The 72089-nt window shown below is 44.9% G+C and overlaps 2 protein-coding genes across 4 annotated transcripts in view; one reads left to right on the top strand and one right to left on the bottom strand.

Annotated features, from left to right (window-relative positions):
* Nucleotides 1–15087: 15087 nt before the first annotated feature.
* Nucleotides 15088–56856, bottom strand: Tmem182 (transmembrane protein 182). Of its 2 annotated transcripts, XM_051152739.1 has the most exons (5): nucleotides 56532–56851; nucleotides 56221–56320; nucleotides 54693–54791; nucleotides 31959–32096; nucleotides 15088–16178 (listed from the first exon to the last, which is right to left on the bottom strand). In XM_051152739.1, the coding sequence occupies exons 1-5, from the start codon at nucleotides 56661–56663 to the stop codon at nucleotides 15958–15960; spliced, it is 690 nt and encodes a 229-aa protein (XP_051008696.1). In that variant the 5' UTR covers nucleotides 56664–56851; the 3' UTR covers nucleotides 15088–15957. The 2 variants fall into 2 exon arrangements, with proteins under 2 accessions (XP_051008696.1, XP_051008697.1); XM_051152740.1 differs by lacking the exon at nucleotides 54693–54791 and having other exon boundaries at nucleotides 56532–56856.
* Nucleotides 56857–70443: 13587 nt separating this feature from the next.
* The window catches only part of Mfsd9 (major facilitator superfamily domain containing 9), a 14054-nt gene continuing 12408 nt past the window's right edge, over nucleotides 70444–72089 (top strand). Inside the window, exon 1 of one of the 2 annotated variants that reach the window (XM_051152733.1) lies at nucleotides 70444–70578. In XM_051152733.1, the coding sequence (XP_051008690.1) occupies nucleotides 70444–70578 (135 nt within the window). The remainder of the gene's footprint in view (nucleotides 70579–72089) is intronic. The other variant, XM_051152734.1, reaches the window with a different exon arrangement.

The following is a 72089-nucleotide window of genomic DNA, read 5'->3' on the forward strand; positions in this document are numbered from 1 at the left end:
AGAAAAAGATTAAAAGGCAAATCTACCTCAAGACACATAAGCCTTTGGGTAGAACAGAGCAAGCCCTGAGTTTGTGGGTTACCTCCGAGGAACACAGCACTCACCGTGGGCCTCTGTGTAGCATGCACTGCAGCCTCTTGAAGCGAACTGCTTCTGTGCTTCCTCCAGTCTCTGCTCTGACTCTTGCAGTATGGGGGTATGCTCCGTGCCCGTTGAATGGGGAGAGGCAGTTGATTAGACAAAATTCACAAATTAAAATCAGAGTAACACAAAAAGCCAAGCAGGAGAAAGGTAACCACTTAGGCTGCCTGGAACCCGGAGGTGGGAACCATAGCACTCACAGAGAAAGACCCCTGCCGATTTGTTTAGTAGGGTCTCTTAAAAGGGCAAGCCAGCCAAGAGCAACCCCTGGGGCCTCTGGGACCCCCTGACTCCCTAGGGAGGTACCACATGCCTGGCGTTAAGATTTTCATCTACTAACCCACATCTCTGGTAGTCAAATTGTTCACCAATGTGAGGTGCCTTTGTTTAAACTCCTTTTTTAAACAATTATATTTTTCAATTGGCTTGTAAATTACTGTGGATTCCTAAGGCTTCTTCATATGCTTTGGTGAGTCCACCCTCTACCTCCACAGCCCTCCTCCCTGTCTGTCTCCTTTCCCACTGTAGCCAAGACCACTTGGCTCCCAGTATTCCTGCCCTGCCCTTTATATCCCAAGTACTCTCTCTCTCTTGTTGTTGTTGTTTCTAGGAATGCAGTATCTTAGGTTTCCGAGCAGCATCCTTCCTGCCCAAGATCAAGCCAGTTAATCCTCCCAGGATGAGGGGTGAGGGCCTTCCCCACTTCCACTCTCAAGTAGGGAGCTACTGGTAGTGGTGGCTACACAGGCAGGAGACTCACTCTTCTTTAGGACTGTGGCCAATGGGAGGCTGCCCATGAGACAGTGGACAATCCCCATGCTGGTGTCCATAGACAACACTAATTGGGCTCACTGAGGTAAGTAATAAATGGCATGGCATTGGGAGAGAAATGTCACGGGGGAAGAGGAGAGGGGCAGTCGGGGATGGATACATGCCCAAGATTCATTTACATATGTATGTAATTTCTTTCTTTTTAAATGTATATTTATTTATTCACATTAATTCTGTTTATTATTCCCTCTCTCTTATCTTCCCATTCCTACTCTCCCTCCCTCTTCTGCCTATTCCCCTCCCCTAAACCTCAGATTGGGGGGGTGCCCTCCTACCCCAACTGTCTGGTGACAACCTACTAGGTCTCATCAGGATAGCCTGCATCCCCTTCATCCTTGCCAAGGAGCAGTGACCAAATCACGGGCACCAGAGTGCATGTCACAGGGTCAGCAGCAGTCCCTGTATGCAATCTTCAAAGAATAAATCTTTTAAAGAATATGTTTTTTAAAAACATCCAAAATTTGAAAAACATTATTAAAGTAATAAAAAAAAAAAGAAAGAAAGAAAGGAAGAAAGGAAGGAAGGAAGAAAGAAAGAAAGAAAGAAACATCCAGGTATGCCAGATGCAGAAGAATAGTAGAAACTGAGAAAGCTACATAAAGATTAATGTGAGAAAGAAGACAGAGGGTAACGGGAAGCCCTTCCTCCCATGGCATCATCCACTAAACAGAGCACACTCAGTGATACAGATGCCCTGGGCGTCAACTTGACTCCATCTGGAATGAGCTGAAGGCCCAGCCACTGGGTAGACCTGTGAGCTAGTTCTCTTTATTACATAATGTGATGTAGGAACACCCACCTCTAGTCTGGCCCGTGCCTCCTGGTGGACACGGAAGGGGGAAGCTCTTCGCTCCTTGCCTGCCTGCCTGCCCTCACTCTAGTGGGCAGCTCCTCGCCTTCACTGGCTGGAGAGCCTGCTTGTTCTGGACCCCAGTGTATGCACACAGCCTCGTGGACTGAAAAACCACTGGATTTTTGGAATTTCTATTTATAGGCAGCAGTCGCTGGACTAGCTGGACCATAGCCTGTAAGACACTCTGATAAATCCCCTCGTGTGCGTGTGTGTGTGTGTGTGTGTGTGTGTGTGTGTGTGTGTGTGTGTGTGTCTGGGTAGTGTGTGTATGGTATGTCTGTTGTGCGCAGTATGTTTGTAGTATGTCTGTATGATGTGGTGTGTATGTGTGTGTGTGTGGTGTGTTTGTGGGGTGTGTGTGTGTTGTATTTGTCTGTGTGTGTCTGTGTGGTGTGTGTGTGCTGTGTGTGTCTGTATGGTGTATGTGTCTGTGTTGTATGTGTTGGGTGTACGTTGCATGTGTATATGTTGTGTTTGTGTGGTGTGTCCATGTGTGTGGGCCGTGTCTTTACGGTGTGTGTATGTCTGTGTTGTATGTGTCATGTGTCTATTGTGTTTGTCTGTGTGGTGTGATGTGATGTGTGGTGTATGTGTGTGCAATGTGCATGTCTGGGTGCTGTGTGTGTGTCTGTATAGTGTGTGTGTGTGTGTGTGTGTGTGTGTGTGTGTCTTTGTGGTGTGTGGGGTGTGGGTGTCTTATGTGTGTGGTATGTGTGTGTCTGGGTGTGGTGTGTATGTGTCTGTGTGGTGTGTGGTGTGTGGAGTGGGGGTGGGTGTAGTGTGTCCATGTTGTGTATGTGTCTGTCTGGTCTGTGTGTGGTGTATGTGTGTGTGTGGTGTGTGTGTGGTGTGTCTGTGTGGTGTGTGTGTCTATGTGGTGTGTGTGTGTTGTGTGTGTCTATGTGGTGTGTCTGTGTGGTGTGTGTGTGTGGTGTGTCTGTGTGGTGTGTGTCTGTGTGGTGTGTGTGTGTGGTGTGTGTGTCTATGTGGTGTGTCTGTGTGGTGTGTGTGTGGTGGTGTGTCTGTGGTGGGTGTGTGTCTGTGTGGTGTGTGTGTTGTGGTGGTATGTGTGGTGTGGTTTTTGTTGTGGTGTGTGGTGTGTGTGTGTGGTGTATGTGTGTGTGGTGTGTGTGTGTGGTGTGTGTGTCTGTGTGGTGTGTCTGTGTGGTATATATATAGTGTGCATTTGGGTGGGTATGCTATGTATGTGTCTGAGTGTGGTGTACGGTGTGTCCATGTGTCTGTATTGTATGTGTTGTGTGTGTGTTGTATGTGTGTATATTGTGTTTGTCTGTGTGGTGTGTCTGTGTGGGGGTCTTTATGGTGTGTGTGTGTGTTCTATGTGTTGTGTGTGTGTAATGTTACATTTCTCTGTGTGGTGTGTCTCTGTGTATGTCTGTGTGGTGGGTCTCTGTGTATAGTGTATTTGTATGGTAGGGGGATGTCTTTATGGTGTGTGTGTGTGTGTGTGTGTGTGTGTGTGTGTGTGCGCACAAGTGCACAGTATCCTTGGAGGTGATTAGAAGGAATCATACCCTCTAGTGCTGGCAGTTGTGAGCTGCCCGGCATTGGTGCTGAGACCAGAACTTGGGTCCTGGAAAGCTGTGCTCACTCTTAACTGCCGAGCTGTGTCTCTGTCACACTCCATCCTTCAGAGCACTGTAATCATTTGGCATAGGATTGCCCAAATTTTGTTGAAGACCATTTCTTTCTTTATAGTTATTACTGTTTTTGTTTGGTTGACTCCATCCCCCACGCCCCACCATCACCCCACCTCACCCCACCCCCCAACCCCTGCCTTTGGTTGTTTTTGAAAAAAAAAAAGTCTTTTGTAGCCCAGGCTGGTCTGGAACTCACTATGTAGCTAAAGATGACCTTAAACTCCTTAATCTCCTATGTGCTAGGGTTACAGATGTATGCCACCCTGTCTTCCGTGGGTATTCTGTGGCATTCCACCATCATGTATGATAATGAAGGTACGGTTCAAATCCATTCTTTCTTTGCTCAGCACTCGCTCCTACTTTCAAATCTCCCATCTGCTTCTTAAGCAGGGGCAATTGTGATTTCTTTTTAAGAAATAATCTTCCAACATCAAATGACATCCAAAGGCCTTTGGGAAGAAAAGGGGGACAGGGGAGAAACGCAAAGCTCAGCTTTGAGGCCGCACAGAAACTCGTCCTGAAGGGCTGTGAAGCTGGGGAACTTTTGAAGTCATTTGAGAATGCCCTGACTCCCCTTGGCCGGTCATTCCATTCTATTCAGCACTTCTTCACCGCAATTTATACGTTCTTAAGCAAACGTAGAGGGAGGAAAGGCCAATGTTCCTGTAATATAGATCACCAGACTAACAGCTTAGCTGGACTTCTCCGTGCTGTGAACAAGAGGGTGTTCCCAAAAGAAGTTCTGCATAAAGAATAGAAATCACAGACACTGTGCCTTTAATTTCAGAGACCAGGACCCAGTGCGATGCTTTCTGTTGAGTTCAGCCATGTACCAGTTTGCAACATGGGTGCCTGGCACAGCCACAGTAACATGATCTGTGCTTTAAATAGCTGCCAAATAGCCCATGTGTGGGCTGGTGGCCGGCTATGAGTGGCAGAGAGAGGACCCAGCCTCAAATCGAAGCTGCATAACAGGGGATAAGGACCAGTGATGGACGGCTAAGCTAGTTTTCTTTTTTTTCCATTCGAATGGATCTCCCGTTTTTAATAGCCGTAATTCCATTTGGAATTGTGTTTGGCAAGCCTATTCAAATCACAGCTTGGAGGACCGCTCTTCTCTGGTGGTCTGTTTCTACAGTGCAGGCACCATATAATAGTCAAATCGTTTTGAAGTTTGGTGGGTTCTCCTCTCTACCCCAGGCAACCTGAGTCAGCGGAGGCCGTGTGATATACAGATGTTCCCACAATGCTCATGAGAAGGAGAAGATGATGGTCTGGAAAGGAGATTTAGCTGCTGACCTCTGCAGGGTAAGAACAAGATGTACAGTTACAGAAACTTGGTAATTTTAAAACAACAACAGCAATAGTTGATGCCCTTTGTGAAACACTTACTTGGGGGCAGGCACTGTTCAAGGACCCCGGAGTGAGTCCAATCCCACACACTAAGAGACTGCAGCACAGAGAACTGGAGTTGATCACCTATCCAGTCCCACATTGCTCAGCGTGGAATCATCGTCATGCCCACGTGGGACCTCTCTCTTTGCAGAGCGTCCCTGCTTCTAGTGCCCACAGCTGGCCTACCCATCAGCAGGTGGGACTCGGTTAAAGGTCGCACTGCACAGCTCAGGGACAGGGGAGCTGTGACAGTAGCATTGCTCAGAAGACTGCGAGGTAGCTCAGTGCCTTGCTTGAAAGAACATGGGCCATCCCCGCTGGAAAGCCACTCTCCGCTAGTCACCAGTGTGGCCAGCTGGCACTGCTCCAGGCCAGGCGCTCCTTCTCGATTTTCCTCAGAGTTGCAGATGTTGTGCAAGTGGCTTCAGCCTCCTCTCTGCGTTCCCTTGGTCACGGGCATGCCATGGAGACCGAGATGCCTCATCACCCATCAACATACCATCCGGTGTTTCCCACCCCAGTGCTAACTCACCATGGGTCAAGGATTTAAAAGGGACTCCCTTTGAGCAACTTTGCTTGTCTTTCATACAAGTAATCTAATGAAACCTCCAAAAGCCGTTTTCTTTCACAATTTCGGAGAACATGGGGAAAAGTCGTGGAGCCTCAACAACCTAGAGACTTGCTTTCTACCCTTCTCCCTGTTACACACCCTCTCTGTTCCTGTTTCTTTTCTCCAGGAAAAACGACAGATGCAGACAAAGTAAGCAGTTCCACAGTCACCAAGACAGTGCACAAAAACTGATATCATCATTTTCAACCGTGTTTGAACTTGCATTTTACGGACGCTTAGAAAGCACTTCTTGTTTCCTGTTGGAATTCTCCAGCCCATGCCTATCTTACTCACAGTCACCGTAGGCGAGGCTCCTTGGATTCTTTCTCTGTAGTGCATGGGGGTAGTAGCAAAGTCACTAAAAACAAGGGCTAAGAGCAAGGCTTCAGCTTAGAGCCGGCCAGCACACATCGGGAAGTATGGCTTGGCCGTGGCCGGGAAGCATAATCAATCTTTGAAATACACTCTGTGACACAAAAGTGTTAAAGTGGTACTATGAAGTTAAAAACAAAGCTTGGGCCGGGGAGATGACTCATCGGGTAACAGCACTGTCTGCTCTTGCAGGGGACTCTGGTTCTATTCCCAGCACCTAAAAGGGGACTCATAACCATCTGTAACTCTAGTCCTGGGACATAAGATACCTTCTTTCAGTCGCTATGGATACCTGGCACACATGCGGTGCACAGACATATATGCAAGCAAAACACTCGTACACACTTAAATAAATAAATAAATAAATAGCACACGCATGCGCACACACAGAGAGAGGGGGGGGGAACGCGTGTGCATGCACGCACTATATCTACAAGATTTGACTCTGCAAAACCTCCTAGTTGCATATTAGAACTGCTCCTGGCTCCTAGTGGTGGAGGACAGCATCATTCGTTGCTGCCTCACTATTCCTTTCCACTGACTACCTATGAATATGTATTACTTTTGTAAAGCAAAACAGCTTGGAGAATGAAAAGATTTCATTAACATTTTCCCTCTGTCCTATTGTGTGGATTAGGCAGTCACCTTGGAAACTATTTTTGAGAGAGCTTGGTAGGTAGTGAAATCTGGGCTTTAAAGCTGAAAATTTCATGATGAAAAACAAACCCTGTAATAAAGCGATGAAGCAAAAACATTGGCTCAGAACATCTCCCTACCTGTGGCCTGGGAAGAGATAGGGACTGTACCTGCTGGAAAGGAGTCAAATGCTACAGCAGGCAGCGTGCAGCCCTCCACTGGCCTTCCTGCAGAGGGCAGAAAAGCAGCCTTCTCCAGCATTGCCTCCGAGGGGTAGATGGGGCTGCAGGCTAGAGCTGCAGGTGTGGCAGTAGGTCTGCCCCACAGGTGTGGCAGTAGGTTGGCCCCAATTGTGTGAGGCCCCGTTTCTGCTCAAAGTGAGTAAGCTACAAATTAAGAAATATGAGAAGTTTTCTGTACCTAACGTAAGCCCATATTTAAAATTGTGCTTCAAATTCTTTCACCTTATCGCCCCCTTTTAATAAGCTGTATGTTGCTTATGTCTCAAGCATTTTCCCAGATCACAAGTGAGCAGCATGCACATTACAGACTCTCAGTGGCCAGTGCAGGAGTGTAGTAAAGCCTTTGAGTCCTGCTTTTTCTTTGACTTACTTTTTTCCCCTTTCTTTTTGCGACAGGGTCTTTCTCAGTGACCTAGGCTGACCTTGAACTTGAGATTTATAGGTCTGCCTTCAGACTGTCCACAGTAGGAAGCTGAGATCTCACACCACCAGCAAGAGCCACTATGGTTTGTCTACATAGGAGTGAAAAATCCAACCATCAAAAGTGAACCACAAACTTCTTCTTAAACACTTCTAGAGACAAGCGAGTCAGGGGGAACGTAACTGCCTCGGGAAGACAGAATGGTCTACTCGCAGCAGCATTTTCATACTGAATCTTCTGTCCATCTCTGTTACTACTCAGAATTTTAACAGGTTTATCTTCCAGTTGTGTTGACTTCAGGATCTTATTGAAGTGCTTTGCCAAAGAGCAATACGTTGCTCATTGTGACACTTTCTAGTTATTTTTCTTCATGTGTTGCCTATAGTCCTTGTATAAACCCTACACTGAGAAATGAAGATACCAGGCCTGCTTTACTTATTTTGTACACACACACACACACACAAACAGCACCTACCACCATTTGTGACATGGTACATGCTCACGTAGCTGAATAAAAAAGACAAAGAAACTGATAGAAAGTGGGGGCAGTAAGTTCTGGGTTATAAATTTAAAGCCCGGAAGAAGGGCTTTGCAGATGCAGTTGTCACTGCTTCCTGCAGCCATGGTCAACCCCACCATGTTCTTTGATGTCATAGCTGATGGTGCGCTGTTTGTAAAGTTCTAAAGACAGCAGAAATCTTTTGTGCTCTGTGCACTAGAGAGAAAGGATTTGGACGGAGGGGTTCCTCCTTTCACAGAATTATGCCAGGGTGGTGACGTCACAGGCCATAATGGCACTAGCAGCAGGTCATCTATGGGGAGAAATTTGAGGATGAGAACTTCATCCTGAAGCACACAGGTCCTGGCATCTCGTCCATGGCAAATGCTGGACCAAATGCACACAGTTCCCAATTTTTGCTGTTTTTATCTGCACTGCTGACTGAGTGGCTGGCTGACAAATGTGTGGTCTTTGGGAAGGTGAAGAAAGGCATGAGCATCGTGGAAGCCACGGAGCATTTGGGCTCCAGGAATGGCAAAACCAGCAAGAAGACCACCATTTCTGATTGTGGACAATTTAATTCTTCTGACCGCTGGGCATCTCACCCACCAGACCATCCCTTCTGTAGCTCAAGAGAGCACCCTCACCCTATCTGCTCACAGTACCCTGTAATCTCTGCTCTCACTGAAGGTCTTTGGGTTCCATATTTCCCTCCAAGTCTAGCTGGATTGCAGAGTTAAGTTTATTATTGTGAATACAAACTAAGTGAGTGAGTGAGAGAGAGAGAGAGAGAGAGAGAGAGAGAGAGAGAGAGAGAGAGAGAGAGAGAGAGAGATGTAAAGCAGATCTCCAGACCAAGGTTTACCACTTCCTGCACACCCAGGCATCTTACAGGCACCCAGATAATCAGTTCCCAGCGAACCAAGCTGGCCTGCCCTCCTGCAGAGGGACTGCAAAAACAAACAAGGCAATTGTAAGTGAGTATATATCATGTGAGTCTTTCTGCGTCTGGGTTAACTCCCTCAGGATGATCATTTCTAGTTCCATCCATTTGCCCATAACTTTCAGTATTTCCTTGTTTTTAATAGCTGAGTAGTATTCCATAGTGTAATTGCACCACAGTTTTTTATCCATTCTTCTACTGAGGAACACTTAGATTGTTTCCAGGTCTGGCTATTATGAATAAGCCTGCTATGAACATGATTGAGCATATGTCCCTGTTGTATGGTGGAGCATCTTCTGGGTATATTCCAAGGAGTGGAATAGCTGGGTCTTAAGGAAGCCCTATTCCAAGTTTTCTGAGATAGCAACAGATTGATTTCCAAAGTGCTTGTACAAGTTTGTACTCCCACCAGCAGTGAAGGAGTGTTCCCCTTTCTTCACGTCCTCACCAGCTTGTGCTGTCATTTGAGGTTTTGATCTTAGCCATTCTGATGGGTGTAAGATGGAATCTCAGCATCATTTTGATTTGCATTTCTCTGATGACTAAGAATGTTGAGAATTTCTTTAAGTGTTTCTCAGCCATTCAATGTTCCTCTGTTGAGAATTCTGTTTAATTCTGAGCCCCATTTCTTAATTGGGTTATTTGGTTTGGTGGAGTTTAATTTCTGGAGCTCTTTATATATTCTAGATATTAGACTTTTGTCAAATGTGTGGTTGGTGAAGATCTTTTCCCAGTCTGTAGGCTGTCGCTTTGTTCGGTTGACAGTGTCTTCTGCCTTACAGAAGCTTCTCAGCCTAATGAGGTCCCATTTATTAATTGTTGAACTTAGAGCCTGAGCTGTTGGAGTTCTGTTCAGGAAGTTGCCTCCTGTGCCAATGAGTTCCAGCCTCTTCCCTACTTTTTCTTCTAACAGATTTAGTGTGTCTAGCCCAAAAGGGATGTCCAATGAAAGTGTTCACTTACCAGGAGATCGGGATAGATGCGGGGACTTCTTATTGGTACTCTAGGTGAGGAAAATATGGGAGAATGGGGAAATAGAAGGATCCAGAGGGTCCTAGAAATCCACAAGAAGAACATCATGATGGGCAGATCAGGGCCCAGGGAGGTCTGCTTAAACTACTGCACAAATCAAGGAAAATGCATGCTGTAAACATTGAACCCTTATTCCAATCTAGCTAATGGACAGGCCATTCTCCACAGTGTGTGAGGGCAAGGACTGACTCTAACATGAGCTCTGGTGCCCCATATTTGACCACTAGGAGAGAGGAATAGGGTGAAAAAGGGAGGGAGGGAGGGAGGGAGAGAGGAAGGAATGGGAGGATAAAAATGAGGGGATAGCAATTGAGATGTCATCTGAATAAACCAATTAAATTTTAAAAAACAAGCTAGATATTCTGCTCTGGAATAAACTCTTTTGTCCAAAGAGTGATAAGTATTAAATCAATATTTTTCAGCCACCAATTACCAGAATCTATCCAGAAGATGTTTTTTAAATGTCATCATTTGCACTGGGAATTTATAGGAAAGCATTATCCATGGATTGCACATGTAACACCACATATGCCCTGATCCAAGGAGCAGAGAAAGGCTAGGCCTCACTTCTCACTCACCACCAGGACAGGCAAACAGAAGCTTATGAAGCCCTCCATTTTAGTGAAACTTAAGAGCTCTGTAATGCCTGAGATATATAAATATTTGGAGAAACACACACACACACACACACAATATATGCGTGTATATATATATATATATACATATATATATACACACACACAAAATAATTAATCCAACTTTATACTTACCCCTCTCTAAGACATTTACAAATATTCTTTCTTGGGGCCCACGTCCCTGGACCTTTTGTCAAGTGAGATAGTGTATCAATACTTCTCTTATTGTCAGTCTATAGGTCACACTAACATACAAGACAAGGAAAGAGATTCTCTCTCTGTAGTCACTCTTCTTAAGTTGTCCAGTTTAAATATCTATGTGTTTAAGAAGTTTAATGCCAAGACAACCTGAGGCATTGATGGACTGTTCCAACAATGGCAGCTTCAGTTTAAAACTAATGGAAAAAATAAATTCAAAGAGAAGGAGACAGAAAAAAGAGAGAAAGGAAGAGAGGAAGGAAGGAATTAAGGAGCTGTCGGGGAAAGTAGACTGTCACTGTCATGCTCTCGCTGACTTAAGTCACCATCACCCTGGATGCACAGATGCAGGAGAGTATTAAGAACTTGGCTGTGTTTGCTCTTATTTTATCCTAGTGAGCCATGCTCCCCATGGACAGCCTATCCTGGATCAGTGCAGGCTGATGTGTTAGCTCTCTGGAGCAAATTTGGACTGTTTGCCACATGTGTGGAGCAGAAAGAAGTCATATCCCCACTGAGCCAGGAAGATTCACAGTCATTCTAATCAGTTTCTTACAAAGATGCTTTATAAATGTATCATATGAGAGAAAAGATGAGGCCTGGGGTTGCCAGCACCGAGGACAAGGAGATGTGTGAAGGCTGAGAGCTCCCGACAGGCACAGGTCATTGCTAAGCAGGGCCCTGCTGTGCTGAGCTATGATGGTGTCCAACAGCTGTGCAGGGGCAGAAGGCCATCAAAATCCGTGATGTGCACTGACGCTGGAGACCATGCTGAGCTCCGTGGCACATGCTGATGCCAGAGGTCCATAGTCCATGCGTGTAAGTCCATGACCCGTTCTCCCACTGACTAACGGGCAAGGAAGCGCCTTTCGCTATGGTGTTGATGACTGTAGATGCACAGTTGAGAAAAAAAGACATAGAAGACTTCTGTGACAGCATCTACCCTCACAACACATCACCACGGGGGAAAAAAGTAACAGCCTAGGCTGAAAGCCATTGAAGAGAACTCTTGAACACTGTGATAAGTACGCGAAAGAGCAGCTGTCCACAGTGATGGCTTCAGGCTGAGGTGCAAGTGGGGAAGGACTCAGTTTTCTTTAAGGAGGTAGATATGCAGACCATGCTCCAGTGAGTATATGGTCAATACAAATTGCGCTTGGTTTTCTTCCTTTCTTTTGGGGGAGTATTTACAAGGGTAGGGGTGGACCTGGGAGTCCTGGGATATGAGTGTGCTTGTGGTTTATGATGTAAATTCACAAATAATCAAAAATTATGAATGCATGAATAAATATATATCATACTGCTATGACTACATTTTACATAAATCGATTTTTCTATATGTAGACCAAAATATGTAATTTAGATAAAATGGGTGGAAATAATCGGCTTGGTAGATTTACCATGTGCTTCTGTGCAGGTGTAACATTTTTCAAAACTCAGTTTTCCAAGGCTTTCTTTAAAAAAAAATGCAAGGTTAGAATTTGAATCCCAGCCATGCCATCCGAAATACAGGTGACTGAAAAAAGGAGTTCACAGAACACATCTGGCTTAATGCTGCCTCGGGATAGGGGAGTCGGAAACATAAAAGCCACAGAGGGTCAGATTCTTCTGCTGTGATTTCAGAGTTTTCCCTAGTATCCACCACTCACCCACCCCCGCCCCCCAACACACACACACACACACACACACACACACACACACTGACCTTGCTGCTGAGAAGGAATCAGAGCTCTGCTTCTGTGAATGCCTTTGCCCAGAGTAGGACTTTGGACCACACTAGGCCACACCTCTACCACTAAGCTGTATTCAACAGCCCTGCCCCTTTTCCTTTCTATTTAAGATAGGATTATTGTTAGGATGTGCAGGCTAGAGTAGAACTCAGTGTGTGGCATGGTCAGGCCTTCAACACTGAGCTCCACTTGCTTCTGCTCTGAGGAGCTGGCATGGAAGGACAGTGGGCAGCAGCATGCTGGTCTATAGACAGCCTTGACTAGATAGTTTCCTCTCTGCCTTCTTTTCCCTTCTTTTCCATCTATTTTAAAGAATCCATTTGAAAGGCATAAAATCTCCCTGTGCCCTCCCTGATTTTGAACAAGTAAGATGCTGTCTTCCTGATCTTTCTGGAATCTTCCCCTACATTAGACTATTGCTGAAAAGTCTCCACTCATGTGATTCCTCCAGACAATCAGTGAGAATCCAGTTCTCTATTCATCTCTGATTATGAACCTCCCATCCCCACTGGAGACCCACCAAAAGCAAATCTAGTTTTGATTTTCCTTATGACTATGTCTCCCAGCACTGCTGGGGTTCCTTGTACTTCCTGGCTCCTGCATCCTCAGGTCCAGCTATCAATCGGCCATCTGTGTCTGCATCCAGCAGGGTAAGGTCCTTTAGAAGGCCAGTTTGGTAACGTCCATGAAAACCCAAATCAAGTTATGGCTGAGTTGAATAAATCGTCATCAGTTGAGTGACACTGTTAGGATGGCATTGAGAAACAATGACATCACTGCTCTCCTCAGAAAACAACCCTGTCAAGCTCCCCAGCTCACTTACACCGACTACACCAATCCATTTCCCTTTCCATTTATGCCTATAATCACAACACTCATCTTTGTCTGAGTCTGTGTCTGCCTCTGTCTGTCTCTGTCTCTCCTCATCTCTGTCTCTGGCTCTCTCTGTCCCACTCTGTGTGTGTGTCTCTGTGTCTCTCTGTGCCTCTCTCTGTCTCTGTCTCTCTGTGTCTGTCTGTCTGTCTCTCTCTCTCTCTCTCTCTCTCTCTCTCTGTCTGTCTGTCTGTCTGTCTGTCTGTCTGTCTGTCTGTCTCTCTCTCTCTCTCTCTCTCTCTCTCTCTCTCTCTCTCTCTCTCTCTCTCACACACACACACACACACACACACACACACACACCTGTACCTTTAAATGATAATTGCCAAATGGTGCTATTTTCTCTACCTTCACAAATGAATTTAACCTTCAAATTCAACACAGTATTTCACAGATTCATGGTAAAATGACCACAGAGAGCATGCCAGGCAGTGTGTTATTTTACACTCCCCTGCCGTGGGAACCTAAACTGAACCCCTCATTAAGCTGCACTGTGTAGTTTCTCCAGCTGGCTTTAGTTCATGTGTTTTCTGCTGCTCACTGACCTAAGCCCACTGAGAAAGTCCAATACACAGGGACTTCACAGCTGCCAGAAACAGCAAGGATTCCACACAGCTCCCTTGCTCTTTTCACCTGCGTCACTGGAGCACTATCTCATCTGTTAAATGGATGCATTACAGTCCAACAACAACACTCAAAACAGTAAACCTTTCCCTTGACTGCTTCCCAAATGGGTACGTGTGCCTGAAACAGAAATGAGCGCAGCATGGACAGTTGGGATGCAGTGCCTGCAGACGTGACACTGACACACTCATTTCCAAGCCACCGTTTATATCCCAGCCCAGCAAACACAACTCAGCCGCATCCCATCCACTTCTTAGGCAGCTGACAATGGTACATAGCATCAATGTGGCCCAGAAGGACTTCTGCTATGTGCCTCTGCATGCATTGTCATCCCATCAGCTATTTGGCCAATTGCCTTATGATAAACACACAGTAGCCACATAAGTGAATAAAAAATAAGGGCAACCATCTGAAATTTATAAATATTCAAACTTTTACTAGAAACAGCTTGCATGTGAAATTTAAATGGCATACAGTCCTGAAAAAGGTTCCATTCCAAAGTGCTGCAAAAAAAAGAATTGTATGTTCAGATGACACAAGCTAACCAGATACATCTAAGCATCATCTGGAAAACTTAATGGCATGCCGTAGCTTAATATCACAGGCAATATGCATAACAGAACCCAGAATTACTTTTCTGATAAGCAAGCCAAAGAAAGCAAAGAAGTAAACGAAGCAATATCAAAAGGAAGCAGAAGATGACAAAGGGGAAGTAACACAGAAATGTACCGATGGCCTTGAAATGGTTATGACATGAACAAAACCCCTGGGGCTTTACAAATGCCTGGCACCATCTCAGGCAAGGCCGATCACTAAATGCCCTCAATAGACAGCGCAGGCTCTGGATGCCCTTGCAATTCTCCCTCTGTGTAGCAAGCAGGCTATGGAGAAGGCTGGGGCAACATCACCATTATGCATACGGCAGATCAGAAGAGCTAACCTGCTCACCAGAGCACCTTCCAGGTAGTCATCCCCCTGACTCAGTGCTGCCTTTCCTTCTTGCTAAGCACAGAAGGCATCACTAGGTCCCCAACAAAGCTCAGTGCTATGCGTTTCTCTGCACCCCACTAACAGCAAACCCCTCCTTGAGGGGAACTTTCAGAATGTGAGTACCATGGAGGGAGCCTCTCAGACATGGGCTTGATTTCAATCAACAGTCCTGGCAAAGGAACCTCTGTGATATGCAAAATGTCCATGCTAGTGAGTATTTGCCCACGAAACCTTGTCTTGCATGAAGTAAGAAGAAATTGTACATCTGCGAGTGTTAATGCATCTACTGCGAAGAAGAAGAAATTGAGGGACAATATGGGAATCGAATGACCAGGAGAACTGGATCCCGTAAAACGTTAGGGAAAGGTAATATGCCACAGTCTTCATAAAGCCAGGGAAACTTTATAGCCGCGCAATATTAAAGGCACGTTCTCTCAATAAATTTAAATATGTTGAACATCTTAGCAATTTCAGTTTTAAATGGGAAATTTAAAATATCAAGTAGAATTATGTGCTAAGCTGAGGCTCTTGGCTTCTACAAATTTTAAATCATATTACAATCCAGGGTTAGCCCCCTTTGGCGTTACCCAGTTGTGCTCTGCATTGTGTGCACTTTGTTGCCCTGTGGGTTTGCTGCTTCAAATGGTGTTAGGGTTTCTGTAAACATGCAAAATTAAGAAAAATCTCAAGTGATGCAGTTGGCATTAAATTAGACAGAGCACATTTGGTGTTATTGTTGTGGGCCATTTGAGCTCAGGAGTTCAGAGTTCTGATAGTGAGAACAACTGTTACCTATTTTTATAAAATGAATCATTTGCTCAAAGAGGTCAGTGGGCAAGCATGTGGCTGTGTGTGGGCATGTAGGCGGAGAAGAAACAAGTGAGTCATCTGGAATTTGTTTTCCATCCTTAATCATTCTCCTCATTAAAAAATTAGCAGAAGTACATGTCAAGGAGACCCTGAACTTAAGCTTGGTTTGCTGTGGGTAACCACATCCACACTCTGCATTTACTCCATTTAAGCCATCTGATGGACCCACCGCCTGCTCCCTAGAGAACTAATTCCTTGCCAGCACAGAGAGCTTTGGGTTCTAGAGAAGTGAAAGGACCTGCTTATGAGGGGCAATCACAAGTAAAGCGATTGACTCATTCATGAAATTAACAACTCTAAATGTACCTCAGCTAGCTTTACGCAGATACCATCACTAACACAGAATGGAAAGAGGAAGAACGGTGTTTTGAAATCCCTCCTGGAAACCGTTGTGGCGAGAGTTAGTGATGGACCTGGATATGCCGCCCAACAACTAGAAAGAGTAAGCCAGCTAACAGAGAAAAGAATATGCCAGCGGGGGCCAGAAAGAAAGACCAGCCATACAAAACGGAAGGCGAGAACTCCCAACAGTCTTTCATTTTCATGGCTCTGTAGCTTTCCATGTCAGCCACCGCCTGGACCCAGATGACATACAGCACCACCACCAGGGAGAAGAGGACACCTAGGAAGGAGAGAAGAGCATTAGCCATTCTGAAGGTATCACCCTCCAAACTACCCTAAAGTCATCATTCGTTTATGAGTAAATGCCTCCGTTCTGAGCTAAGTCAGACACCACGCTATGGTTTATGAGCTAAATCGGTGCTTCTCAACCTGTGAGTCTTGACCTTTTGGGACCTGAATGACTTTTTCACAGGGGTCACTTAAGACCATCAGAAAACACAGGAATTTACATTCCAATTCATAACAATAGCAAAATTATAGTTATGAAGTAGCAATGAAAATAATTTTATGATTGAGGTCACCACAACATGAGGAACTGTATTAAAGGGTCGCAACATTAGGAAGGCTGAGAGCCACTAAGCTAAACAGACATGCTGTTGGCCTTCCTATTTTAAAGCATTCTGCATACAGCTGTATCAGCAGTAAGAGACAACAGCCGCAGTTGGTGTGCGTTTGTTGAGCGCTTAGTGTTGGCCGAGTCTCTGAACATTTATGTTTGATGTTTATGTACTCTAACTGCTGCCGGGTTAGAAGCAAGCATTGTAACCTATCACTATTCCTTTTAATACATACCTGGGCCAGTAGAAATAGTACCATCAGCCCCAGGGCATTAAGTGTGCATGGACACAGCTAGTGGTTTTCTTCAAACTCTTGCTACACCATGGGAACCCATCTAATGCTAGGTAGCTGTAACCAAATGTGGTCATGGATACAAAAGCTATGTGAGCACCACACAAGGACAGACATGAGCACTGGGATGTAAAAACGTGAAATGACAAACAAATGTGATATTTTATTTTGTGTATGGGCATTCTGCCTGCATGTATAGCTATGTACCATGTGCATATATTCAGTACTGGAAGAGGCCAGAAGAGGGTTTTAACCCCCTAGGACTGGAGTTGCAGATGAGGGTGAGCCACCATCAGGGTCTGGGAATCATAAAAGCAACCAGCACTCTTAACCCATCTCTCCATCGGCCCCTCCACCCCCCATCCACTCATTGTAATATATATTAAATGAACTAAACACACACATGTGATGGAATCACTCTCTTGAAAGAACAAAGAAATCATATTGATGACAACAGAGTCTGAGAAATATAAAACCACAGATTCTAATCAAATTCCAAACAGGCTTTATTTAAATGAAAGAAATGGAGGGAGAAAAAGGAGGGAGGAAAGAGGGAAAGGAAAGGGAGGGAGGAAGAAAGGATAAAAAGAGGAAGAAGGGGAATAGAAAGAGGAGGAAGGGGGAAAGGAAGAAGAAAAATGGAGAAAAAGAAGAAAGGCAGAGAAGAGGGAAGGAAGAAAAGAAAGGGGAAAGGGGAGGTAGGAGAAGATAGAGAAGAAATAAAGAGAAAGGAAGAAGAGTGAAAGAGGGAGGAAAGAAGGAACAGGAAGGAAAGGAAGAAGAAAGGGCAGGAGAGGAGGGAGCCAAAAGTGGAGGGAAAGGAAGAGAGAGGGAGAGCAGCAAGGAAGAAGAGAAAAGAGATGGGTCAGGGAAGGAGGGGGAGGGAGGCAGCCAAAGAGGAATAGGGCAGAAGGCAGCATCACAGCTTAGGAACACCCCCACATAGCCCATCAGTTCGAAACACTGCTAGAAATATGAGTGGAGATTTTATCATCCTGATGAGACCTTGACCTCAACCACTGAGAAGACAGAAGCTTGTGAGTAGTGACATCTGAGAGCAGATTTGGGAGCATACTCTTCCGATGTAGCTGCTACTATAACTACCAGGCAATAGCTCATCATCGGCTTCTGAGGTGTCATCGGCTTCTGATGATGTCACTTGATTTCTCATGCACTAGCGAGTGGCTGGCTCCACACAACCTGCACAGCCTGAATGATTGGGGGCATGTGCTGTTGTCCAAAAGATCAAAGCAAGCATGACAGTTACAGTTATGCTCATTGAATTAGTGGGTGGAATGAGCAACTGGCATTGTGTATAGTCCACTGATGTGTCAATAAGTTGGAGATAATAGATTTCTAAAGAGGAAGTCATTATTTTGACTCACAATTTCAGAGGCCAGTCCCCGTGGCATCTTGGTGCTGTGGCTTTAGGGCTTGTCACAAGTTAAAACATCATAGATGAATCACTTGGCTGAGGGCACCATTTTGGAAGAGCACTGAAGCACCAAGAGAGAGGAATGGGCCAACATCCCTCCAAGAGTGTGTCACTAACGGCCTCGCTCTCTACTAGCTATCTTCCACCAGGTCCTGTCTTCTAAAGAGTCTACCACTGACGGTAGAGCCACAGACTGGTGGCCAAGCTTTGAACACATATCCATTGAAGAAGATTTTAGATCCAAATGATAGCAAGTATAAAAAGTTGACACCTTGATTTCTACGTGTCTAAAAGCTAACTGCATTTCTATTGCTAAGCAGAAGGGGCAGCATACTGATGGAGGAGAACGGCTTGTGAGAGCTCAGCCATCCAAGTTGCTCAGCACATTCACTCATCATTGTCTTACAGACCTGAGGGGTGACCCACTACCAGCAGGTCACCAAGTTCAGAAAGAATCTTGAGGATTAGACTAAAGAAAGGCTTGTGACTGGGTTGAGATGCACTGGTGTCCAAAATTATGCCTTCTCCTAATGACCATTCCAGCTACAGATCAACAGGAAAGCAACCACAATATTTCTCTAATAAGACTCCCGCATGAAGAGGGAGTCTATATGGTAAGTGCATACGCTGGCCCACGGATGAAGCAACAAGCACTGGGTACCAACTGGATCAGAGAAACAGTGGAGATGTAGCAGGAGAGCGAATGCTGACAAGGCTTGGCAACAGTGAGCCTATGCCATGTGGTATGCAGTGACTCTGTGCCCTTGACTACATTTCACAGTACCTACATACACAGTATTGTCTGTGAGCGCGAAGGTTTGGGCACTGCCATAACATCCTTTGCCTCCTTCAAACACAGTACAAGTCTCCATGTTATTTGTTGCTATGGTTTTGCGCTTCCTTCCAACACAGAAACATCACCTATTCAGATATTCTTATTAAAATATAAACTTGCCTTTGTGAAAAATCAGTCACCTTATATGCATCTTCTCAAAAGCCATGATTGGATTTAGAATGCTAAAAAGTACATTGTGAGAAATAATGTTGATGATTATTAATAAGAAATAACTTGTACCTAAACAATGCAGTTATTTGGAGAGGAAGTGCATCGTGAAAGCATTAAAAACACTCATTCTGTTCTTTCTTTTATTTGGTCATTAATTGACGCAAATTAACACAGTCCATTTAATTTATCTGAAATCAGTTTGTGGTTCTGTCTTACCCATGGGGCAAAACACTCAGAACCTCGCTGCCCATTAAATTACAAATGGTAAGTGGGGGTGGGAGATAGGGTGAGGTCCTTTAACTGCTAATGCAGTCAGATTTAATCACCAGAATCTGCACCAAGTTTCTGGCCAAGAGAGGAGTCAGGTAGCTGTTACACATAGCTAGACAAATCAAACAACGAAATCATCAATTCTAAGTGGAGCTGTGTATCTCCCTACTACAGATTTGAAAATAATAGAAATCAAGGAAGATCTCTGTCCTATCAGAGGGAAACAGAAAGCATCAGAGTAGATTCCCAGGACCCAGTAGGCGGCTGATAGACATGAGAAATGTAGATGAAACAATGACACTTCCACGGGCTCAGACCTCCCACAGAATACTAACCATAAAAGGGGAAGGGTACGTGATCCTAGAGAAACCTGTCAAGTGCCACCCTGTTCAAAGCGATCAAAGTTAACCACTGCAATCTATGTCAATGTGATGGCGCCGGGGGTGGGGCGGGAGTTGGAGGGCAGTGTCACTGAATCAAGATGCAGAGCCTAATCCCCTCATGAAAAGGCATCAAAACCAAGTCCAACACCATTCCAAAAGCCCATAGGCCTGTGCTCTTCAAAAGTTCCGAGGTCTCAAAAGTCAAAGAACTAAAGCTGGTTTGATGGAAACCCCCGCCACCCAGTAACTAAAGCTGCTTCTATGGAGACCCCTGTGATATAGTAAATATAATTCGTGCTCAGCGTCGGACCCTTTGATACAAAAGAAATTAATAGAATGACAATTACAAAACTGATAATGGAAGGAGCTGGATGAAATCACTTGCAACATCTGTATAAAACTGATGACAGTCCCAAAGCAAGAAAAAATAAAATGACTTTAAGGGGAAAGTGGTGCGAACCTGTGACTACTTGTGCTGAGAGGAACGTGGGTGGAGAGGGCTGGAGACAACATGTGCATCCATTAGGAAAGATGCCCATCCCTTGGCTCCTCATACGCAATCACTACTCGACGTGGAGTGTCTCCATGGGACAGCGCTATCTACATAACTCTCTATTGTCTCTTTACAGTCTAGGATTTATTTATAGAACGCGAACAATAAAATGATATGGTAACGAAGGGGCTACAATTCAAACCCACCTGACAATCTGACGTTAGTAGAATAGAAACCAGTGCCAATATTAGGCAGCCATTTACTTTTTAATAAAATTATTATTAAACGTGGCCATATATTTCAAAAGCCCAAATTTATTTATAATTAAATTTTGTGGTAGCTGTTTTCTGGAGTATAATTTTAAAAGTTATGAAATAGTTCACCAAAAAAACAAACAAACAAACAAACAAAAAAAAAAACAAAAAACAAAAAACAAAGAATGGTCTCAACCATTAAGATTTATGGTCCTAATACAGGAGGTAAACTTTAAACCCCTTCCCAGATCTAGCCAATGGTCAGAATATTCTCCACAGTTGAGTGGAGAGTGTGATATGACTTTCTCACGTACTATGGTGCCTCACATTTGACCATGTCCCCTGGAGGGGGAGACCTGGTGGCACTCAGAGGAAGGACAGCAGGTAGCCAAGAAGACACTTGATACCCTATGAGAATATACAGGGGAGGTAATCCCCCTCAGGAACAGTCATAGGGGAGGGGAACAATGGGAAAATGGGTGGGGGGAGGAATGGGAGGAAACATGGGATGGGATAAACATTGAGATGTAACAAGAATAAATTAATAAAAAAAAATTAAAAAAGAAAAAACGATTTATGGTCCTGCCAAACCACGGATAAGGAAGTGAGTGGGGGAAAGGCGCACTGACTCCCTCATCAACAGCATGTGCCACTTAGCCTGCACATTTTACATGGATCATCTCACAGGGTTACCGTTTTCTTTTATATGCCTAAGTTCAATTTGGAAACCTGCCCCCGCCCCATTACATAGAAACAAAGGGCACAACATCCAGTTACAGATGGACAGTGAGCACAGTCATTGGTGATGGCAACAGAGAGGGTAAGTATCAAGTGTACTCCCCCAAGGCCTAGGTACTCTACACATGACCAGAAAGCTGGTCCTTATGTCACAAAACACAGGAACAGAAGAATTCTGACACGACAAAACCTTTGTCGCCATGCTGCAAAAACAGACTTATAAGCACATTTGTATGCAGAAAATTAAGACAAAGAAAAGGTTTTATTTAGGTTCTATGTTTTCATCTGGCAGTATGTGTGTGCGTGAGGGCATGTGCATGTGTGTACACAGGTGTGTGCATACCTGTGTGTATGTGGGTGCATGCGCGCGTGTGTGTGGTGTGTGTGGGGGGGGGGGCTGGGCTGAAAGCAAATGTACCTGATAGTCTCAGGCATTTGATTACTTGATCTTCTGTTGGAGATTTGGAGGGAGGGTTAGAAGGTTTGACCTTGCTGGAGGAAGTGTGTCTCCAGGGGTCAGCTTTAAGAGTAAAATCTCTCTCCTACTTCCATTTTGCCCTTTCTACTTCACTTGCATTTGAATATATGATCTCTCAGGTTCTTGCTCCTGATGTTTGCTGCTATGCCTCCCTGGCATGATGGACATGTAAATAAAATAAAATAAATAAATAAAATAAAGTTTTTCTTTCATAAATTGAATGTGGTCGTGCTGTTTTATCATAGCAGCAGAAAGGTAACTGATACAGTGTACATGAATTATTTTAAAGATATTTGGGAGTGAGTTGAAAGGATAAATTGATCTTCAACTGTTCACTCATGTGTTTAAATTTAAGTCATAGGTGGTGATAAGCTACTTTGAGAATAATTATGAATCCAAGGTAATGCTTTGGTATCTTTTTATTGTGCTGATAGACAAGTTCATTGGCAAATTATTTCAACTTTTAATGGATATAGGAAAAGCCATTCAGTGTCATAATTTTAAAAAGTGCTTTCCAAGGAAGTTAAGGTAAAAAGAAAATTAGAATCGTCACATTTTTTTCTCTACTTGGAGATGCACAGACTCCTTTCAGAGGATGGAAATGAGATTTGTGAGCATGCATGATGACCCATGCCTGTTCTCAGCTCTCAGGAGGATGATGACCCATGACTGTTCCCAGCTCTCAGGAGGATGACCCATGCCTGTTCCCAGCTCTCAGGAGGATGACCCATGCCTGTTCTCAGCTCTCAGAAGAATGACCCATGTCTGTTCCCAGTTCTCAGGAGGATGACCCATGCCTGTTCTCAGCTCTCAGGAGGATGACCCATGCCTGTTCCCAGCTCTCAGGAGGATGACCCATGCCTGTTCTCAGCTCTCAGGAGGATGACCCATGCCTGTTCCCAGCTCTCAGGAGGATGACCCATGCCTGTTCCCAGTTCTCAGGAGGCCGAGGCAGGAAGTTTGCTATAAATTCAAATCTAGTTATGTAGTGAGTCACTAGACAGATCAGAGATATACAGCTATACCTCCCAGTCCCGAAGGAAAGAAAGAAAGAAAGAAGAGGGTGGGGGAAGGAAGGGAAGGAAAAGGAAATCTACAGTAGCTAAATGTCTACAAAGACCAAACTTTACCCAAGGAGATATCTCAGAGTGGAATCTATTGGTAAATTTCTCTCGTGCATCTGGCACTATCCCCCAAACACCCAACAACGAGGAAAACACTCCCGGAAGCTGCAGAGGGATGCAGAGACTTTCAAAATGGAGCTATCTGGAACAGGGGCAGAGACTTCCACTAAGAACAGAAACAAACAAAAGCCCAGGCTCATGGGTCTCTTAGGGAGAACAGCAATAGAGAACCTTCCTTTAGCCAGCAGGCCCGGAAGGCAGGCCAGAAGGGGGCCATCTACTGTCACTTTGTAGTGACTCATCATGAGATGAAGTCAGTGTGAGAGCTGTGTCACCAACGCCTATCTAAAGGTCTTAGGGCACTGAATGTTTGGGAGTGGGGCGATACAACACGGGGTTTTTGCCACAATATACAATCTTCATAGCATTTAATAACAGCTCCTACCTCATAGTAAACTGTCATACTTTGGAGTTTCTTATAATGTGTAAATTCCTCCCAGGTTTGTTGTTTCCTTTTCTCATTCTTCTAAAATATGGTTAGGTGAGTTTTGGAAAACAACAACAACAGGAAGCCACAATATATTTCTCCCCTACAGAACCCCTTACGCGCTTTCAGAATCCCATTGCCACTCATCAAAGTGTCCCACGGTGACTTGGCTTAGACTTTAGGAAATCTGACAAGTGCAGACCCTACAGTGTGTGGGTTTTCCTGGAATATTTCACCAAGTATATACAACCCCCGCCCACTGTAGCTCCTGTGAGCAGTAAACGCCAGCTTGTTTATCCATTCATCTACCTGTCAACATTTGAGGGATTCTAGATGTGGGCTGTTATGAATTAAGCTACAATAAATAAATTGTTTAGTGGTACTTTGACATATTCATAGAGTTCTAAAATGACAGATAGCATTTGCCTAGGAAAATGGTTTTGCAGTGGGAATATATATACAGCATACTGAGAAAATGACCGTGGGTTAGGATGACGCTTGACAGGGCTGAATTTACCTTCCCTCCAACCCCAACACCCCAGCTGCCCTGCTCAGCCCAGCTGAAGATAGTTCTTGAAAAGCAGTGGCCTGCAACCTCAGTTACTACACTAACCCAGAGTTCTATGCAGAGCTTTGATGATCACTCAATGGCACTGTTGCACAATTAACATTGTATAAAGCTGTAGCATGGGGGCTATTTTGTGATCAGTTGTTTTGGGTTTCTTCATTTAAAAAAAAAAAACCCTCAACATTTGACTTGGATAACATAGAATAGAATCAATATGAAATAGGATGAGGAAAAAAAACCAAAAAAAAAAAAAAAAAAAAAAAAAAAAAAAAAAAAAGAAATATGATGAGGCTTAAAACACCTATGAATTAGTCTCCAACTAGAAATCAGAGCGTGCTCATGCTTGTGCCCATGTGGCTGGGATTCCTTTGGAAAGAGGTATGATTTTCCATTATTGAAGAAGCATTTCTAGCCTTTTGTTAAAAAATACTAATATTTACAGCGAAGAGCGAAAACCAGGTGACACAGCAAAGAACAGAACCTATTTGGATGGAATCTCAGAGTGAACCTCACATTAGCAGGGTGAATTTAATATTAACATACTAAATAGCATCATCTTAAGATACCAGAATGTTTGCAAGCCTGCTGCCATGTGACTTAACATGTGATGTCCTGAGAGCCTAACAGATGTCAGTGTTTGAGGCTTCTGTGCATTTCCCCAAGATCTGTGTGCCCTGCCAACAGGGACTCATGCAACCTGACCCACTCTCACGGTTAGTTTTACTGCCAAGTCCAGCACATCTATTTTATCCTCTATATGCCATGCAGAGGGGGAGGGGGAGTCTGCCAGTTGCACATTTGCCAGACAGTAATACTTCTTGTTATATTCTAATGCATTCACCAAGTAGTTTCATGATTACTGCATTCATTAAAAACCAAGACTGCCTTTCTGGACAAACAAGTTAAACGTCCTTGTGCTTTATAGTAATTTGTTGTTTCTTCTTTACACTAATAGGTTATGGTTTTCTCTTAGAATCAAATGATGCTCGCTTACGCATTGTCTTTCAGAAATCCAGAACAACTAATGCATTGTGTCCACCTCTCTTGAGCTTTCTCCATCCATTTCCTTAGACGTCTCCCCTGATGTCTCGCAGTCTCTGGGGCCAGTCCCACTCGCTCCTGCAGTTACAATAATTATACCAGTCTACCTGACATTAGCCACTGCACACACCACCCTACCTCTCTCCTCGTACATTAACTGGCTCTTCCCTCTCATTTTATGAAGTCATGATTTGATCTGATCACCCGACTCTACATAATACCTACAGGGCTTCCCAAACGCTTATGGTAAGTTTCAGCCTTAAACATCCATGCACGATATAATGAATACCACTGAGAAGCAGGAATTAACAGAGAATTATCTTCAAGCATTTAGGATTCCACCTGAAAAACTGAGTTTCATTCAACCCTAAGGGGGCTTAACGCCCAACTACTGAGCTTCATGGTGTGTTGAAAAGGCACAAGTCTGGCTTTCATCACACTTTACTGGCTGGAAAGCTTTCCGCAGCTAAGTAACCCTGGGCGTGTTTCTCACTTCTCCATCTGTTCCTTCATAAGTAAAGTAGCGATCAGGAGATAACATATGAGAAAGAGGTCACGGAGAGTGAGATGACGCACAGCACTCAGCGCTGCGCTGGGAACATGTCAGCTATAGTCCCCGTCCTCGTCCTCATTGTCATCATCGTTGTCGTCATCATCGACATCATGGTCATCATCATCAGAGTTTGGCGTGAGTTTCGGCTAATGGCTAGGAAATGTTATTGCTCGTGTTCTGTAGCATCAGGGAATTTCATGTGACCCTGCTGTTTCAAAACTTGTCCAGAAGCAAAGGAATCAACTTTCCCTGGTTCCTTCCTGCTTTGAGATCTTACAGTAGTGGTTCTCAACCTTCCTTTTACACAGTTACTCATGCTGTGGTGACCCCTCAACCATAAAATTATTTTTGTTTCCATTTCATAACTGTTGTTTTGCTACTGTTATGATTCATAATGTAGATATCTGCGTTTTCAGATGGTCTTAGGTGACCTCTGTGAAAGGGTCTGGGAACATCTTAGAGGATAGGTGGAGCATTTGCCTCCCAAGTTCTACCAGAAGTGTCCACCAGATGGCACCATTCTCCCCACAGTCTCACCACCATGTATTTTGAGAAACAGGAAGCAGTCCAGACTTGAGCTCTTCCAACTGGAGTGTGATACCTTACATATCCAGCTGAGGAAGTCCCCTGCCCTCCTCACCAGCCCTCTCACTATAGGAAGTCCCCTGCCCTTCCCATCATCCCTCTCACTAAAGGAAGTCCCCTGCCCTCCCCACTAGCCCTGCCCTCCCTACCAGCCCTGCCCTCCCCACCAGCCCTCTCACTATAGGAAGTGCCCTGCCCTCTCCACCAGCCCTGCCCTCCCCACCAGCCCTGCCCTCCCCACCAGCCCTGCTCGCCCCACCAGCCCTCTCACTATAGGAAGAGGAAGTTCTCTGTAGAGCGGCCTTCTGGCTTAGGTCAATATGGCTGTCTCACTGGATCTATACTAAAATGTGCTCCCCACCAAGGAGAACTTAATGGGTGTAGCGGGGGGAAGTTTAAGAAGTAATAAATGTTAGTGAAGAAACAAATCCAGCCAGGCGTGGTGGCACCCACCTATTATCCCAGCACTTGGGGAGGCAGAAGCAGGCAGATCTCTGTGAGTTCAAGGTCAGCCTGGTCTACAAAGCAAGTCCAGGACAGCCAAGGCTAACACAGAGAAAGCCTGTCTCAAAAAGCCAAATTAATTAATTAATTAAAAAAAAAACAAATACAGTATCCTTGGTCATTTACTACTCAGCAAAGTGACTGCTCAGGGGGAACTCTGGACGGACAGAGAGTCTTTGCGGAGACACAAGACTCCTCCCTGTCAGAATAAATAGGTACAAGCATACATCCCCCCTGAGAAGAAAAATAACACACAAGGGAACAAGAATAACAAGAATAACTCTAGCCACGACACAGTATTTAAAGACCAGCAAACCCCCTTGCTGCTTCACACATCGGAAGCCCCTGAAGTAAATGACTAATTATATAGGATAATAGTGTGAGTCAGAATAAATGGTGAAGCCTTAGTTGTCGGTCTCAGAAGAGCCTCACTTTTCAGAGGGGCACATCATTCCAACCTGAAGCCCAAGCTTTCCCACAAGGGATCCCTCAAATCAACGCTGTGCGTGTGAGTGTTAGATGTGCCCGGAAAGATCCCCAACATGGACACAGGTTCTGTGCTCCAGGAAGGTGGGGTGCAGCTCTCTGGAGCACCACCCTGTGTCTCACCTCCACAGCTGTTCCTGCTCCTGGGAGGATCCTGGTTCGTGGAACAATCTGAAAGGACCCTCCCTGGAATGCTTCTGGGGGTGTGTCCTCCTCTTTCCAAGCTCCTATCACTTATGCCATATGATACCCCATCAGAAAGGGATTCTGAGAGCCTATTACCCACAATTTAAAAGAAAACACAAAAAACAAGGGGTCACAGAAGCATCTTGGGGTGATTGTAACATTTTAAACTATTTTTGAAATAAAAACCTTTTTGAATCTTTCCTGTATAGGATTAGATGAGGCTCAGTTACTTTGGCTACCACGTGGCATTTGTGCAAAATGTCAGACCCTGGAAGATAGAAAGAACAATTTGAATGAAAGCTGACCCAAATGACAACAGCATCAGTACTCAGAAAGTCCGTGCAGGCGCAGTCCCACTTGAGGCGCCTGAAGGCTCCTCTCGGCAGAGCATGAGTGTAGTGGGGTCTTGCTGTTCATGTTTCCCCCAAGAGCACTGCCCTAGGAAGATACAAACTTCTTTCCCTCAGATGATCCCCCCTGAGGGGGAGGACTCCTACTCTGAGCCATGTGGCAGGCACATGTCAGAACACAGACTCTGTCAAGCACTCTTTCACAACTGCCTCCTCCAGCACAGCAAGAAAGACACGTCTGGAAGTGGCTTTCGCAAAGCCACCAAGGCCACATATTTGTTCCGAGCTGTTCTCCTCACACAGAGTCCCCTGCATTTGTCAGGCATGGTGCTGTTTACAGCCTGGAACCTTCATAATGCAAGCACTGGAGACCTGTGAACCTGGCCGGTCAGCAGGTTCCCTCCTAACCCTTCCCTGCCCTGGGCCTCATGTCACCCCCTGCTCTGATCAGGGCCTCTTGGTGCCGCGAACTTCTCTTCTGTTCCTTATATCAAAGAGTATGGCTGTGACAAGGTGTGCACAGAGGTCACATAAGGTGTGAACCTTATGTGCAGCCTTGGCCAGGGGGAAAGGAGCTTCTGAGCTAAACCCATTGGCTTTGGATGGCTACCCTCTTTTCACACATGGGGGCAGCATCTCCAGTCTGAGGCTGCTATGAGGGCTCCTATCACATGCAGAAAGAAATGTCATTTCTCAGGAAGCTTGGGAAACTTTTGCAGTAGCCTTGAGCTTCTGAAAGAAAAGAAGCCACAGGCCCTACCGTCTTCCAAGCCAGCCTTTGTTTGCACGGCATTTCTAAGAGGACTCACAGCCAAGCACTCTATATGGCAATACCTCCAGTGCAGGAGGAGCCACGGTAAACCACTGAAAGTCGGGGTCAGGCTGTTAGTCCTACGTCATGGGAGGTAGATACAGTGCATGCCAGAGCACTCGGCCCATGTCCCTGGTGAGCAATGCTAGCCCAGGAAACAGCTGTTCTGGAGGACGGGTACACCGTGCCATCCCAGAAGGAGGCAGAGGACATGGGTGTACATAGAACACAATGTGAGCTCTGCCTCATCTGTGGGCAAACACTAGACTCTCACAGCGAGGTATCCCTGTGTCCACTCAAAAGGCTCCTCCCACCACCTTTTGATTGACAAGATGATGCCAAGACAAGAGGCCAGCCAGAGTTTAACCAAAACTTGGATGTTCTTGCTACTCCATCAAGCCGGTGCGCAGAGCCGCCTGCCTCTACTCTCAACACACAACTCAGCGGTCACCCCAGGCCGAGCTCGGAACAAGGCAGATCACTGCATGATGAGAAGGGAGAAACAGCGTCTGCTTTTCATTTTACATTCATTTGTTTTTATTTTACATGTGTGGTGTTTTGTTGTGCTACAGATGACTATGAACAACCACGTGTGTGCTGGGAATCCAGCCCATACCCTTTGGAGGAGCAGCCAGTGCTCTTTAGCCGTGGAGCCCCAGCCCCAGCTCTCTCCTTCCAGTTATGATGGCTTAGCCCCCCTGCCAGTCCTGTGCACTGTCCAGACTGTGTCACTGCACTTTCTTACACACGACTGTGTCTTGCTCACACGTAGCAATAGCTATGCTGGTTATATACACTAATGCTGGGACTAGGAATATTCATCTCCGTAATGTTGTCGATATGACTGAATGTTTACATCACCATGCCTGCTCATTCGAATGCCTCCCCTGTCTTCCTTCCATGTTAATATTAAGAAAGAGAGCGTCTTCGTCTTCTCTTTCTCAGAGCATCTCCAGCAGTTGTGCTAGGACTTTCTCGGGTATGTGAGTTACAGTAACCTGGCTGTTACTACAAATTTTGTTCAGATCTGCACCTCCTCAAGAAACACGTGCCTGCCCTGCCCAAGGGGGGATCTGCCCAAGTACAGGGTGAGGCCACACCTGCCCTCCAAGGCCTGCCCTGAGCAGGCGGAGCACGGAGAGATCATGGATCAACCCTTTGTTCCCAACCGACAGCTGCAACTTCAGTGTCCCCCTGCCAAGCACGGAACGCCCCACACAGGCCTCTGCGGATGACAAAAAGCCTTTGTCTATGTACACACCCCAGAATGGCCATTTGGAATTCTGTCATGCCCTTCGCTAAGATTCATCTTCCTAAATAAAGCGCCCAGTCGTGTTTGTGGCATTGGCATCAGGCCACAGTACCCTGAGACGGAGCCGCGCCTGTGTCTAAGTGCCTGGCAGAGGACAGCAGAGAAACAACAGTCATGAGAGTCAAGAGATCAGTCAGCAAGCCCTGGAAAGAGCAGGAAGTGGAAGCCCTTGGCCCACAGACTGCAATGTCTTCATTTTGAAATTTACAAAATCTAACTCAGTACATTACTAGAAGCTCAATTCTGCACCCCATGTGGCAAAAGGAAAAGGGTCCAGGCTGCTAAAATTAAGAAAGAAAAGCTGCCCATGTTTCCACGGCTCTCCATACGATGGTGTGTAACGGTGAGAGGCTAAAGTTGTCAGGTTTTAATAATAATAGGCAGATGCTAAGATTTTAAAGTTCTTCTGCCAATAGATAGTGCTCAGTGTTAACCCTTGAGTTGCCGGCGTCACCATTCCTGAAAAGAGTGCGTTTTCTGGTAGAAGCTTCTAGTGGAAAGTTAACGTTCGTTGTCTCTGAACACATGGCTCTTCCTGCCCCAGACGATACAATGAACTGTGATGCTGCCTTCCATGCAGTGTTAATTGTCTTCACATTCTTACAAAATGATACACACGTGATTTATACCTGTGCCATCAGGGAAATGAAAAGGCAAAGGATCGACTCTCAACACACCTGCTTAGCTTTCAGAATAGGGACCGTACCAGGATGGAGGAAAATGGTATTTGTGTTCTAAATCTTCCAGAAAGCATGGGATAGCCTTTACACAAATCATTCTAATTAAGCCAGCACATAAAACAGGTAGATTAGTCATTTCCTATAGAGGGACAGAGAGGGAAGATGGGGTCCTTTGCAACAGGATGAAAATATTCTGAATTCACATGGTGGAGACGTCAGTCCAAGTCAGTGAATGTACTAACATCCTACTGAGTCACACACTTGAAAATGGTAGATTGAATGGTACGTGGGTTCTACCTTAGTAAATATGGGGAAAGATTAAATGGCCACAAGCTCTAGCAGGTACGCACAACTAGAGAAAGGCATCAGAACAGAAGGTAAAGGAAGGACAGAACCGGTCCAGCAGGCTGCTCTGCACAATGATGCTGCATTAACAGAGGAACCATATGTGACCGTTATCTTTATCATGAAGAGCTAAGCACGGTGTTATGTGAAAAGGGTATTGCTATCTGATCACTGATTGAACTCTGAAGGACAGCATCATGTTCCTGTGGCCTTCCCATGATGCCACAGTACTGCACAACCATGGCGTGTCTGGTCACATGCCACACAGTACAGCACAACCATGAGGCGTCTGGTCGGTTGGTCATGCTCAAGTCCTTCTGTCCTGTTTGGTTTTTTTGTTCTTGTTGTTTGGTTTTTGTTTTGTTTGTTTTGTTTTGTTTTACTGGCACAAGAGTTACCTGAGAAGAGGAAATCAAAATTGATAAAATGCCTCCATAAGATTGGCCTAGAGACAAGTCTGTGAGACATTTTCTTAATAAACATTTGCTATGGGATGGATCCACACGTTGTGGGTGGTACGACTCCTGGACTGGTGGTCCTGGGTTCTGTAAGGCAGCAGGCCGAGCAAGTCTGTACGCAGCACCCATAGATGGTCTCTGCTTCCGTTCCTGCCCTGACTTCCTTCAGTGATGTGAGAGTGTAAGTGAAATCATTTTCTTTCGTTCCTAAGTTGACTTTGGTCATGGTGTTTCATCACAGCAGTAGGAACTCTAACTAGAAAAATTTGTCATTGCGAATATCAGCCTCCCCGTTTCATATTTGATATGGTATAAAAGACAGGGCACAGATGAACAATTACAGGCTGCTATCCTTTACAGACAGCAAGGGGGATCATTAACCTCAGTGCTTACGTCTGTCTACTGGGGAGTCAATTACATGCCAGTTCATGGAAAATGGGAAGTCTGTAGAAAGACCAGGAACATAGTAAGCATGCAAAAGCCAGAGTTTCTGAGTGCCATTGTATTACTCTTAACAAAAGTCTGCACTCTAGATCTAAGCCTAAAACGAAAAACAAAAATACAGGGGCATGGCTAGAAATCGTGCCTTGGGTGTTGAACGTACCTGCAGCAATGTAGGAGCCGCCTCCAGCTTTGTAAAGGAAGTGACTGGCAAAGGGGGCTGCACAGATGATCAGAAAGCTCGCAGTCACGGCGGCCACTACGCCCAGGAGCAGCAGGACCGCCCAGAAGCCACGGTAAACTGGAAACCCGAGAACAAAGACAGAGAAACACGTTAGCCCTGTTTGTAGCAGGCTGACACACAAGGAGTTTGTCCGTCACTGTCCTTATTTCATTCAGGGACTTCTGGGTAGAAGCTCACACAGCGGGCCAGGGATCCTTAGCAGGCAGCTCGGCCACACCCATCTCAAAGACTTCAGTAATGCTTCCTGCTCAGCATCAGCACCACCCACATTCTGAATGTGCCACAGGGAGCTCATTTCATTGACCACAGGTTTTCCTTTCTGGAAGGATCTGCCCAATATGACCACCAACCGGTGATTGACACCAGCCACCCAAGAACCACATGAATGGCAACCCTGTGACTTATGAACACTGCCTCATCTAACTAAGATAGCATTTGTACAATGGTGAGTTCTGACAGACCTAATCAAAAGGCTAGCTTCTGTTTAGACCACAGCTCTCTTGGAAGCTTAAGATAATATAAGTTACACTGCTAAGAAAGGCTCATATCAAAGGATGAATACAAAAGCTAAAATATAAAATCCGACATGCATGTGATGTGGCTTTTATCAAATGTGTTACAGGAAGAAAGTGTCAGTGTGAACTTGTTTGGGAGCCTTTTCCTCAAGGACAGACAGGAATGAGGTGCTGCACACAGCTGGTGATTAATGTATTGTGGGTCTGGTGATTTATAGTAACCAAATGAAAAGGCATCCTAATGATCATTTTTGAGCTACATAATTACCAATCTATTAAACAAATTCATCATTTCCCTAAGGCAAAAATGCTAACGTGAGTTCCATTTTGTGCAAATGGTGTGGGCTCAGTGAGACATATTAGCCAAATTATAATTTTCTTAAGGAAAATATAGCATCTTTATTGGGAAATAAAAGTTTTTTTTTTTTCAGTCCTGGCTTCGAGGAATAAATACGTCAATCAAGGGTAATCCCAAGAGACAAAGGGCAGGATTATAGGAAGTTGAGGTAGAGGCCTCACAGTTTGGTGGGATGAACAGTTGCTGTTGGTTGGGGCGACTCAGCTCTGTGTACAGGGGTCGAGAGCTTAGCTTGCGACTTACTTTTCAATGCTGACACTTGGCCATAGCTCCCAGACCTGCTGTGATATATGTCTCGTAGTCAGGTTGGCAAAATATTTAGTAGCCAAGAAACATAATTCTCCCGTGAGTGTGCCTCTGAATTTCTACCCCAGGGAAGCACAGCACTCAAGATCCCGAGGGGGAGCCATGGAGGAGCCTGGAAAGGGGATCTCTGTTGTCCGAGCAGAGGGGAAATCCTCCTTAAGTTTTTCCGTTTGTTTCTTGCTGTTTTTCCACATGGCCCCATTACATAGATGTAAGCCATAGTACTAGGGGCCAAAACTGGACTAGAACTCAATCTAGAAGTGAAGAGAGAAAGAGAAAACTGTGCAGGGGGAGGGAGCTGCAAGACTGCAGCTCTATGCTGGACCCTAACTAGCATCAAGCTCACTCCTGAGTTCCCAAGGGACTGTGACAAAGTCTTTGAGAACCAAATTACCCTACGATGTTTCCTGCACCTCACCGCAGAGCCAGTCCTAGGTAGGGCGCACCAAGTGCAGGGCTTCTGAAAAGTCACGTGATGCCAAAACTGCTAAGATAGACTGAAAGGATGAAAAGACAGATTTCCAGGAATGATAGGTTAATTTTTTTTTTGATTTTTTAAATATAAAGTTGAAATGTAACATTCAAACCTGTCTAGGCTACAACTTAAAGCTGTTTTCTATACCAACACCATGAAAGTCTGACCAATGCTTTGGGGAACAGAGAAGGAGTAAGCAACTGTGAAGGTGTGGAGTCAGAGCCAAGTTCTTGGGCAGATTCCCAGGGGGTATCAGGAGCGTGAGGCCTGTGGCAAGGGCTCCTGAAATGTACAAGAAGAGAGGACGTGTCTACAGCAGGCAAACCAGGCTGCACGTCTGGATTTCCAGTGACAAGTTCTGAAAATGTGAAAGCCTGGGGTGGGCTTAGCATCACAAAGAAGACAAGGACCTGGGGCGGCGTGGCTTCTGGGAGGAAGCAAATGAAAGGCTCTGAGAGGAATGAGGAAGAGAAAAGTGAATGGAGTTCCAGACATTTGTGTGCCCCTAAGGCAAGGGCAAGAGATTTTAGAGTAGAAACGAAGTTATTGATGATGCAAAGCCAATCATCTCCGCAAGTGTGGGGAAAGACAAAGTCATAGACACAAAAAACTCCAAAGTTCAGAAGGTCAAAGAAATTCTCTCAGACAGCTGAAAGTACAGTGACTAAAAACTAGAGATACCTTGAACATATCTAGAGAGAGAGAAGAATGTGCTGTGTCACATCCAAGGGAGCAGTGACCGCAAATTCCTTTTCAAAAAGAGCAGAGAATCATATATATATATATATATATATATATATATATATATATATATATATATATATATTGCTTATATATTATTTTATATATATTTATATAATCTAAAAATAAAAGAAATAATTAGAAAAACACAGGAGAGCACTTTAAAGTACCAGAAGGAAAGATCCCTTAGCCTGAGATTCTGCACCTACTGACAACATCTTGGAAAAATGGACAAAAAAATAAGGGTATTTGTGAGCCAGGAATTAAGCATTTGCCACAGTAGGCCCATCCCACAGGAACTACTACTGGCATGGGTTCTTGAGGTTAACAGGATTTAAAACAAGACCATGCATGAAAAATTAAAAATAAGAAAGGAAACAATAATGAGTTTGGTGAGCTACCATTTTCTCCTAAGTCCCTTAAAAATGAATATAAATGTTAAGATTTAAGCTGTAGTCAGCAGCTACTCTGCCGCTGGGAGCACTGTTGCTCTTGCAGAGGACCCGCTACATGCACACACACACACACGCACGCACGCACGCACGCACGCACGCACGCACGCACGCACGCACACACACGCACGCACGCACGCACGCACGCACGCACACACACGCACGCACGCACGCACGCACGCACGCACACGCACGCATGCACGCACGCACGCACACACGCACGCACGCACGCACGCACGCACACACGCACGCACACGCACACACACACAAAGTAAACAAATTTTAAACTGCTGTCAACATAAGGTAGTGGGAAACTGTAGGTAATAGCATTGGTGCCCTGTGTGTCCAACATTACCTCTCTTGATAACCTTGGATCAACAGCTGGGGCCTCTGAGCCTCTGTCTCTTCTGTGGAACAAAGACGTTTGTATTCACACATGAGAGCTACTGGAGGGTCACACTACAAAGTGTGTGGTATTTAAGGCTGTGTACAATGGCAACGCTTCTTCGGGGTTCCCACTCTGGCTCCTCGTATCCAAAGAAACTTTTATGCAACCTTAGTATATGGGTATATAAAATAAATATACAAAACAAACACTTACTGAAGATAAATTATGAAGAAGTTTATTTTAAAACGTTCTTCCGGGGGTACAGATACAGCTAGTTGGTAGAGTGCATGCCTAAGATGCACAGAGCACTGGGTTTGATTCCCAGTGTGCCACAGACTGGGCGTGGTGGCACCTTCTTCTAACCCTAGCACTTGGGAGGTAGAAGCAAGAGAATCATAAGTTCAAGATTAACATGGCTGCGTAGCAGGTTCAAGGGCGTAGCCTGGGCTACAGGAAACCCATCTCGAAAACTGTGTGAATGAATAGGGTAATGTTTTGGAATACATATAATACTTACCATTTATTAAAGATGAAAAAAATTGCATGCTAAGGAGATAGATATGTCTGTTCACTTTTTTAATAAAAGTTAATTCTTGACTGAACATTCGATATTCAGTGTTAGAGACTCTTCAGTGCTTTTCAGTGACCAATATTTTGATTGATAGTTGCCAAAGCTGCGAATGCCACCTTACGTTAAAAAAAAAACATAATATAATGACAAGAGGTATGCTTATGGCCACTTCAAAAATAGTTGTGAATTTTGTCCTTATCTCGAGCCAAAATTCATTTAACATTTTTAAATGAAATTCAGGTGACAACTCAAATTGCTATTTTTTGAATCAAAATTTTCTGACAGAACACACTCTAAAGGCAAGGTAACTTGATATCAACGTGCTGAGGAGTGATGGGAGGAAAATACTAAAGTGTTTTTGTAACTAAACTATATGCTTTTGTGAGAGCAGAAACCTTTACAGTGTACAGTCAAAGAAACAAACAGCAGCAGCCGCAACAAAACAAACAGACAAACAAAAACAAAAGCACACCACAAGTCACGACATCTAAGCGCCTCAAGCCTGTGCTGAGGTACTTCAGGCAGTGCTGGTTGGTGATTCAGGGCACAAACGTGTGCACAGTGAAAAAGACACACATGTGCTGAGAACCAAAGCTTCAGTGAAGACATGCAATGCTACCACAGCGAGCACTTGCAAAACCACTGTGGCATCATTATGCACTTGATTTGGAATTTGGTTTTGGTTAATGCACATCCAGAACAGGTTAGGGGCACTGCCGGCCTGGGCTTCTAACTCAGCAGATAAAAATAGTCTCCAAGGAAGATTCCTGGGTGATGTTGCCATGTGCCTAATTTTCTGCCTACACATCTAAAATTCTAGAGTGCATGCCTTTGAGCGTATTACACACTTCCCTGGAACTTCCTGTTTATTTGACACCTTATATTGCATTGTTTTTCCATGTGTCACTCTTTAATCCTGAATTCAAATGACCATTCATAATAAAACCCTTGCTATGTGGAACTGGGAGGAGCCTGACCACTATGTAAATTAACCATAAAGGATCAGCAGCAGGAAGAGAACTGGGGGAGCTCTATGCATCCAAGGCCACGGGGTCTCCTGCTTAAGAATGGCATGAGTCTCATGATGGCCTTGGTAGCAAGTGAAATAGTGCTGCCTACATATGTTCAATGCGAGGATGCACTAGGATCATTTGTGAAAAGTAGCTGTTGCAGTTAAGTCCTCACATATGTGTGCTGTGCTGTGGTTATAACTCTCTGCTATACCTTATAATAAAATGTTCTTATAGTCTGCATTAACAAATATCATCTAATCTCATGGGTCAATAGTGGAGTCAGCTTCTCAGTTCTAATACACCTCTTGTAGTGTGTGTGTGTGTGTGTGTGTGTGTGTGTGTGTGTGTGTGTGTGTGTATCTGTGCACATAAGTAAGTTGCCACAGGTAAGAAAGAGTTCAATAGCATAATGAGCATAAATTCCAAATTCCTATGTAAAGAGAAAAACAAAAAGATATTTATTTTCCACTATAAATCAATAAAACCTCATTAATGTGAATGATGATGGGCAAAACCACCCCAAGCTTTAATTGTGGGTTTCTTAGTAAATTCCATCCCAAGGCACTCACATCTACCTGGAACCACCTAGAATATCCCTGAGGTTGTGGTGACCGGACCAATTTGGCAAATGCATGCAGAAGGCTGCCTGTATACAAAGTGCCCAAAACTGAAAGGGCAAGACACAATCCTTTCACAAGTTCATTACAGCTGGGAAAAGCAGGCCCATTTAACACGGTGACAAGTGCCCCAGTGGAGTCAGGCTTTATTGTATCTGTATACCATGCTGTCATTTCACAGCCGAGCAACAATGAGAAAAGATACATTGTGCTTGGCCTTGATGTCTGCTTGCCATCTCAAGAAGCAGCAGATAGAGGCCAGGGCCATTCTAATTGGAGGAGAGGAAAATTCCATGGGGGACGTAGGAGGAAACGTCTCCCACAGCTGACTCTCTGGTAGAACTGGTGAAGAGACAATGAGGAAGCCAGAAGGACAGAGAAGCCTATGTGACATTGTAGAGTTGGGCCTGTGGCTTCACAGGGCTAGAGAGTCCATGGTGGTCCTTAATCAATCATCAGTGATCGTGGTACTGAAATACATGCATCTTTAAACAGGCAGGAAGAACGCCAGCACAAGTTACTGCAGTGTTCCTGGTGCTGTGCCAGGTGATGAGCAACCAGCAAGGAAAACAAATGCCCTGGCTGTCTTGTACCCACATTTCCACAGCTCATTCTATCAAGTTACAAGTGTCTTCTTGACATTTTTGTAGCATTATAATTTAGACAGTGAGACTCACTTTATCCACAGTACAGAGGGAGAAGTCACAATGATCACAATTTCAAATCTGTCGTGTTACAAATATTTTACCTGTAGCTCAAAGATACCCACTATTCACTCTTTGAACCTTGCTACACTGCCTTCCCTCGACACAAAGCTAGTGAAAAGTGTTCACCACAACTTCAGGGGCTGCCAAGGAGGCCAAAGCAAAGGCCATAGCTCCACCTCACTCCAGCACAAACAAGCACCTTCAGGATATGCTGCTGCAGGCTGAGGCAAGATGCTTGTCATGGAGGCCAGTAATCCTGTCCTTCACCTCCTTGAGCTGCTGGTCTTGGCAGACAGGCAGGACTAAAAATACAGGCACGTCTGTTCCAGGGCGGGAGGACAGTCTGTACAATGTGTCTACATCTGTGGACTGACCCAGATCAAGCAACCACTCATCACTAGGATGGGATGTTTTCAGGACGTAAGGCGCAGTGAGAGACCTGGTGGATGAACTAGTCTCCTGCTGTGAAACCAACTGAGGTACCAAGGAAGAAGCATGTTGGGCAGGAGGAGCATGGCTCCCCTTAACTCTGGCTTGGGAAACCCTGTGTTTCTTCCAGAAGGGAAGAGAATATTCAGATGTGAGTGCATTCATGTCTATTATCCTGTTAATGCCTCCTAAGGAGCCTGGAGAGAGAGCTTTGCAGTGCCAGAGACAGTAATGGCGAACCTATACTAATCGGAATATGTCCAATCACCAACTCGCATGGCCTCATTTGAAATTTTCCAATTTTAACCAAGTGCTAAATGGTCTGCAGTCAGTAGCTACTGTAACCTGGCCTGATCCTGCCCTAGGCTAAGGGCATGGATCCTGTCTACTGACAGTATGCTGCCTGAGCCTGCTGCAGTGTCCAGTCAGGTCTGTTGTCACAGAAGGAAAGCAACCAGTACCTATAGCTGCCCATGTTTCTCAGCTAGAATAGTGAGCCGGTTAGTGTACTTAACATATTTTCAGCATATGATGGCTCCATCGGGACACATCCCTCTGTAAGTCATGGGGCATGCCTATGATAGTACAGTAAAGCTCAGGAGCAGAAGCATCCAGAAGGTCATCATCCGGGACAGTGAAGAACGAAACAGTGTGTACAAAGTCCCGTGATGTCCAAGCCGAGAAAGCACATGAGTGCCCTGAGCTTACCCCTCAGCTCAAAGGAGGGGCGGTGTTCTCAGCAGGCCTCAAGGGCTTTGCAAAGCTCTTTCTAGCCAACAGTCTTTTTTTCTGGTGGGGGCTGCAAGTTTCTCTTTCCTGCCCCATCTCCGTATGCTGAAGGTCTAAGCCCAGACCCAGTGAGAGAGCAGTGGAAGTTAGGGGGCCTTTGGGAAGGAAATTAGTTTGTATGCGGTCCTATAATGGAAATAGTAACTTTTAGTAGATGAGGAAAGGGTGCCAGGCTATATTTTAACACACTGTTTAAGGTTTCTTGGTGAAAGTGATTGTGAGAGGAGAGAGCAGGCATGGCCAAGAAGAATGGCAATCCCGAGACAACACAAGCAACAAAGATAGAAATGGAGGAGAAGAATACAGCAGCAGTGGTCAGTGGCGTAGTGTCAGGGTACAGGGCAACAGCCTGATGTTAGACAAGGGTCCCAGGAGATACTCGATGGTGCTCCTTGTGGGATGCAGTCATTCAAGGGACCCAGGAGGACACAAGAGATACTCGACATTGCTCCTTGTGGGATGCAGTCATTTTTCTAAGTGATAGTTCTGCCTCAAGTTTTATGACTTTCGTCTACAAATGTTTTCTTTTTAAATCACTAGCTTTTAAAAACTTGGCTATAGGTCCCCTCAACATATTGGTTTCAAAACCATCAAACAAACAGTTCAATTTTGCAAGAGAAATGCAAACAAAAAGATAGAAATCTCACATCTTTTTCATTTTATATAACTTTATATCCCCTTGCTTAGAGGCTAAATATTTTTAGATAAAGCACTGAAAACCAGACAAAGTTCACAGCAGTGAAATTGTCTCCTGGACAAAGGAAATGAGTTAGAAGGCATTCCCACGGAACTAAGGCTAAAGAGAAAGGAGCACAGAGTTTCAGCAGGAAAGTGAAACTATGAAACTATGAACTATGGTTGCGGAGATGGCTCGAGTCCACCAGCTGATGTCCCTGAAAGGCTTGACCAGGAAAGAAGCAGGAGCTGGGTGTGTTCAGATATGACCTCCATGTGCACAGAGCATCTCAGGAAAAGGCACATAAGATATAGGGCTCCTTAGAACAAACAGGACGCCTGGGACATCTCTGACGCCCATGCTTACTCTGTGACAAACTTTCTTACATGGTACATACACACACAATTAAGGAGTCTGGGATCTCTCACCCTAACATGTACTGTTCCTGTACGCTGATCATTTTACATGAAAGTGATGAAGAGAGCAGCACACGTCACTGCAGAAATTACTGTGATACCTGTTTCCTGTTACATGTGTGGAGCCACCAAGAAACAAAAACACTTTCTTCTGTTCCTTTTCCAGAATTTTCATTTCTCTAAGCTCTCGGCACAAGAAGAAAACACAAATTGGCTAGTGTACTTAGACGCTTTCTTCCCATGCATTTTGGTCCCATTCAACAGCCTGAAGACAATTGCTTGTAATCTGGTGTCTATTATGCAGGCTGAGGCAACTTTCCTTCCCAGCTATGTGGTACTTCTCCAAACCCACTGTTTACTTCCCCCACTGGGGTTCACCTGAACCCCTCATTTTCCTCATCCTTTTCACCAAAAGCATATGAAAATTTCTGACTCTTGCTGGGCTGGTGGGTAACGGCCCATTCTGCCCCCCTTTATCCATGTGCTCAGTTTATAAGTCTTTTCTTCCCATTAATCTTTTGTCAGTCTATGTCAGCAAGGGGCCAAAGGAAGGCTTTCCTGTGATCCTTACAGTGAGCTTGCAGCGTTTCCCCACTAAGAAAAAGACATGATTCTGGACCTCCTAAGCCGGCATTGACCAACTGCAGTCAGAGGCACCTGGCTGGGGTCCGCCCTCTTTGGGGGCGGAGCCTAAGGACTGCTGAGGAAATGTGTTCACTGTCGGGTTCCTCACTGGTTACCCAGACACTAACTGTCCCTTGCTCCCAGGCTGTCTCCTCTACAAAGAGGCTGAAGCAGCAGCCTCAGAGGTCACCTCCCTCTCTTCTCTATAGAGCCTTGGTGAGAGCACTGTCAGTACACCCTTTGTGGTGATCTGCAGGCCTGGAACTTCCGAGTCTCCGCCGGAAAGAAGCAGCTTTCTCAAACTGCTCATTTGTAAGGAGAAAACCACCACAGCAGAGACCCAGCCCAGGACTCCCGCAGCTACTCCTGCGTGTTTGTAGAGGAGCTTGCTTTATACATTTATCTGCAGCGATGGCAGACATATTTTTGGAAGGTTTCCCTCCCTAACTACTATGGGACATGAAGAGCTGTTCCAACAAACATCCTCTGATTGTGGAACAACTGCTGTTGCTCTGGAAACAAATTAACAAGATGACATTCATAAACGCTGTGTGGGATATTAACAGCACGATGGCAAAAGCTTGTATATGCAAATGCAGCCTAGGTTATGGACTGACAGAGAGCAATGGCTTAAAAACACTAGAAAACCCACTTTGGGCAAGGTAAACCCATGTTAAAATTCTCGTATCTACAACTCGACTTCATTTTACCTCAGAACCCCCAGCTAACTTGTGGACAGCAGAGATATAGGAAAAGGAAACGTGGCATCAACTCACTCAACCAAACTAAGAAGAAAAATGTCAGTCTTACAAATTAATCAGCATGGTGTGCTTTAACGTGTTTGTCATTCTGAGGAGCACAAAATGTTTTCCCTTACAATGTAAATAGAGAAATAATGTTTCCTAACTTTTTGTTTTTTTAAGCCACATCCCGATGGAAATTCTACAGACCCTTCAGGTTGTGGAGGGTTAGAACACTGCAGATGGGTAGGGAAATCTATGATGGGTTCTCTTTAGGAGCCATATATCCCCTGATCTGGATCTAGCGCTCTTTCTAGAGTTACGTCAGAGCATTTTGGACACACTCACTTAGCAGATGGTCACCTTCCACCAATCAAAGCTAAGCATGTTCTCCCTAGTATCTGAAAGCTGCGCTCTGTGCTGTGGTACCCAACGTTCCACAGCTCTACTTGGTAAATGCTTTGACCTAATACTTCCTTTTGTTCTATGCTGTAAGTGTGCATGCGATCCCCCTCTAAGGTAGAACACGGAGTCCAGCAAGTGGGGCTTGCATTCTTAGGCCACTTACATTTCTTCTCAGAGCAGAATTACCTATCACCTATTCTTTGTAAGGACATCTTGCTCGTGTTGATATGACAAAGAGATTAACTATGAAGCAAGAAATGAACACGGGGGCAGCTGAGAGCTTAGTAGCATCATTGGATGGCAACACCTAAGCCTTATTTCTTTGGCTCCCAAGTGGCTGTTTCAAATGCTGCATTGGGCCAATCATGATTCTTCTGTAACACACAAACATACGGCCAGGGGAGCGGGGAGGGGGGCCTAACATGAGCATTGCATGTAATGTTAGCTTCAGGCATGTTTCTACTGCTCTTCAGGACTGTAATAAGAAAAAAAAAATAAATTACCTCATATTGCTTTTTAAATTCTTATTAATTAAAAACAAAAGCCTGCAGTAAATGTTTTTATATACATTATCAGTGTTAGTAGGTTTCTACAGACAGATAAGATGACATAAGAACCTAAGCAACTAATCGCTTAGAAAGTCAGATGGTGTCACTCTGGCTTTTGGTCTCCAGTTATTGATAATTTCACAAAGGTCAAATTCCTGCTATTGGTCCTGAAATTACAGCAGTATTTGCGTTTTTTATGGCTTATGATGGACTTAGGCTCAGCTTAGAGCAACGGTTCTCAACCTGTGGGTCTTGACCCTTTTGGGGGTTGTTACTTTGTATATCAGCTACTTACATCATGATTCATCACAGCAGAAGAATTACAGCTACGAAGTAGCAATGGAAATAATTTGGGGGTCACAACTACAGGAGGAGCTGTAATAAATGGAGTGGTAGGAAGGTTGAGAACACTGGCCTAGAGATGGCTCTTTGTAAAAGCACTGACTCAGTCAGGGCTCAGCAGCCATGATGAGCAGCAGCAGCAATGTGCGTTTCTACCCTCATTGCCGCTGTGAACGCTGAACCATACTTCTGCTCACCTAAGCCTATAGGCTTGCCAACCACGCAAAGAGAGTGCTTTAAAGACAATAGTCCACTGTCTTCTATGCTGTGGACGTCAAGATAAGAATAAGTTATTTCCAAGATTTGAAGGGACATCATAATCGACAGAATTCCTGTGGCTAGCGTTATGCTATTCTATTCCAGACCACGAGCAATATAGAGATGCCTCCAGTGGCTGTCCTAACCCCGAAGGCCAGCCACCTCCATCCTGCCCTTCAGACTGGTTCCCTTCTCCGAAGCATTTTGTCCCACAGTCACTTGAATTCAACAACAGAATTGATGGGTAAGTGTCCAATGAGAAATCAAAACACCTCACCAGGTAGCAGCAGCGTTCTTACTGAAGAAAAGCCACTCCTTGACCCACCCTGGTACCACAATCAGCCAGACTGTCACCTGACTAAGACGACCAGCTCTACATACCCCTGACCCTGGTGGCATCACCCTAGAACTGGTTTAGTCTTTCAGAAGGAGGGCCTGTCCAGGCACGGTCTGCTGATTTTCTCTATGCTAAGAAGAAATTCCTTTTCCATCTTCATTATCTTCTTCTCAATTGGCCTTTGGGAACCAAATAGCTCTTCTAGGCTCCTTGCAAGCCCCAGAATTGGGCCTCTAGGCTAAGAGATCAGTTAGACTAATGGGCCTATCTAAAAGAAACACAAGAGGTAAAAATGTTTCCTTGAACAGTCTTTGCTATTGCCCAAGATGCTAAGCTCTGAGATCCGTGTTCTAAGTTCCCTGGGCTGGTCCCGGCTCTTCTCTCTGATCTTGTCAATGGAACATTTTATGCCTGTTCTTACATTGACCTGTCCCTCTGTCCTCATTTTGCAAGGAGTTTCTTCTTGTTTGGAAGCTTTAAAGGTACCTCCACACATGGTTGCTCAAGGTACACTTCCTGCATTCAAGCACAGACTCTAATCCCAAGGCTGACATAATATTCACTTAGCATGTTTAGGTGCTCACACAGCCTGCCCAGCCTTCCTTGTCTCCAGCACTTGTACTTTCCAGTTGCTAAGGACAAAAAAGAGTTATCACTCGGTGTGTCCTTTCTGTCACACCCACATCTAATCCGTCAGTCAATCCTGCCAGCTGTCCCTGCACAACACAACCAGATAAAAAGCCCTCCTGCTCCCAGGGAGATGAGATAAACACACTTGTTTCTAGTCTTTCTGCCAGGCACAACTAAACACCCTGGATATTACACATAAAATGAGTGGTGAAAATATCCATAAAGGTGACTAGCAGAAAACAGGCAAGCTAGGGACCTTGGGACTCAAGGAACAGAACAGAATATTACCCTGTATGTCCCAGAACTGGAATCAAGAAGATGCACCAATATATTAAAAGGAAAACAAAACTCTGCACTCCAAAGCCTAAACAAGCGATCAGTTCTGCCACTAGTCCAAAGCAAGCCCTTGTACTTCTGCCAAAGGCTAGAGGAAGAGCGGGGGAGCTTAAGGGTCGTTTTCATCAAACACCACAGGAAAGATGTGATTCAGCTCAACCACTCTGCAGCCGAAAAGCCTGGGCATTCATCCACTCCAAGTGTCGGTGAGACCACTCTTCATGGTAGCAGTGGGGAGCATGTGGGGTGCCAGTATGTCCACTCACCATAGGCAAAGAGGAAGCACAACTTTTCTTACCAGAACAGAGTGACGGGAGGCCCACTGCAGGGCCAGGGCGTTCACCTCTAGCTGCCCATGTATCCTCAACCCTTCCCTTGTGAGTGAAGGCTATGGGTGGGATTGTAACTGGGGCCTCCACCAGCTAGGCCAGAGTCAGAGGGAGCAGACGTGAGACCAGCCCCTCACTATCAGTCATCAGAACAAGGAACATGCACACACAGGTGTCACAGGTTAAGAAGGGCAGAGTTTAGAAACCACCTCCATCATATGTAAATGAAGCCATGTCCACCCTTTTCCTCTCCAAAGCAGTGTCAATAAAAGCTGACTTAAATGACAATTTTTAACAAGGTTTATGATCATATAATAGTCTACTCACGACTTTAGTTCTAATTTAAACATCATCAGTAAAGCCAAGATCTGGGAAATTGTGACATTAATAAAAAGCGAAGTCCTCATACACCAAGGCTGAGGTGCAGAGCTCTTTGTCTGATGGGGACTTTGAAGCAGCTGCTATGAAAATGTCTGAGCAACAAGATTGAAAACTCTAGAATCATACAAAAACTGGAAAGGACAGTAAGCATTTCAAAATAAAAATTGAGTTATCTGAAATAACTGAAGTGACAATAAATATGCTGATTAGCGGAATGCAGAGGGACAAGGAAACAGGCATGTGCTCTGAACGAAGGGGCAGGAACTCCCTTAACCCAACAAGGCTGGATAGACTTCCAAAGATGAGCAGAGACTCAACGATGCTGTGGAGTCATGACAAACTATTAAGGATGTTTGTATTCTTTGTCTCACAGGTTGAAATAAATAGGATCGGGCTGGGAAAAAAACATTCAGAGAAATTATTGCTGAAGGTTTTCAAAGTCACCCGAAGAACCAGATGTACAGATGAGACAGAAGCCAAATGACATAAAGCCAAAGAAATTCAGAGCAAAACTGTAACAGCGGCAAATACATCAAACTCTGGCTCTTGGCGGGTGGCGGGGGAGGGTGGGGGCAGGGGGCAAAGAAAAGAATCCCCAACACAGTGATGAAGGATAACGCCTTACATCGACATAAAAATGGTAACAGTGACTGTGTATCACAAGCAAAGGGTCGGGGACACTGGACACATTCCTGTAAGACCTGGAAGATGACAGCTGCCAACCTCAGACATAATACTAAGACTGAGGCCAGCATTGGCAATGAAAAAGACACCACAACACTATCAGATGACTAGAAAATGTGAAGCCAGCCACAACCAGAATGGTTCAAAACACCAATGGACTCTTCTAAACAAAAACAGAACACCATCTAGCTAACACTAACTGCCAGAGCCCACACAAAAATTTTTAGCATATAATAATGTGCAGTCAACAAACATCTGTTGAGCGGATTTCAACCAATAACCAGATAAAGAATGCCAGATGTTCATCAAGTCACATGACGTTCTACTAAAGGATGACACTACAAGCTGAATGGTAATTTTAACGACAACAAAAATGTACTCTGTGTGAAAACTCTTCCAAATGCCTCATGTAAACACACACACACACACACACACACACATACACACACACGAGAAAGCAGGACAGGAAACGCTGCACTAGGGAGAAGCCATCATGGGTGCTTCTGGCCTGTGGCACCCTACTCTGGGAGTTCTGAACGGGGCAGCATCATAGGAATAGCTGGCCTTTGTTGAGTCATGACATGGCAACTGTTTCACTAAATGCTTCTGCTATCATCTCTACTCCATTTACTCACAACTATACCAAGTGGCTTCTATTTTTATGTCCATTTTACAAACTCGTTTGTAAAAGAAGCTGTTGTGAATGCTCTTAGCTCAAGTGCCTGGGCCAGAGGCTGAGCACTGTCTGGAAGCTGGGCTTGTTAACTCCCCACAGAAGCTGGCCACCTGCCTGTCCCTGTGTGACACCTGCTCTGTGCAGCCTGTATCTGGGCCCCACAGGAGGCACTTGGGGCCATGGAGATGGTTCAGCTGCCCAGCAGAAGCCTCTCCAGCACAGACCTCCCCTTTCCTATTTAAGTTCCTATTGCTTAGAACTTACACTCCTAAGCCAGTTTATAATCCTTTACACCCATCAGCATGCTGTGCTGGATAATCTGGTTTGGTTTTGCCTTACCTATATAGTGTTACCTCTAGGAGGGCAAGAGTTCCAAGCTTCTCCTGGAATAGCACAATAGTGCCAGGGATACTGTAGGCACTTAGTAATAAAAAAAAAAAATTCCAGTGGATACTTTGATACTGTCTTCAAGAGAAAGGCCCCAAACCGAAAACCACGGCAATATTATTTAAAGACAAGAGGCCTGGGTGAGCTCCCTGCGCCCTTTGGGATTACACATTCTGATGAAAGAAGACAGAAATGGAACACGCATCACTATGTGGCCAAGGGCTCAGGACTCTACCCAGACAACATGCAGGCAGGGCGAGTGCACAGGATCCCACTTTGGATCAAAATATTCAGGAAATGAGCAATAATTTTGAGGAATATGGGTAAAAACAAAATTATAGATGTTTATGACAGACACTACACACTTCTAGCCATTCTTTCCAATTAACACAGCATAGTGACTACTGAAAATGCTGTCACATGGAAATTGTGTCACCAAGAATCATCTAAAGGACATGGAATGAGTTGCATAGTTTCTTGGCAAAAAAAAGAAAGGAAGGAAGGAAGGAAGGAAGGAAGGAAGGAAGGAAGAAGAAAGAAAAGAAAGAAAGAAAGAAAGAAAGAAAGAAAGAAAGAAAGAAAGAAAGAAAGAAAAAAAAGAAAGACAATTTTTAATAAAGGACTTGAGCAGCCATGATGTTGGTGTCCATGGGGTAGGTCCTGGACCAATGTTCCCACATTATTGAGGAACAAATATGTTTTCAAAAGTGTATGCTTTGGGCTGAAAATGCTAGGAGTGGGTGCCTCTAAGTCCCCAGGGGTCTTGTCAGAGGCCAATATTTGTGTGTATGCCAACCCTACCTCCACTGCCCAGGATACCTGTCAATATATAGAGATAATTTTAACAGTCATAATGAGGGGTCACTCTTGGAGTCTAGTGGGCTGGAGCCAAGCTTGTTGCAGACCATCTACCTATGCACCAGACAGTCCCCACAGCAAAGAACCAGCTAGCCCACCATGCAAAGGTGCCAAGTTTGGGAAGCCCTGCTCTGCCGCCATCTTGAGAAGGGAATTCTACTTCTGAGCACAGTAAGCATTTCCGCAGACACACACAGAGGTGAGACCCTGTCCTCCCAAAAGAAAGCCAAGCCATACTGCTATGAAGGACTGCACAGTCTTATCTTCAGAAGGGAACCACTTTACAATCCAAGGAACACTGAATACAAGTAATACAAAATAACTTCCTCTCTAAGAATAATTTTTAACTGCAGCTGGAGACTGCCTATGCAGAGCCATTTCTCTTCTCAGGGGTGACTGTGAGCAGCTCAGTGTAAGTTGTGGGGGAGTACTTACACCTAAGCCACTTGGAACCTGTGTTGGAGGCTCTCACCTGAAAGATCAGTTATTAACCAGGAACTGCAGAAACCCTGCAATATATGATCAGTCTGTGGTCATGGCTGTTTGGGGCCAAATGTTTGAATGACTAGCAGAAAATCAACTTGATGAGACCATATTTCCAAATTCTAGGCACTTGGCATTATAGGGGAAATTACTAGATACGCTTTCTATTCAGTTTTGAAGTGTGTTATTTTTTTCTACTTACATAAATTTGGAGTGTTTAAAATACTTGTGAACTTTAAAACAATGTATAGAATTGACATCTATGAACATTCAAAAAATAATAATAAATAGACCAGAGATACACAAGAAAGTTGATCTGCAAGAGAAAAATGGGAAAGACAGCCTAGGGTGATTATTAGGCACCAAGGATTGGCCACTGTGTCTCTTACACATATTGGAAGAATTTACCTTAACTCCACAAAAATTGAACTCAGTCCTGTGCCAGATCAAGAAGTCAAATGCCAGGGCATGTATTTCAAAATGCGATTTTGCTTCGTGCAGCACACTAAGATGAGTTTGTGAGCACGGCTGTTTTTGTAAGGCCTCTCAGTGTGCTGTGCTCTTACAGTGGCTATTCCAAGCCCCAGGGCTGGCTAACCACAGGACCCTCACCTTTCTCACTGCACACTCCCTTCCACTCCTCCCTCCCCTGCCACTGCAGCACTCCACTGCCCCACTCCTTTATGAGGGGCAAAGCTTATTAAGCTGTCCCTTGGGAGAAGAAAAAGGCAAGGCAAGGCTGGCATGGGACTTGGCTCTCAGGCGGATTAGGAGGTGATAAACTGAGCAGGAACTAGAAATGAGTTCCCCAGGGGCTAAGAAGGGCATTCCCAGAACAGAGCCTCAAGTTCAATTTAAGAATGGACAATGAGCCAGAATGCGCTGTAGAGCAGAGGTCTGGGAGTCCAGGATGACACCAGCAGGGCAGGCAGGTTTAGGGGAAGAAGAAGGAATCAGAAATGGTAATCTTGATGGGCACCTAGGGCAGAGCTCTCGGTGAGGAGGGGCTGTGATGGTCACCCGAGCAACTGCATTGTTTGTGCATGATCCTGTTCCTTCCTGTGCCTCTGGACCCCTTTTACTTTGCCTTTGTCACTGGAGACCATGCCTCCTTGCTGTTGGCTTTTCTGACAACGCACTATACTGCTCCTGAGTGTGGTCTCAGTTCTGTTGTCCCCTCGATGTGCTCAAAAGGCACATTAGCAGGAGACAAGCACCATGCTGCTTCTCTGTGTATGTTGTTTAAACTGGATGACAGCTTCTCCACCTGTCACCCCAGAGTCATCAGGCTTTCTTTTGTTTGGTGACCAAGGTTTTGTTGGTGACCACACTTAATCCTGTTTGTCATCTCTTTGCAAGGTTCTCTCCCATGCTTATTCTATCTTGGTGATTTTTCAGCAGGATGCCCACCTCCCTGGGGTGGAAACCTTCAGTTACCTCACTCAAACCCTCACCTCCTGCCGTTCCTTCTAGTCTTCATCTGTTAGGGGAGCTAGAGAAGCCCGAAGCTCTCTGGCCCCACCTTTAGAAAGTGTAACAGTTTGATGAATCCCACAGCAGATTCTAGACACACTTGGCCAATGTTAGTAAAAAACGAAGTGACAGACGAATGCCGCTGGTGAAGGAAAGGAGAGGCCTTGTTCCTACACAGCATCTCCATGGCAGCACCCTCAAGCTTCTCGGTCCATGAGGAAAAGAGCTGCCCTTGCTTTGATGAGGTGCTTTCTGGCACTTGCACGTGCGTTCTAAAGCACAGCTTTAGCTTGTGGATGGATCTCTCCTGCCTTTCCCAGCAACCACTTCAGCCTACATTTTACATGAGAGCAGAAGAGACAAGACTGGAAAAGAATAAGCACTGACAATGAGGCAAAGATGGCTGACTGCTGGAAACTGTGCTGGAGACCAAAAAGTGTAAAGGAGAGGGAAAAGGCAATGTAAGAGGCGTCTGGTCTGTTCAGTAAAGAGGCAACACCAACATGCATCCACAGATGCTTAGGCATCAGCGCTCACATACAGGAAGACATAGTGATACAGAGGATACTGCACAGTCCTGAGCCAAACAGACGAGACTCTCATCCCATGGAGAGTAAGATAGAGTTGCTTAGAAATGTGTGAAAGAAATAAGTATACAGGCAAGCAAGAAAAAAGTGCATTTTCAAAGATACAGTTAAGGATATTGTTAAAACAGGGAAAGTGGCCTAGTCCATGAGCATATAGATCTGCCAGAAGAATGTAGGAATGTCTTCCTCAGAATCCTTGAAACCTGATTCTTTTTTGTTAGAACAGTGGGGGACGGCTGGGAAGTGGTAAACAGTCATGCCCAGGCAGAGAGAAGAACAGACTCTGCAGGACTCAAAGGTCCAGAAACCCAGCCCGTGTGCATATTCCATTTAGCTCAAGAAAAGTTGACATTATGTCCACGAGATGCTACTGCTTAGAAAACAGGAGGTGGGCGTGGTGGCTGGATCTGTAATTCCAGCACTTGGGAGAATGAGGCAGGAAATAACCAGTCTCAGGCAAGCACAGACTGCATAACAAAACCCTGTGGTGCACACACATTACAACACACACACACACACACACACACACACACAAAGGAAAACAGAGTAGAAGGGAGGAAGGTAGGAAGGAAGCAAGAAGTAAAGAAGGAGGCGGGAAGGAGGGAGGGAGGGAGGGAGGGAGGGACGGACGGACAGAGGGAGGGAGCAGCTAGTGTGAAGTCTTGTGGTAGTGTGTGAGCTCAGCACTTATAAGGCCTTGAGTTCTATCCTCAGCCCTCACCAAGAAAAAAGGAAACCAAGTCTGTAATTCAGTTTTAATTTTTTCATCTAAAAGTAATTACAATGATATATTACTGAAAGTATTTGATTGATTGATTGATGATTTTACAGGCTAGGAAAATGTGCTACCACTGAGCTGTCTCCAGCTTCTAACAGTAAATCTGATATAAAGTTACTCTCCGTAAGTTATTAGCATTTCTCAGTTATGAGGCATTATATTAACTTCTAGAATCATCGATATGAATAAAAATAAAAACCAAAGTAGTCTAGTCTGTTCTGTGCTACCGCCGAGCTAGAAGGGGCTCAGGGGAGTGATTACAATAATCATAATAGCACTAGAGATGGGCAGAAAGGCCAGCGACGATAGGGCACAACAAAGGAGAATGCGATAATTCAAGTTGAATTATCGTGAAAATTAATGCATTCCAGTCTGCCGTCACCAAATGATGCAAACAAGTGCACTATGATGAATATAAACATGAAAGAGCCAGGAAATCTAAACCCTGGCAGCTCTCCAATGGGGTTGTCTAATGAACTCTGACATTCATAAGCCTGTTTCGACAATTGAAAATTAAGCCACCTTCACTAGGCCTGGACAACGATTCTGTTATACAAATTTGAGAATGAGTGGTTCTCACACTGTCTTTGAAAGTTAAAAATATATAAAGAAAACACTGAATTAGAACCAAACGCACACACAGCTTCGATTCAGAGGAAGATACAGGAAGCACACGTGCGTACTGCTGCTCGTTTGGTTGTTTTTTGTGTGTCTCAGTCTAGACTTGAATTCCCCATCTGCTTCCTGAACAGTCATGTGCCACCAACCTCAGCCTCATGTCTCTTCGCACTAAGCGATGGTACTCCATCTTTTCTTTCACTGTAGTTTATAAAATTGCAGTGAAACAGAAGCCAGGCATGTGGGCCTTTGTGTTAGTTCTGCCAATAACCAGCTGGCGCATGCGCACGCGGCTGCTTCATTTTCACAGAGAAACCAATGCTGACCAACGGCCATCCAAAAACTCAACGTGATACTTCAGATTTTATAAACAATACCTCCAATTTACTGAAAATGACTGTGATACCTGGTAATTACGAAGCTGCACAGAGCTGCCTATAAAACAGCTTTGGGGGTCTAGGGAACACGAGTCTCATCAATTGGGAAACACAAACACAGACGTCAGGTGGGCTGCTACTCAGGAAATCTCTGCCATTTCCTTGAATGTAGGAAATAAAGGGCAGCCTTGCTCATTATCTCAAGACCACAGGACACATGCGTCTGAATTCTGCTGTAGAACACATCTTTGTCCAACTTCGTCATTTTTACTCAGTGTCCAATAAAGCTGCTTAAAGCAAATCTGAAGTTACATATGGAGGCCAAACTAGAGTTTGGTACTATTTTTAAAAATTGGATACAATTTTGTCGCTGGATGCAAATTACTGGCCAATAATTGCACCAAGTGCTACATAATAATTCTAAGTGTAATTGCAGTGAGATTTCCAGGACATTCATTTCCACTCCATCTCTAACATAATTATTACGCACAGATGATGATATTTCTTCATTTTTATAGCTCTCCAGCATCGCCTTAAGGGGCACAAGTTTTTAATGTATGGGAGCTATAGTACTTCACCCACTGAAAGACCTAGAAATAAGAACGGTAATGACGATATTGGCATTAAGGTAGTGACCCCAAGTTCTGAAAACCCAACCCCATATCACCTCCTAGTTCACTGTATAAAACTAAGAATGGTGGGAAAGGGATGGCTCTGTGACCTCCCTGTAATCACAATAAGTCTCTGTGCTCCTGTCTGTCTTCCCCATCTCTTCTGCTATCAGTAAGACTGTCTGCTTCCTGCAGGACACAGGAGCCTCAGGCAGAAATGGAGGCTCTGCCTTCCTCAGTTTTCAGTGGGAATTCACATCATAGCCATTGCTCAAGGCCACAGTCATTAGGGCTGCAATGACAAGCACGGCTGCAGGTGACCTCACCCTCATCTGTCTTCCTATCCAGACTACTTACTTACTCCACAGAGTGTCAAGGGGCTGCCACAAGGCAAATGATATCTCCATTCGTAAACACAAAATTGTCATGTATGTATTTTTAACAGAAAGAAGAAAAATGGTTGAACACACAGTTAATGCAGTGTGTCAGACTATGGTGGCCGGGCCAAATATGTGAAGATGTCACTTTGTAGACTTCATTAGTGCCTGTAATCAGCTGTCTTCAGTTTGAGAACAGCGCATCAGTAGCCATAAATGGGTGCGCCTCGTTCAGTAATGTGAAGACCTAAGAGCAAGGACAGGGCTCCCGAGGAAGAAGGACTTTTGCCATACAACATAAAAGCTTCATGGGAGTATCCATCCTACCACCGTCCTCACAGACTTCAGACCTCCCAGGCCCACAAGTACCCTGAGAAAAATCCTTAAAATTGATAGACAGACAGACAGAAAGGCAGGCAGGCAGACAGATATGTGAGTGGTAGACCATTTTTATATGCCCCTCCTCTCTCATGCCCAGCTTCCACACCTTTGGTTTCATCCAATTATCAGATATAAATACTTAGAAAAGCAATACGCCTCTACCCAGCATGCCCACCCTTCTCATTCTTCTTGTCATTCCATAAATGATACAGCATAGCAATTATTTATATACAATTTGCAAACTTATTAGGTAGTATAAGAAATCTGGACACGGCCTAAAGCATGTAGATGGGTGTGAGCAGGTTGTATGCTGTCTACTCTATATGAGAGACTTCAGCATCTGAGGATCTTGGTATCCGGGAATTTCTGGACCCGATCCAGAAAACATACAGAAAAAGGTTCAAATGGCTCTGCTCTGTAGAACTCTGGCTAATATAATTTTATTCAAAACACTACCCAAATTAGGACTTTTTTTTCCCAAAGCAATACACGTGATTCTCTGTAAGGTACTGATAGTTTGTGCTCAACCTTTATTTAGGAGCCCAAAATAATGTTTTTAATACGAGTTCCAGTTAATTCTGTCGATGGCCAATCACACTTTTGGAGTTAAGTCACTTTTATTAGCAGGGTAGTATAATCACATTCCATGTGTAACACTTACAGAAAACAGTAAATAGGATGCCTCCTGCAATACTTTAGCTCCACCCAGGAAGCAGCTCTTCCTGATAAATAGCCTAGCTTCCAATCCAAGGCTACATTTAACATTATTTGCATAATAGCTAGTAAACCACAGTAACTCCAGTTTCAGATCAATGTATTCTAATTAAACTTATAAATGATCTGTTAAAATATTAATACTTTACATTTAGCAAGTTAGTATCAGATGGAGCATTGTAATTATAGATGTTAAATTATGTTTAATTGTAAACCATTTTCAGCAAAGCCAGTCCTGGGAGCCACCTGTAGGTCAGTGTACTTACTAATGGCAGAGTCGTAGGAGGTGGAGTTGTGTTCACCCCTCATGAAGGGGTATGGAGAAAGGTAAGCATGCGTGCAGTTCTTGGACGGCGGTTGATTGGCTAGGAAGAGCAGAGAAATGGTGTCCATTACTGAAGGCTCAGAGATGACTCATGTCTAATGGAATGGGAACCCAGGAACCAGGGACACGCAAACAAAACAAAGCCACAGGCCTATCACCAAGCTCGGTGCTCTGCCAGATGAGGAAAACTCTACTGAAAAACATGGCGAACTTGGAATGAGGGTTTTCTAAAACAGCTGCCACACAATGGAAAGAGCACAAGTTGCCTGGGTCCTGAAGCTCAGGCACAATGCTGCACGCGTTTTCATATATTTCTTCTACCAACAGGATGCCTGGCACATGATAGGTATTCCAAAATGTTTGCTTTTGAAATCTAATAAAGTCGAGTTTGACCTTGACTAGTTTAGACTAGCAGAAAGTTTCCTTTACATTTATTCTAATGTGAGGGAAACGATACAAATGATGGAGCCATTAACACTAAGAATTCAAACAAAATTCCAGCATTTGAGGAAACCACAAGAATAACTTTTATGTCCTATAGAATCTTAAAATTTGTCCCATGTGCATTTAGGTTTCAAGATCTAAGTCTGTATTCTGACAGTGGCTAAGATGGCAGAACATAGAAGGAGGACGTAAGGTCACCGGGGGTTCATGCAATCTAGTGACAAGTTGCCATATACAAAAAAAAAGCAGAAGCATTTGAAATAGGACCATCGTCTCCATCCTCTCCAAGGTTTACGCTAATAACTAGCTCTTTTATTGAGGAAGATAATAATAAAATGACTACTAGATATTTTGGGTGAATTGTTTTTCAAAGGTAAATACAGCAGAAGAAATACAGTTCAAGGAATGCATCGTAGTCTTCAAGTTCCTGGACTTCAAAAAGGGAACTTGAAATTTTCCTGTTAGAACACACACATCAAAAGGAAGGCATTTCTTGATGTTGCCTACACGCTTGGGTAAAGCCCAATGAAGGTGGCTTTCATCTGCTATCCCTGGTAATTAAGTTTCATTACAAACAAAAAAAGAGATTTAAAAAACCTTTTAAGCTATGGATATAAAATAATATCTCTATTTCTGGGCTTTTGTATTTGAAATCTCAGTTTATAGCCAAATGGATTTCCAAAACACTTATTTGAAACATAGCAATAATAAACACTTGAATAGAAATTACGATGGAAAAAAATCTTCTTTTTTATTTAGAGGCAGTATATTTTAAACATGGGCAGAGAAACAGCAGGTACTTGAGTTTTATTATAAAATCCAGATGCCTACTTTGATAAAATAATAGAAATTATTTCTAGAGACATTTCTCCTGTAAAGGAGTCTGTTTGTGACCCTTTCGATGCCATTGGACTGAGACTGAACAGTTCAGGAGTCCAATCCACTTGAATGTGGCCAGTGCTAAATTAGAGGCTGCTTGCATTTGTCTCACTCAAAGGGGGCAGAACAAAGGCAGCTGCACTTACTGTACCAGAACTTCCAGATGTTGGAGCTGTTCTCTTCCACGATGCCATTGAACCAGCACCTCCAGAAAAAGCCTTCGTGGTGGAAAGTGATGTTCTCTATCTGCACAGAAGAAAAGCGAGCCACTGTCAATCCTTGAGTATAATGAAGTCTGCTACATCTTAATGCCTGTCGTCCCCAGCAACGATGCCCACCAGCTCCCTACGGAGCTCTTCCGTGAAGAAATAGACACCCCACTGCTATTCCTTAAGATGACACATAAAGCTGCTCTCATTGCTATGAAGCACTTTGGTATTTTGAAGAAGAAACGCACATTCTGTTCACCTGAACACCGGCCCACTTCGGTCGCCAGAAGCCAATAGTCCGAGCCAAAAGCTACCAAAAACAGCAAAACCCCCAAAGCTCCGAAGAGAGCCCCAAAGAAAATGGCAATGTTTAGTCTCATTGTTCAAGTTGACTGGTTCTCCTTTCAAATGAAGGAACAACTTGCAAACAGTCAACTTCTCAATAACAACAGCAAAGAGAGAGTGCCACCCTTGAGTCGGCAAGGTCTGGGGAGCAGGTCCTTGCTGGAGCTGTGGCGGCATCTCATTTCCACTCTGTCCCTTTGCTCTCCCTGGAGGGCCTCCAGCCCAAGCAGCTGAGAATGGCTGGCTATTTTAAGACACTGATTGAGAAGCTTGCCTTCTCCCATGGGGATCAGGAAATAGCTGACCTTCCCATGACTATAACCAGGCGGGAGCAGGCTCTGACTACCGCTGTGGCTGTTGCATAGTCCATACAAGTGGAGAGGCCAGGGAAGCCCAGCAGGCCGCGGGGTTCTTTTCTGGCCTCCTGCCTGAGTGTCTGAACAGGCCCCCTCGATGGCTAAAATGAGCTCCACAACCTGGAGAAATCTGAGAGGCCCTTGGAAAAGGAAATGGCCACTACTGAGAGCAAGATAGCCCCCAAAACAGTGAGATTTGTAGCTGATCTCTTTTTAAATTTTTATTTATTTATTTATTTATTTATTTATTTATTGTGTATAGAGTGCTCTGCATTCATGTACACCTACAGGTCAGAAGAGGGCATCAGATCATATTATAGATGGTTGTGAGCCGCCGTGTGGTTGCTGGGAATTAAACTCAGGACCTCTGGAAGAGCAGTCAGTGCTCTTAACCTCTGAGCCATCTCTCCAGTCCGTAACTAACCTCTTAATTACCTGTGGACAGTCAGGGGAAGAAGAGACCTAGGTTTGGTCCAGGTTTATAACTCATACATTCAAATGATATCAGAAAGATCACTTATAGCCATAGCCATTCGATTCTTGAAAGAACAAAAGTCAATGTTATTCAGTGATCCCTGAGCTATGGGGGGAGGGGCTTGTGATATGGACATCCCATTTAGGGCTGAGTACTCTGCTCTCACTTATTCCCAGCACTTTCACTGTTTGTGGGTCTCTGTTCATTGCCATCTACTGCATAGTAAAGTCTCTCTGAAGAGGCGTGAGAGCTACACGAATCTACTGATACAGCGATAGGAACTGAGAGGGCGGTTTGATCCATTCAGTAACAGTGGTTTGTTCACTCCAGGACCCATGAGCTCCCTGGCTGTGTGTTCTTGGCCAGGCTCACAACACCAAGCAAGTTTTTTTTCTCGTGTGACTGACCTTAAATCTAAGCAGAAAGCAGATATTATTATTTCTTACCCAGCTCTGAAGCCTGGAAACTGTAACTGGCCTGGGAAGATATAGCCAGGGGTGCAGTAGTGGCATAGCTAATGGCTCCTGTGTGGGATGTTTCTCTGCATTGCGGTGCGAGAACAGGCGCTGGACTTGAAAACCAAAGCACTATTCCATGGGATTAGCTTGCACAGAAGACATGAAGCTCATCGTCGCCCGGGCTTCACTTACAGAAAAGAATATGGATGAGAAAAAAAGAGCAAAACACCAAAGAAGGAAGCAGGAGATACAGAAAGGTCCTGCAGCCACTGCGTGCCCTGTGGCCCCGTGTTGTTCCTTCAGCCACTGCGTGCCCCGTGGCCCTGTGTTGTTCCTTCAGCCACTGTGTGCCCCGTGGCCCCATGTTGTTCCTGCAGCCACTGCGTGCCTCGTGGCCCCGTGTTGTTCCTGCAGCCACTGCGTGCCTCGTGGCCCCGTGTTGTTCCTGCAGCCACTGTGTGCCCCGTGGCCCCATGTTGTTCCTGCAGCCACTGCGTGCCTCGTGGCCCCGTGTTGTTCCTTCAGCCACTGTGTGCCTCGTGGCCCTGTATTGTTCCGGCAGCTACTGTGTGCCTCGTGGCCCTGTGTTGTTCTGGGCTCTCTCCTCAGCTCACAGACCTTTGATTCTTTGGTGCATTTTTTATTTTTTAAATAAACACTTATTTCTAACCATGTGTCCACAGTTTAATGCTTCACCTGAAACCCTGTGTCCTCTGAACTCAGTATGAGCATGTTTTTCCTTTTCCTTTTCTCAGTTTCTTTTTCAGACACCAACCTAAACGCCCAGCCTACTTTGTGCCTTCTCCCAGCTTCCCTGACCACATGTTTACCATGTGGCCTTTTCTCTACCTCCCTTCCAGAAGATGCTGGGAGTGAGTGATTTTAAAATTCTTTTATTAATGGGATGTCATTGGCATTTTGAAGTACTCTTCACAGAGATTCCACTGTTATGTGATTGTACTATACGATAAAATAACAGAGAATAAACTCTACATGGGCAACCCGTGGCTCTGGTTTTCTTTCTTTTCTTTCAATCTCACTGTATCTCTAACAGCTGCCATGAAACTGTAAAGGATTGCTCAACTGTCCATCTTACTGATAGTGACTAGAATTGATTTGAGCACTGCCATCTGCTGGCCATAGGTAAATATTGCATTCTATCGCTTGCTGCCCTCCACTGACACTTTTACATTTGAAAACAACTTCTGACAAGGGTTCTAGCCTCCTCCACTTCAGTACCTCACACTATTCTCCATTTAATTGAGGATTATTCCAGTAGCTCACAAAAGGGATTATTGCATTACAAAAGTATATTTCCCTTGTCAAAAAACGATCAGCTTCCTAGCTTGTACTGGAATGCTTAGTTAGGATCAGAACTTGGGCCTGGCAACCCTAACAAGCTAGACCCTGCCATCCATCCTCAGTAGGCCTTAAATTAGACAAGTAATAGTCAGAAGGAGAGAGAGGGGAGGTCTATTGAATGTAACTAATGGGAAGATGAGCAAACACACCCCTAAGTCTGCCTTCCCATCCTGGATAGGTTGAAGTTTCAATAGATGTCAAGAAACGCGCATGTTACAAACTCCCGGTCAGAGTGTGGCCAGCCCTCACCACTATCTTAGATCAATCAGTCCCTCCTGCAAGGTGTCTGGTGGTGTGTCCGAACAATGTGAAATCCCCTTCTGGGAGACAAGGCCTTCTCCGGCTGCCACGGAGCTTCACCCCTTTCCTGTTCTCAAGATGAGAGTCCCTGAGAAAATCCAATTTCTTTGTTCTCTGTATCGGTTCTTTTGAGAATTTTGTAAAACCCGGGACTCCCATGGTTCTGAAAGGTGATAGCCATGGCACAGCAGGAGAAATGTGATCATCAGTCTTACCCAAATGGGAATCCCACAAGCTACCGTGGCGCCTGGACTGACAAGATAAACCAACCAGTGCTGTATTGCACAAAGGTTATGGGAGTGACCCGCTGCTTTCTAACTGAGCCATGGTTCACTTCATGAAATGGAATCTTCTCCTGCTACAGTTAACAGAGCTCAGAACCTATGGATAAACCAGTCAGGGGTCCTGGGGGAGACCCTAATACTACTACTCTGCTGAATGATGTCGCTGTAGACTGGTGACTTTCACTGTTCCCATAGAACAGTGTGCCTCTCAGTCTCACCAGAGAAGCATGCTGGAGCTGGAATTAGCATAGCGATCTTCAACCAGCCCACGTGAAGTAAGTCAGGGACTGTGGCGCAATCAGTCTTCACATGAGCGATCTTCCTGGAAGGGTGGTTGCAAATATGGACGCACAGTGATTGTGACAGCATGCCCAAGACTTGTGCAAAGGTCAAGCAGGACAAAATCCCAGGATGGAGTGGGAGGGGTGGGCTCAAAATTCCCCACTAGCTGAGTTTTGGTAGACGGTGGGAAGGGGAGAGTCGGGTTTCTTTGATGATAGGACTCCTGGTGGGTCAATTGCACTCTGGGATAGGTCCCACTCCCAAGAGTTGTTGGGTGACACAAACTGGATTTAATTAATAAAAAAGAATGAAAGAAAGAAAACTCCATGTTGGTTGGGTAGAAAGGTGAGCATGAAGACAGAGGATATGGGAAGAGATGAGGGACAGTAAACATGATAAAAAAAAATATGTGGTATGGAATTTTCATAGAGTTAATATTGTTTTATAAATGTCAATGAGGATAGAGCCTCCTCTAGGTGAGGCCCAGCTTGGTTTCTCCATGTTCTACGATGCAGGCATACAAGAGGACTGTGCCGTATTATATAGTTATAGAGGATAACTAAAAATCCTGACCATTTCTTGTAATATTGGAGGGTCTATGGGACCTCCTTGACTGATAGCCTCAATAGAAGTAGTTCACTCCTGGCAGTGGGGTTGTCGTTTGTTACCCTGTTGTGTGGACCAGGGGAACCATTGCCTTTTTATAGTGTAACTCATATTTAAACTGTTTGTATATGTGTTCATATTTTAGGAAGTCTCTGTAGTCGTCGTTCCTCTATGACTGGTTTGAATGGTCTTGGTGTCAGATACTTCTCCCCATATTTCATTGTCTGCCCTGCTCTCCCATCTCCTCCCCAAATAACACCCCGTGCTCTCCTATTCCCTTATAACTATTTATACCACTATGTTCTGTCTCCCCTCCCTTAAGTGCTGGCTCCCCATGACCCCTGATTAATTTCCTGGTCTCAGTGGGTACTCCAAATGAAACACAAATATCTGAAGATTCAAAGCTAACATCCACAGATGAGGGAGAGAAAACTGTATGACATTTGCCTTTCTGTGCCAGGGTTATGTCACAAGCTCCATCCATTTAACTCCAATCCATTCTTAGGAGCTAAGTGGCAGCTCACTGTGGAAATGTTTCACATTTCATTATCAGCTCATCAGCTGATATCTAGGTTGTTTCAAATTATTCCATGGAGCTCTAGCGGTAAAAACAGCACGGCATAAAACAGACACATTCATGAATGGAGTAGAATCGAGGGCCACAAATAAATGGATATTCCTACAGACACCTAGCTTTTGACAAGGAGGCCAACAAGAAACACTGGAGAAAAGACAATACGTTTAACAGGGGGTGCTGGTCAAATTGGATAGATACCGAAGAAGAATGAAATAAAACTCTTTCACATTCAAAGTACAAAAGGACTTAAAATAAGAACCAAATCCCTGGTTCTGGTACAGGAGGGAACAGGGAACACACTTGGATTTATGGGCACAGGAAAAGCCTTTCTGAGCCAAGGGATTAAGACCAACAATTGATAAATGGTACCACAGGAAACTAGAAGGCTTCTCTACAGCAAAGGACACTACCATTCCAGAGAAAAGGCAGCCTACAGAATGGGTGAAAATCTTTACATCTGATTGAGTGTTAGCATGTAGACTATTCAAAGAACTTAAGTGACTAAACATCAAGAAAGCAACACCCCAATGTTAAAAGGCAGGGAATAGAATTGAACCGAGAGTGCCCAAAAGCTGAAATACAGATGGAAGTCTAAGACAGATTTTTTTAATAAAATGTTCAACCCCTTTAGGCCATCAGTGAAATGCAAGCTAAATCTACTTTGAGATTTCATTTCATCCAGGTCAAACTCATTAAGAACAACAGCCACTGATAACAAACACTGGCATGGATGTGGGAGAAGGGAGACTGGTGCATATGAAAATCACTGTGAAGTCTTCTCAAAATCTAGAAACTGATCTACCACGTGACCTAGCTGCATTGTGCCTGACATATTCCCAAAGAACTCTGTGTGCTACTGTAGAGAGGCCTGATAACTAGTCCATTGACAAGAGCCAGGAAATGGAAAAACCAGTTCTTTGGGACCAGAGTTTCAACAGTGTGACAGCCAAAGGGAAGCCACAGGAGTCTATTTAGGGTATCATCGGTACCCACAGGGACGTCACATAGCTGCGTGATGTTTCATAAAGGACACTGTTGGTGTGTATGGAAGTGTTGGTGTGTGTGTAAGTGTTGGTGTGTATAAGTGTTGGTGTGTATAAGTGACTATCTCTAGAAACAATTCCTTTCCAGATTCACTTCAGAGGAGTCCAAGAAAAACTAGACATCACCCAGTCCTTGTGACCTGAACCCAAGTCACTCAGTCATGGTTTCCTCACTCAGCCACTAACTCCCTGTCATGGGCACAGAGACCCACTAGTTACCACATGCTACGCTTTGACAGTTTGACATCTGGGAGAACATGAATGTATTCTTGAGGAGAATCGTGTACACAGAACAAAGAGGGAAAAGACATGGCACATTTCAGAAACAAGACATCTTTTCCCCAAGGAACACCACATGGCATGACTTCCCTACGACAAAGAAGTTTCAACCAAAAAGAAAAAAAGGAAAAGGACATGGCTGTTGGCTACAACCACAGAGGATGCGCACAACACCCCTGGCCTGTCTTTCACCCCTTGTAACAATGAAATTCTGTACATGACTTGAGTTTTAGGATTTTTGGTTTTTGGTTTTGAGAGAGACTTTTACTGTGTAACCCAGGCTGACCTTGAACTTACAATTTTATCTCAGCTTCCCAAGAACTAAGAGCATAGTCCTGTACCTGCAGGTGAGTGGTTCTGGGCCTCTGGCTTACTGAGACATTTTTCTATGTTTGATGATGGTGATGACGGTGGTGGTGACAGTGCTGACAGTGGTAGTGGTGGTGGTGACAGTGGTGGTGACAGTGGTAGTGGTGGTGGTGGTGACAGTGGTGGTGGTAGTGGTGACAGTGGTAGTGGTGGTAGTGATGACAGTGGTGACGGTGGTGGCGGTGACAGTGGTGGTCGTGATGGTGACAGTGGTAGTGGTGGTGGTGACAGTGGTGGTGACAGTGGTAGTGGTGGTGGTGGTGACAGTGGTGGTGGTAGTGGTGACAGTGGTAGTGGTGGTAGTGATGACAGTGGTGACGGTGGTGGCGGTGACAGTGGTGGTCGTGATGGTGACAGTGGTAGTGGTGGTGGTGACAGTGGTGGTGGTGGTGGTGGTGGTGACAGTGGTAGTGGTGGTGGTGACAGTGGTGGTGGTGGTGACAGTGGTGGTAGTGGTGGTGATGACAGTGGCGGTGGTGGTGGTGGTGACAGTGGTGGTGGTGGTGAAAGTGGTGGTGGTGGTGGTGACAGTGGTGGTGGTGGTGATGACAGTGGTGGTAGTAGTGGTGGTGACAGTGGTGATGCTGCTGCTGCTGGTGAAGAACATGCCTCACCGTCAGGTATTCTACTGTGTGCATCTTATAGCTCTTCAAATCCTCTGGCCCATGAGCATCCCGTTCTTTTCTATAAAATCATCTTTGTATTTCACTTTGGGGATTTTCTATTTACTTTTCTTCAGGAAGGTCCTACAGTTCTTGCCCCGGTGGAGTCAGGCCTACCAGTGCGAGCCCCTCAAAGGCAATGCCTACTTACTACATCGTGCTGACTTGGCGCTCTCAGCGAGTTTCCATTTAATCATGTCACTGCCCTGATTCTCACATATTATCTACTTTTAGACAATTAACATAGTCATTTCATGTCGCCTGTCGATTCTTTGACCTTTGTGGTTTCTGATTCTATTTCTAATGCTTGCTGTCTGTCTTCTGTAGTTTCTCTTATCTTTCACTGTCCATTGTGAAGCCTGTTGAGGACAAGATGAAGTAGGCAACAGGATCTCAGGGGTTTCTATTTCAAGGTTTCATAGTGAGGTGGGTAAGCACTAGGCTACGCGAAATATTTTCATAGGAGATGCCAGAGACTTCAGTTTCTTCTTGTTCCCTTCATTTGGTTTTTCTTCACTGCAGTCTTACGTTTCCCTGGAAACCCCTTCATAAGAAATCTTGGCTTTACCCCTTCTCACTTATTCACTCTTAATACACTGGGGTCCTGATGATATTTTCATAAGATATTCAGGAAGGAAAATATTCTGTAATTTCATGATTAAGTTTCAGAGGATTAAGGTCCTTGGGCTGTACACTTAGAAGCCCTTTCTCTCTTTCTCTCTCTCTCTCTCTCTCTCTCTCTCTCTCTCTCTCTCTCTCTCTCTCTCTCTCTCTCTCTCTCTCTCTCCCTCCCTCTCTCTCTCCTTCCCTCTCTCCCTTCCTTCTTTTCTTTTTTTTCTTAAAATATTATGCAATTTCCGTCCATTCCCTTTTTTGCCTCCAACTCCTCTCTATGTCTCCCTATCATGATCCCCTCAAATTCTTGGCCACTGATATATATATATATTAATAGTATCAACATTAATTAGTATAATAGTATTCATACATATTAACTAATCTACTGTGCTGAGTCTGCTTGCTGTTGCTTGCATGTACATGCACATGATTTCAGTGATGGCCATGTCATATTAGATTAGCTATTATGGAGCTTTTAGCTCCATACTATTTCTGCTGCTCTCACTGCCCCATAGCTGCCTGGAGTTCTTTGCTAGGGCTGAGATTCCCCCTTACATGTTAGTCGATTATCGTTGTCCCTGTTCAGGACTTGTTCAGGCAGCCCTGTTGAGGTACCGTGGAGCTTTCATGTCAGGTCTCAGACACACAACCTCACAGCAGATCCCTGGTCCTCTGGCTCATATAATCTTCCCACCCCTTTTCTTCAATGACCTGACCCCAGCAGAAGACCTCAGTTGGGTCTGGGCACCTCAAAATCAGTTGCTATCTGTATTTTAAACAGTTATGTTTTCTAGAATGGTCTTTGCTACAGAAGAAGCATCTTGGGTGAGGGCTGGGAGCTACCCTTACCTGCAAGTAGAAGGCACTTAGGATTGATGCTGGTCTCGTAAGGTGGTGGTGGTAGGTTCTCCTCTAAGACCCATGACCTCACTAGCCCCAGGTAGTTGACTGGGTTAGCGCTCATGCAAGTTCACACTCAGCATCCAGTGCACCCTCAAGCCCCCATGGAACTGTCCCTGAAACTTAGTCACTGCAGCGGCTTCTGCTCCCACCAAGCTTGGTTGCAATCCTCACAGTCTTTCTCAAGGTTCTAGGGAGTGGCTTGCCCCGCAACACGCTTCTCTGATACAGCTATGAGAAACTATCTATTGTGACTGTTTCCTTCTTCTGTTGTAGGAATGAAAGCAGAGCATCCAAGGGCTTTATCTGTTGGAGCAGAATCTGTAAGTCCCCTATTATGTTTTTAAAGAATTGATGCACAGAACACATATTCCCGTTGATCTGGCTTCTTTACACAGCACACTATGTTGACTCTTCTATGCTGTTACAGGAACTCAGAGTCCATGCTTTTTATTGCTAACAGCCCTCAGTTTTATGAGTCTACCACCTTTGTTCATCCACTCACTTGCTGGGTTGCTTCCAGCACAGACCCACAATAGATAAAGCTTGTATGGTCATCTGAGTATGTAAAGCCTTGTTTATGTGTAAGCTCGCATGTGTTTGGAGTAAACATATTAAGGCACAGTAGGTAGTCGTGTGGTAAATGTGTGTCTAATTTAGCTTTCTAAGAGATTTTGAGCTTCTTCTCCAAGCTGTTTGTGCCACTCTGCATCCCCATCAGCACTACTCCAGAGCCTACCAAATGTAGATAAACTCTTTTAAACCTTAATAAGATAAGTTGGCAATGTGGTGTGCTTTACATAAAATTGGCTACTGTGGGTGCCAGAGGAATTGCTCGGCCATTGAGAGCTTGAAATAGTTTTGCAGAGGACCCAAGTTTGGGTTCCGGCATGCAGGTCAGGAGGTTCTCAACTACCTATAACGCCAGCTCCAGGGGATCCGACACCTTTTTACGGTCTCCGCAGGCACTTGAACTCATGTGTACATATACACAGACATATAATTAAAAGTAAAAATAAATGTTTAAAAAAGATGAAGAATGGCTATTATAATGTTCACTCCTCTATCAGAATACTTCTACATATCTTTATTTATTTTGGTCTTTTCAATTATTTTTTCCAATATTTTTCAGGGTCCAATGTACAGGTGTCTGTTGTGTCTCTTTAGTGTTTGATCATATGCTAGCTATAAACTAAGAAATCTTGATCTGGTAATGTTTGCCTTCCCAACACCTGAGGAGTAAAGGCAAGAGGGTGGTGAGTTTATGGCCAGCCTAGGCTGCAAGCGATCCTGCCTCAAAAAAATCAAATCAAATCAATTAGAACTAGCCTATTGGAATTTCATAGATGCTGGCACAGAACATGAAGCCACAGGTCAGAGACATATGAGGGCTCTTCACAGCATGGGAAGGCTCTTCCTAGCACAGTCAGCAGCACAAACAGCTCTGTGTGCACTGTGTCCCTCTCTACACTACTTCCGTGTGATGTGGCAGGCTGGGGGATGCCACATACACCATGGGCCACTCACAAATGAGCAGCTTGCAGCTGTGGGGATCCAGCACCTCTCTAAACATGAACTCGGCTTTCTTTCTGGAAGGCTGAGGGCTATTACCTCATCTTTCATGGCTATAAGATCTGTGATCACCATATAAGCAGCTAGGAACTTCGTAACTACACATTTTAGGGGGGAAATTGTACTTTGCTATCTCCATACACTCCCGTGAAGTGCAGGGGTTTCTTGGAGCTGAGGAGGGTCACTTGCCTGTGTGTGTTTGTCACTTTATTTCTTCAGTTTTCCAAGTGATTTGTCTTTAAGCTCTACTTTCTAATTGCACACATGATTAAGCCTTCATATTCACGCAGGGCTCTGCAGCATGGTCTTATCTACTTGGTTCTAGCATAATATTTCTGTAGATTTCCTAGAACTTGCCACAGAGACGACTGTGTTTTATTTCTCTTTCATCTTTTCAAATCAAAATGTTTCTTTCTTTGTTATCTTTCTCTGGCTTATTTCACACTCACCTCAAGAAGTGACAAAGATCCCTGGGAAGCCACCAACTGGGATACCTGTGGGAACAGCTTGGAACCACTTGCTGGGCACTTGGAGGATGGGAGCTAATTGGGAAAGTAACTGTCATGTCGTGGTGCTATGAAAGCCACTGAAGACGAAGGGCCACAACAGGTCCCCACTCCTCTGCCTGCCACACCAAATGAGACCCCTGGCTCAGGCAGATGCCCACAGCACCATCTGTTGGACATGTTTAACACCATACCACCCCCTGCTGTGGACAGTTACCACAGCAGGGTGTGGAGGAATCTCACTGGAACTGAGGACAAAAACTGATGACCCTCTCTGCCCATCTTTTGTCTACAACGCTGCCAAATGCATATTCTCTAGTTACCGCTTTTTTTTCTTTCTTAACTCATTGATCTTACGTAGCATAGGTTGGCCTCCCACTTGCTACATAACTGAGAATAACCTTGAATTCTTTTTACATGTGCTTTTTAGCGCATATAAATTACATGCAACAGCTGCCTTCATTCTGTCATTTTCTTATACGCGCATGTGTAGTTTGGCCATGTTCACCTCGTGTTGCTGTCTCTTGTCTCCCTTCCTTCCCGCTCCTGTCGAGCCTGTTCCTCGTTCCAACGACTCCCTCTATCCACGTCTGTGTCTTCTATAATCTGAGCTCACGTCCCAGTGCTGAGGTGACAGGCATGCACTGCCACACCTGCAGTCGCCCTTAGGTTACATACGACAATTCTGAGTCGACAATTCTGAGTCTGTACTTCATGAAGCCAGGCGATATGAAGGCCGTCAGTGTCGAGGATTAGTGCTCAGATTCAGTCAGTCTCGCTCAATTGTCTGTCACCTCATCACCAAAACTAAGTCAAGCTCCAAATACCTGCGTATAAAATTATATTAAGAGAAGACAGGAGGAGAAGGGCATTGTCACCTCTAAAGAAACCTACATGCATAATAAATAAATGGAAATGTTAACAATTTTCACTTCTAGAACTTAATGTAAGAGTATTATCAATATCTACAGGGTTTTTTTTTTTTTTCATATTTTACATACTTGACCTCAGCCAAAGTACCGTAGGGATGGCATTCTTCAGTTCACTGAGTGAAATGGTCTTTGCTCATGGAAGGCATGATTCTTGAATATGTCTACTACTTTCATTAGATAGTATGCATGTGTGCATGTGTGTATGTGCATGCATGCGTGCGTATGTGTATGTGTGTGTGTGTGATATTTGTACACATATATATGTGGACATCCTTGATTTTCTAGGACACAGATTCTCACTGTCCTAGAACTGACAAGAAGGCTAGGCTGGCTGTCCAGGGAGCCCTGGAATCAATCTGTCTACAGTGGACGATAGGGCGCGCACACACACACACACACACACACACACACACACACACACACACACTCAGACACTGAAACTACAGCGTGATGCAGCTAAGGCAAGAAATTAGTGAACCACCCAAAGCTGGGGAAAGGGGGCGAGGATAGAGACTGTAGCTTTTTTTCTTTTTTTTGCTCCCAATGCCACAAATGAACAAATCAGTACTGTTTTTAACCACTACGTCTGTGGCAATCTATTATAGCATATATAAGAAATGAGCACAGAGACACAGAGAACGTTCAGCCAGTGAAGGGAATGAATGACCTGTTGATTGCATGCTCGCTACAAAGACCCGGAAGAAATCCAGAAGATTATGTATCTGCTACAAGAAAGCATGTGTTTTCCGGGACAAGTGAGAGGACTGTTCTGTGCCTCTCATGCTAAGGTTTAATAAAGGAACCAAGCAGCACTGTCAAGCGCTTCGTGCATCACTGAATTATGCAGCCCAAATAATAGAGTGGCTTATATTACCAAACGGGATTTCTCCAGAGCAGCGTTCTCAGTGATGCTGCACCCCTTTAGTACAGCTCCTCACGTGGTGGTGACCCCAACCACAGAGTTATTGTGTTGCTATTTCATAACTGTAACTTTGCTACCGCTGTCAACTCTAATGCAAATACCTGGTATGCAGGCTATCTGATGTGTAAACCCCCTTCCCTTGGAAGGGGTCAAGACCTACAGGCTAAGAACCACTGTCCTAGACGATTGCTGGAACTGTCTCTTTCCCCTCCAAGGTGCTTTTGGTCATGGTTGCTTGTCACAGCAAGAGAAAGCACACTAGAACACTTTCTATCACTTTTACATAATAAAATTAAGCCACAACACAACTATTTTATGAGGCATGTGACTTCTTCAAGAACATTTTGGAATCTGGGGAAATGGACTTAGGGACTCCTTGACTGATGGAACATAAACCATTCTGAGTCCCTAAAAACTAGTATCAATTCAAAGACAAAGTCTGGTCATTCTCATCACACCAGCATGTTCTTTTTTGCACATTATCCTGACAGTGCTGTAGTTTGCATCATGCATGTCCTTGTAAGACACTTGATGAGACTGCGTGTCCGTAGCACTTTCCTTGTTTACTCTTGCTTCAGAGCCCTGAAATGATAGCTTTGGTCTATCGTACTCCGCACTGATAAAGCTGTGAGCAACAGGGCCAACTGGTCCTGGCTGGACTAGTGTGTCAGGAGAGTAGAAACCTGAAAGGGTCACACTGAGATTAACATATGAAAGAAGCCCCCCAAAAAACCAAAACAACAACAAAAACAAAACGGGGTGTTGCAGTGTCAACAGTCATGAGTCCACAGTCTCAAGGCCCAGTGCTTTGGAATACTGGCCTTTCCCCATATCACTAGGCCACTCCTTTTCCAGGTGCTGTTTTTCCTTTCTCAATAATTTTTCTGTTTCTATTGTAATTATGTGTTCCTGTGCAATCCTTTGTCCTGGGACACATGAATATGAACACTTTAGTGTCTTCTAAACCCAGATCCCTGTCCAGAACGTTAGAAGGTTCCAAACTGTCAACCTGGGGCTATCACTGAGGAAAACCTGCTTCTAGCAAAAAGACATCATTCCCTCTTGCCTCACACCAGGGAGTGAGGAAAGATGGCGTCATTCACTTGTCACAGAACTTGCCTTTGTCAAGGATCTTGTATTAACATGCCTGCTATACCAGTACAGCACAAGACTGAGGCCAACCCCACGCGACAGGCTCCCACCTGCGCAGGCGCAGGCCGTCCGCTTCCGCTATGGGCGTAACCAACTCTGGGCGTGACCGCCGCGGGGGGCGTGGCCTGCCGACGGCTAAGGCGTCTGCTGCCCCCAGATTGTGATGGCGCTAGGGGTCCGCGAGCCTGAAGCCTCGGGGCAGGGGCTGGCCTCGGAGACCCGGACGACAGCAACTTCAGTTTCCAGTGCTGCGGGCTCCCGCCGCTTCCTGCTCTGCCTCTACCTGGTAGGCTTCTTGGTGAGTGCCCGCCCTGGGGCTGAGGGAAAGCACTGAGCCAATGCGAGACTTGGACTCCTGGAAAGGGTTGCACTTACCTCTGGTTCCCGGGGATGAACACAGCTCCAGCCCAGAACCTGAAGTGTGCTGTGAGGCGCCTCCGTTTGCCCCTTCACGACCGACCTCAGCTGTGACTCCTTGACCCTGCCGCTGGGGAGCGCGACCCCAGCTGCTGTTTGCAGTGGCCAGTGCAGGATAGAGAAGAGGCTGCTTGAGGCAGCTAGTGCTGCCTCCACAGCAGTGGTCAGGAAGTCTTTGCTAATGACCCCATCTACCTGGGAGGTCTTCAAGATTGAAATTGGAAGTCACAGTTGTGTGTGAACTACACACCACTGCCTTTGGCAAAATAGCATGTGCCTTTGTTTTGTTATAATATATGTGTTTATGTGTGTATATATGTGTGTGTGTGTACACACACACACACACACATTGGTTTGGTTCACAACCAGTCCTTTCCTTGTAGAATGATAAGCTTAAGAAGTTATTCTTCGTTCACCTATTAATTTAATATTCATGAAATTTCTGAATGCCTGCCATGTGGTATGTGCCCTGGAACTGTGGTCTCATAGGCCATGTCTGCTTCCAGAGCATTTACAGTCTTAGTGATAGGCGTAAGTGGGGAATCTTGGACTATTTTCCGAGCAGGGACCCTGATTCACCCTCACTCCTCTTTCAAGTCTACCTTTGGCTCAGAAGGAGCACTCTGCAGGGTTTCCTCATCAGGCAAAGGAACCAGTTAGTGGAGAGGTCAGTGGGAGAAGGCTTTGTGGCTGACCTGACCAGCGCTGGGCCTAGTAAACAGGAACTGCTCACTGTCCAGATGAAGTAAGCCTAGTGGGTTTTTTTTTTCCCTCCAGACTGCGGAGTAGCTACAATTAGCACAGGACTACTAGAAGAGCCACCAGAGTGGCCGTGGCCACATCACCAAGACTCTGGGGCCATTTATTTGCTAGTCAAAGCAGAGACTGAAAACCTGTGTTCTCTGCAGTGGACATCCGCTGACTGGTGATCAATCAGGGCAAAGCTGATCTTTGTGTTGCCACTGGGGCAGCCACAGGAGCCTTTGGGCTGCCAGGGGCTACTGTCCTGACTGAGAGGACAGCCACCAATGCACTGTTTGATTGTTTTTACTCAAAGGCTCTATCCCATGCTTTTTCTTTTCCAGACAGGGTGTCACTGTAGTCCAGGCTGGCCTTGAACTCATGGCAGTCCTCCTTCCTAAACGTCCCATGTGCTGGGATTGTGGAGCCATCATGCCTGGCTTTCAGTTTGCTTTTGGAGAATAGACTGTGTGCTGTGCTTGCCAGTTGTCCAACTTGCAAGCCAGGAAGTGGGAAGCTTCTGAGCTGAAGTGAGCACAGTCATCAGAGGAGTTGTCTATTTACTGTGCCCTTGGACTCCAGCCACTCTCATTAGAAGTGGTTTTCTGGCCGGGCATGGTGGCGCATGCCTTTAATCCCAACACTCGGGAG

Source organism: Acomys russatus, chromosome 11, assembly GCF_903995435.1.
Source record: "Acomys russatus chromosome 11, mAcoRus1.1, whole genome shotgun sequence".
In the NCBI taxonomy this organism is placed as follows: Eukaryota; Metazoa; Chordata; class Mammalia; order Rodentia; family Muridae; genus Acomys; species Acomys russatus.

Bases quoted from the DNA above. Each gene is read 5' to 3' on its own strand.
- Tmem182 (XM_051152739.1), bottom strand. From the start codon at position 56,663: ATGAGACTAAACATTGCCATTTTCTTTGGGGCTCTCTTCGGAGCTTTG. The intron at 54,792-56,220 runs GTAAGTGCAGCT...TGCTCTTCCTAG, and splicing joins CATCTGGAAGTTCTGGTACA to CCAATCAACCGCCGTCCAAG. The intron at 32,097-54,692 runs GTAAGTACACTG...TCGGGTTTCCAG, and splicing joins CTCCTACGACTCTGCCATTA to TTTACCGTGGCTTCTGGGCG.